The 72,089-nt window shown below is 42.2% G+C and overlaps 1 long non-coding RNA gene across 2 annotated transcripts; it reads left to right on the top strand.

The window, feature by feature from the left end:
* Positions 1-22,573: 22,573 nt before the first annotated feature.
* LOC130357965 (uncharacterized) lies at positions 22,574-51,669 on the top strand. 2 transcript variants are annotated; one of them, XR_008889344.1, is made up of 3 exons: positions 22,574-22,629; positions 51,080-51,164; positions 51,246-51,669. It is a non-coding gene; the product is annotated as an uncharacterized LOC130357965 (long non-coding RNA). The 2 variants fall into 2 exon arrangements; XR_008889343.1 differs by lacking the exon at positions 22,574-22,629 and adding an exon at positions 44,899-44,983.
* The last annotated feature ends 20,420 nt before the right edge of the window (positions 51,670-72,089 follow it).

Below are 72,089 nucleotides of genomic sequence, written 5' to 3'. Positions count from 1 at the left end.
AGGTGCCAAGAAAAATAATGGGAAAAAAACAATAAAAATAGGTGCCTGTGATGGGCGGGTGAAGGACCAGTTCAGCCGCCAATCACACAGGAAGTCTCCCTGGCACAATAATATATAGGGGGAGAAATGGTGAATACCCAAATAGATATATGTGCAATCAATAACAATAGAGTGAAAATAAAAAAAAATATATATTTATTAGTGTGCCTTAGAAATTACACAAGTGAAAGTACACACACAATACAAAAAGTACAAAGTGACAAAACATGCAGGTGACAAGTTATCATGCAAGTGATAATGTGCAATTTATTGATGAAAAGTAACTAAGTGACAGAAGGTCATACTGTACCGCCCACTGGTACACATATAGTTGAAAAAGAAAGAACCAGTAAAAAATAAAGCACAAATACCGCCAGAGGCACAATTGCATACCAAATACCCAAATAACACATCACATGGCAAAAATACCAAGTGTCCTATATGGGATCAAAAACAGTTAATAAACAGGATAAAATTCCGGACTGGCTGCACAACCATATTGTAGTATAGCCTAAGCCCAAATACCCACCTAGTCAAGTTGTACAAAAATATGGTCCATAGGGTCCAAAATTCCTGGTTTAAATTGGTAGTCCTCTGCAACTTTTCTCAAACTCCAACTAGTAAAACAGTAGCAGCAACTACCTCAAGAAAACCATGTGGCATAGAGTCATCCATGCATCCAGCAGAGTCACGGGGGCCTAGGAAAGCTAGACTTATAGTGAAAACCTATAATAACCCCACTTTTTTTTACCAAAAAATCCGTCTAGATTATTGAGAATACCAGAGAATTCTATATGGTTAATTACAGCAATGCTGTTCCCCAGACATGGTAGCGAAAAGCAGAAAGTGTATGTGAATATAAGTGTATGTAAATGTGTGGAAGTGTGGTTTATTACCATCATCCATTACCTGGTAGCATAAGAAAGAGAAATTTAACAATAGTACAATATTTTTTTTACATACAGGACAATATGGTCAGGTGATGCTACGTCAAACCAGATGAAAGATTAAAGAAGATAAAAAATTTGGTAGCAGTCAATTGGGCTTTTTTTTCCAATTTTCTTTACAGTACATTAAAATGTATGCCCAGTTATACAGAAAAAATGCTTACAGTGCTATGTTGTGGACTGCTCTGAATTAAGCATTAACAAAAAGAACATTGTGTTTTGTCTGCTTGGCTATTGTCTGCAGTTTGGACTACATCATTGAAAAATTATATCACATTCTATTACACTGGTTAACTGGAAACAGGAGCCTAAAAGAGATCAGGATACTTTGTCTCCTAATGCCTCCTATTGTCTCCTAAGGTGAAACTCGAAAAATGTGAATATCGTGCAAAGATAATTTATTTCAGTAATGCAACTTAAACGGTGAAACTAATAAATGAGAGAGACTTATTACATGCAAAGCAAGAAAGTTCAAGCCGTGATTTTTCATAATTGTGAGGATTATGGCTTACAGCTCATGAACCCCCCCCCCCCCCCCAATTACTATGATTTGGGGAGCCATGTCATCTGCTGGTGTTTGTCCACTGTGCTTCATTAAGACCATGGTCAACACATCTGTCTACCAGGAGATTTTGTAGCACTTCATGCTTCCTTTCTTTTTTAGTTTCATTAATGAAATACAATAAACTTTTGCACAATATTGTAATTTTTTGAGTTTCACCTGTAGTTCTGAAACTCTGAGCTTCCCACTACATGGACCATTGCTTGTCCACGAAGAAGCTATTATAAAGCAGAATCCCAATGAAAATGATAAAAATAAAAAAAATTATTGTTGTGCACATGCTTGCAGTAAAATCAGTTTTGTATAAAATGAAATTAATTCTGTAAAGGGCTATTCCGATCTCAGAGGTGAGACCTGCACCTACAGGTGAAACATGAAAAATTTGAATATAGTGCAAAAGTTCTATTCATACAGACTTTTCTTAGATTTAGCTACCTTTGTGTTTAGCTGGAAATAGTGTCATGGTGCATTAGGGATATAAAGTAATGCCTAGATTGCATAGGTAGCAAAGAACCTCTTAGAAATTAGCTACAGTCCATAGTCCAATGGACTATCTAGAGGCAAGAAATATTTAGTGTAAAAGCCTAGTAACTAATTATTTTAACAAGGTATCAGGAGATGCAAAAAAATGTTACTTTTTAGTTTATCACCTTTATCCTATCTGATAGTATGTAAAGGATAACATCTTCCACACATAGTGGAGGCACGTTCCTTTAACAATTCCAACAATAGAGTACCTGAGGTAGATGACAGCAGATGGTAGATGTTACTGAAGGAATTAACCTGTGTGGAGTATAGATGTTCACTTGCGCAATTCCAGAGTAAGTAAATTCCTGCAGGTACACGGTGGAGTTAAGGATAGCCTGGCAGGGTTCTCCTTGCATCCGACAAAACATCCGACTTCAGGCTCGCGGCGCATAACCCAGAGGACACGGTGGTGGGAAATTCAGGGTGTCTTTTTATTTTGCAGGTATTTTAGATACATAGACAATGCATTTCAAAGGGGTTCTTCAGGTCAGTATTAAAAAATCCACAGTATATGTATTATATATGTCAGGATCCGGACTGGTATGCAGGGAGGACACGAGTGGTGGACTGTCAGGATGCGGACTGGTATGCAGGGAGGACACGGGTGGTGGATCCTCTGTGTCAGTGAGCTGATGGCGTGGGCCGTACCAGGAGAACGGAATCTAAGGGGTTACTGGTTTTCATCAGAGCCCGCCGCAAAGCGGGATGGACTTGCAGTGGCAGGTAACCCCCAGGTCGTTCCAGCCGATAGCGAATCAACCTCACTGACAGCTGAGACAGGCGCGGTACACAAGGACAAGACAAGAGCAAGGTCAGACATAGCAGAAGGTCTGGGCAGGCAGCAACGGTTCGAAGTCAGGGGCAATGGCAAGGGTCTGGGTACACAGGCAATGGAACACAAAGAAACGCTTTCACAGGGCACTAGGCAACAAGATCTGGCAAGGACAGGAAGGGGATGTGGGTTTATATAGTGTAGGGAGTGCTTGGGACTAATTGGGCCAGGCACCAATTAATGGTACACTGGCCCTTTAAATCTGAGAGACCCGGCAGGCGCCCTAGAGAGCGGGGCCGTGCGCGCCGGGACTGAACAGGAGGACGGGGCAGGTAAGAGACACGGGGCGCGATCTGAGAGCGGGCACGTCCCGTACCCCGGATCGCGTCCCCACTGGAGACATGGAAGCAGCGCTCGCGGTCAGCGGTGCCGACCGGAGCGCTGCATACACGGGCACGCCACGAGCGCTTCGGGGAAGCGGCAGGACCCGGAGCGCTCGGCGTGACAATGTATATATTATGGAAATGAAGAAAGCAAACTCCAGCTTGGCTCAGGTAAATGCGGCTTTATTCACATCAACGAGGCAACAGGTACAGAGAGGAAGTGACGCGTTTCGGCCAGGTGCTGGCCTTAGTCGTACGACTAAGGCCAGCACCTGGCCAAAACGCGTCACTTCCTTTCTGTACCTGTTGCCTCGTTGATGTGAATAAAGCCGCATTTACCTGAGCCGAGCTGGAGTTTGCTTTCTTCATTTCCATTGTTCTGGGTGAGGTCCACACCCTCTCCTTGCTTGGGATCCAGACCAGGGATAGAGCCGGAAACTTTCTCTACTTTTTCACAATATATATATTATACACACTAAAAAACATTCATTCAAGTTCAAGTAACGAAGGGGACTTTCCTGCCATTTTTTGAATGTTTTCAGTGTGTGTGCATATATATTCTACTGTCTACTGTGTGGGATTTGTAATACTGACCTGAGGAAGAATCCCTTCAAAACACATTGGCCCTGAATTACTAAGAGTGGAGAGTAGGTTTCTTTGTGGGTTTTAATTCACTACAATTTATTTTCCACAGTATTTACTAAGGTTTCCCTACATTTTCCACTTTCCCTACATTTTGCTTTTTTTACACATGTCTGATCTGTAGGGTTTTCCTCAGCTCAAATCCACCACATTTTCTGTGGAAACCTTAACAAATATGTTGGGTTTTTGTGAAAATGTCGGGAACACGGCCCTTTTCTGAGATCATGCCCCCTTTTCCCGGTGACCACGCCCCTTTCCCAGGTTTTCTTAGCAAAATGGAGTGTTAGTCGGGTTTTTTCAATTCTGACGCAAATTCTGGTGCACATTCTGGTGTAGACAGAATTTTTGGCGCAATGCGACAGAATCTGGTACACAACCCGACAAAACATGTCGGGTTTGCAATAGTAAATGAGGGCCATTGTCTAAGTACATGAAATTCCTTGCAAAATAAAAAGACACCCTGAATTCACCCTAACCATGTCTCCGTGTTATGCGCCGCGAGCCTGAAGTCGGATCTTTTGTCGGATGCACGAAGAACTCTGCCAGTTTATCCTTATCTCCACCGTGTACCTGCATTTCCCACCGTTCTGAGAATGGCATCGACAGCCAGCTGCTTCCCGAAATCTTCATTTCCAAAGCGCTTCACAGTGTTTTGCCTGATAGCACAACCCTGCAAGGTGAGCTTGCATTTGACACCTATTCTGCACCCCCTGACTTGTTACAAAATTACTGCACTATATAGCGCATCTCTGCACCTCTTTTTTGTATCTGCATATCTCCCTAAGTAAATTCCTGATGACTTTAGAATAACTCTGTAGGTTGGCTAACAATGGGACATGTTCATCTTGACTGACTGGAGATACACAAACACATATATTTAATAAAAGGTCCTAGAATATTGTTATCTCCCTTAATAACTAGAACATTCAGAAGAAAGAAGTCCTTCAGGTCAGGGCAAAGACTTCACATGCAATATGGTAGTCCTCTGCAACTTTGCTCTGACTCCAACTAGTAAAACAGTAGCAGCAACTATCTCAAGAAAACCCATGTGGCCTAGAGTCATCCATGCAGCCGGGAGTCATGGCGGCCTAAGAAAGATAGACTTATAGTGAAAACTATATCAAACACACAGAAAAATAACGATCCAAGTTCATGTTTATGAAAATCTATTTTATTAAACACAAATACTCAAAAACACATACAATTAAAAACATCTAAAAGAAAATGCATGATAACATAGTGCTGTAGGAACTGACTGATAGAAGACTACGCACTAAAAATGCAGCTAAATAGCTGAGGTAAGTTTAATCAATGTACATGATAAGGACCATGATGGTTACTATGCTTTAAGCAAGAATAAAGTGACACAGTACGGAACTCCAAGCCTCCCTGCGGACGACGTGCCCAACGTCATCATGCACGGGACGCACAGAGATACCATAGCAATCCACGGACGCCAGTACAAGGGAGCCGGGCGCCACCCACATAGCGGTGTGTACACACCGCCGGGGGGGGGGAAGCATCCCACATCTCCCATGGTAACCAGGTGGCAAGCACCTGGGAACCAGCCGCCGGACCGGAGAGCAGGAGAACCAGGACCCTGAAAGGTAATGGTGACCTGAGTAACATGCGCATAACAGAGTGGGTATGATCTGACAGGTAGGTTCACAAATCAAAAATAATACAGTGAACATGAATAAATCTAAAATATGGATAAAAATATATATATGTGAAGATTGTTGTGCCCGCAGAAGCAGAGGGAACCAAGAGAGGCATAGAACAGCATGAATCCTAGGTGCCAAGAAAAATAATGGGAAAAAAACAATAAAAATAGGTGCCTGTGATGGGCGGGTGAAGGACCAGTTCAGCCGCCAATCACACAGGAAGTCTCCCTGGCACAATAATATATAGGGGGAGAAATGGTGAATACCCAAATAGATATATGTGCAATCAATAACAATAGAGTGAAAATAAAAAAAAATATATATTTATTAGTGTGCCTTAGAAATTACACAAGTGAAAGTACACACACAATACAAAAAGTACAAAGTGACAAAACATGCAGGTGACAAGTTATCATGCAAGTGATAATGTGCAATTTATTGATGAAAAGTAACTAAGTGACAGAAGGTCATACTGTACCGCCCACTGGTACACATATAGTTGAAAAAGAAAGAACCAGTAAAAAATAAAGCACAAATACCGCCAGAGGCACAATTGCATACCAAATACCCAAATAACACATCACATGGCAAAAATACCAAGTGTCCTATATGGGATCAAAAACAGTTAATAAACAGGATAAAATTCCGGACTGGCTGCACAACCATATTGTAGTATAGCCTAAGCCCAAATACCCACCTAGTCAAGTTGTACAAAAATATGGTCCATAGGGTCCAAAATTCCTGGTTTAAATTGGTAGTCCTCTGCAACTTTTCTCAAACTCCCACTAGTAAAACAGTAGCAGCAACTACCTCAAGAAAACCATGTGGCATAGAGTCATCCATGCATCCAGCAGAGTCACGGGGGCCTAGGAAAGCTAGACTTATAGTGAAAACCTATAATAACCCCACTTTTTTTTACCAAAAAATCCGTCTAGATTATTGAGAATACCAGAGAATTCTATATGGTTAATTACAGCAATGCTGTTCCCCAGACATGGTAGCGAAAAGCAGAAAGTGTATGTGAATATAAGTGTATGTAAATGTGTGGAAGTGTGGTTTATTACCATCATCCATTACCTGGTAGCATAAGAAAGAGAAATTTAACAATAGTACAATATTTTTTTTACATACAGGACAATATGGTCAGGTGATGCTACGTCAAACCAGATGAAAGATTAAAGAAGATAAAAAATTTGGTAGCAGTCAATTGGGCTTTTTTTTCCAATTTTCTTTACAGTACATTAAAATGTATGCCCAGTTATACAGAAAAAATGCTTACAGTGCTATGTTGTGGACTGCTCTGAATTAAGCATTAACAAAAAGAACATTGTGTTTTGTCTGCTTGGCTATTGTCTGCAGTTTGGACTACATCATTGAAAAATTATATCACATTCTATTACACTGGTTAACTGGAAACAGGAGCCTAAAAGAGATCAGGATACTTTGTCTCCTAATGCCTCCTATTGTCTCCTAAGGTGAAACTCGAAAAATGTGAATATCGTGCAAAGATAATTTATTTCAGTAATGCAACTTAAACGGTGAAACTAATAAATGAGAGAGACTTATTACATGCAAAGCAAGAAAGTTCAAGCCGTGATTTTTCATAATTGTGAGGATTATGGCTTACAGCTCATGAACCCCCCCCCCCCCCCCAATTACTATGATTTGGGGAGCCATGTCATCTGCTGGTGTTTGTCCACTGTGCTTCATTAAGACCATGGTCAACACATCTGTCTACCAGGAGATTTTGTAGCACTTCATGCTTCCTTTCTTTTTTAGTTTCATTAATGAAATACAATAAACTTTTGCACAATATTGTAATTTTTTGAGTTTCACCTGTAGTTCTGAAACTCTGAGCTTCCCACTACATGGACCATTGCTTGTCCACGAAGAAGCTATTATAAAGCAGAATCCCAATGAAAATGATAAAAATAAAAAAAATTATTGTTGTGCACATGCTTGCAGTAAAATCAGTTTTGTATAAAATGAAATTAATTCTGTAAAGGGCTATTCCGATCTCAGAGGTGAGACCTGCACCTACAGGTGAAACATGAAAAATTTGAATATAGTGCAAAAGTTCTATTCATACAGACTTTTCTTAGATTTAGCTACCTTTGTGTTTAGCTGGAAATAGTGTCATGGTGCATTAGGGATATAAAGTAATGCCTAGATTGCATAGGTAGCAAAGAACCTCTTAGAAATTAGCTACAGTCCATAGTCCAATGGACTATCTAGAGGCAAGAAATATTTAGTGTAAAAGCCTAGTAACTAATTATTTTAACAAGGTATCAGGAGATGCAAAAAAAAGTTACTTTTTAGTTTATCCCCATTTTTCTGTTTAGTAAATATTCCTATAAAAAGTCATACTACTTATTTCCTAAATCCCCCACAACTCCAGCCCTTATGCCTTGGTGGTCCCCCAGTAGTCACTATTTATATCCTGGGAGAAGTGGCAAGCTGTATTGGCACATGACTGCTGCAGTCAATCACATGTGACCACTTACCTTAGTGAGTGACTGCAGTGGTCTTGTTCCAGCCTGACAAGTTATCATTCCCTGGATGTAAAAAGAGATTGGTGGGAACCACTGGAAAAGCCGATGAAAGACACATCCTTATTATGGAGCCAAGTGGTATGGATTGCTGATACAATATTGATGGAACGCGGTGGCCTCATGCTATACCTCCGATTGTTTTCCTCCTATTTCATACAGAGTAATATGGACATTTTATTCCATTGAAATTAAGAATGACAAAAAAATTTTTTATATTATGCAGTTATTCTCTAAAGAGGAGGAAACAGCCCAATATGCTACACAGAATGCCCAAATGTGGAGAGTTGTGTATATTCTTTTTGCCACTATATTGTCTTTGTGTCACTGGCCTTGTCATACGCATGGGGCATATGGGTTGTTTTTATAAAAACATCTTAACAGCTCTGGTGCCTGAATTGAATAGCCAAGACTGTGAATGTAGTATAAGTTTCTGTAAGGATGTGATTAAATTGTAAGAGCCATTCATTCCGTTCCATATTCAGAAACTTGTCCCTAAAGTTAACCTCAGGAAAACATTTTCCTGCTTGGTTCTGATCAAAATGAGTTCTTGCCACAAAATACAGTATAATGTTCACATATAGAACAGCATAAGCCCATCTAAAAACAGCCTAAGGAATACTAAGTGTAACTCCGAAAGCTAATTTGCCAAGACCTACGAGATCTCTGTTTATTTCACTTGTCTAGGAAGCCATGTCAAACTAATAGGAATCCGTCTAAAACACACAACAGTAATTATGTCCATATTGTCTGTCATTTAGACGATATATGAACCATTCCCAAACAATATGATGCCATGCCCTAGGTGCCCTATGACATCATTAATTTCTTACCAACTGGCAGCCTTAATAATGGAAGTGTCAGGTGAGAATTTGTATGAAAAAGGTTTCCAAAAATGACCCACGACTGTTAAAAATGACTGTGGTGGTGAAAGCAGTGGATATTTATAACATGCAGTATAAACAGAAGCGCACACTAGGTAAATTGGACACAGCTCACTTAGTTTAGTGAATCTTCAATAAATGTCAGCTTACAACACTTATAATAAAAGATTTTGCTGTCTTCTAAATGCTGTACGAGAGGTTTTTAGAGATTTAGCAATGAATCAGTCAACACCTAAACACTGGAAATGTATTTTTCCTTCCCTGCTTTGCTACTGCTAGATGTACGAGGATTCTCTAAGGAAGCATCAACACCAAATGACAGGATAATTTCTTATATTGCGGTGTGGTCAGATTAATCTTTCAATGAGAGGTGTCAAGCCGAAACAGATGAAAATTGCTCTTGTCCGTCACGTGAAATGTTCTTCTATTCACGGACTTACCCTAGCTTATTGCATTGTGTTGTGTTTGAGAAACAGAAGAAAATGAATCTCAGATATTATGCTCCATGCAGGGGACATGTGTCATATAAAAGAATGAAATAGCCCTATTTTCCATACGATATGAGAAGCAGCATACATTTACTTTTTATATATGGGTTTCTTTGCTAGCCCTTTAATGTACTAAAGAATACTTTATACACAAAAAATATATCATCAAGCATTTAAACAACAACAAAGACGTGGTCTCAAATGGCTGGAGGGGCTCAACCCCAAATGCAGTTGTTCATTTATACTGGGGGAGCAGATCCTGCATTTGTGGTCCATTGCTAGGGGCAATTCCCAGCATAAAATGCATACAATGGGGGATGCCTGCAACAGACTACAAGTGCCACAATGGCATCCTACACCAGATGAACAGTGTGAATGTGTAACAATTAGAATACAATGCAGGAATTTGGGTGCACTACTGTGGTAGCTGTAAACAATGACATTGGCTAACCCTCAAAACTGATGTTAAAATTAAGACATTAGCCAGTATATCCTTATATGAAGGACACACCTGAGTGTGCACACCAACTGTCTCCCTCCCCCCATTGTATGTGTACCCAGCCACATTGGAGGTTACTGGGAGCCGTCTGTAAGTGGGGCCTAATGCTGCTGTAATTGCCCACAGTCCCCTGGTTTTGCTTATCACGCACAGGTAGGTTTAATGTTAGGCCAGTGCCACTTGAGAAACCTTGGCATTGGTCTGCGGGCTCTGGTATGTCCTTAATACAAGGATATACTGGCTAATGTCTCAATTTTAACTTCAGTTTTGATGGGTAGCCAATGTTATTGTATACATCTACCACAGTAGTGCATCTAAATTCTTGTATTATTGTATTCTAATTGTTACACGTCCACACTGTTTATCTGGTGTAGGATGCCATTGTGACACTTGTATTCTGTTGCAGGCATCCCCCATTGTATGCATTTTTATGCTGGGGATCAGCCCTAGCAATGGACCACAAGGGCAGGATCTGCTCCCCCAGTATAAATGCACAACTGCATTTTGGGTTGAGCACCTCCTGCCATTTGAGACCACATCTTTGTTGTTGTTTAAATCTTATACATGGAGGTATATAAACTCCATATTTAATGCACCTTGATCACTATTATAGGCAGCATTAAGGTTCACCTGTGAGGTCGGCAACATATTAGCCAACTTGGGTGGGGCTTATAGTCTGCCTCTTTCCTCCCATCGCATGTGTGCCCAGCCAGACTGGGGGTAACTGGGAGCAGGCTGCGAGTTGGACCTAATGCTGTGGTAATTACCCACTGGCCCCTGGTTTTTGCTTATCATGCACAGGTAGATTAGTTTTAGGTCCTGTCCCACTTGAGAAACCTTGGCATTGATGTGCGGGCTCTGGTATGTCCTTCATCTAAGGATATACTGGCGAATGTCTCAATTTTAACATCAGTGTTGAGGGATAGCCAATGTCATTGTTTACATCTACCACAGTAGTGCACCTAAATCCCTGTATTATTATATCATCAAGCACCAAATTAAAAAACACAACACTTTCTTTTAAGCCAAAAAAATGCTGCAAGAAAAGATTGTATATTGTAAAGAAGTCCTTATTGAAAGAACTAGAAAGAAAGCAAAAGTCCCGCCTGGGTGTATTTTTTTCTCACTCCTGTTATTGTAAAATTCCCTATTTGATACAGAAGCATCTTAGCATATTATACAAAAAATGTACATCATATAATGGACATTGAAATAGTAAGAGGCCAAAGTGTCGCCCCACTCTCCTCTGTTTATTTTGATGTATAACATGCCAGTTAGTATGCTTCAGGCTTGGGTTTCTGATATGGTTAACAGGGTTTGTTGGAGCATATATTTTTTCTTCTTAAGATTTAGTTTTCTAGTCTTTTTATTTATTTATCTATGTGTATATATATATATTTTTTTACTTTATGTGGTATGACATGTCTCACATATCTTAAAAAGGTCTGCATTTACCTTTAGGGGATTTGTTCATGTTTTAGATTTTTGTAATATATATATATATATATATATATATATATATATATATATATATAAAAAGAAAAATTGAGGGAACCGGCACTGTACAATGGGACTTAAAGTCCAGAACGGGTGCTCAGCCTTCGCAGGTTCAAACTCCAAACCCTTCCTCAACAACTCCAAAAAAGGAAAGCGGCACTCCAATGGCAGAAAAAAGGTGTATTTATTCACCCATCAAGTCAAATGCGACGTTTCAGCCTCACAATGAAGCTTGAGAAAGGCTTCATTATGAGGCTGAAACGTCGCATTTGACTTGATGGGTGAATAAATACACCTTTTTTCTGCCATTGGAGTGCCGCTTTCCTTTTTTGGAGGTATATATATATATATATATATATATATATATATATATATATAACCTGTAAATTGAGCTGTCTAAGCAATTTTATTTACAGGGGAACACAGCATTCCTCTTATGTTGGTCCATCTGTCTTTGATATCTGGACACATGACCCATGGCTGCATGATCTTCAGGACAGCTATTATTGTTGAGTTCTATAAAAAACAACAACTGAGTTTTAGAAAAGGTCCCTAATGACCACCACAAAAAGGCATATGATCAGTCATTAAAGGTATTGTCTCACTATTACCATTCTCACATCATGGCTAACATTACTATTCTTAATTAATTAATTCTTTTTTTTTTTTTAAAGATGTTCCTGTATCTAGTATCTATTGTTATTGCATTCTTGTTATGGTGTCCACTGGTGTACTTTTGGTTGTCTCTGAAAATGCTCATAATCTCAAAATGTCATATGTGTTCCAAGGTCAAGCAGTGACCTTGATCTTTTGTGGGAAGAGATTGAAAATCATGCATTGGGATCATTAATGTTGTCTTTTATGGAAATCTAATAGACAGATTGAATTATTGTTATTATTATTATTTTTGTACACTGAGAAAAAAAATGTTCATGCTCTAATGTGTAAAGGAAAAGCAGATGCTTATGTGCTCACAGGCTTCATGTGGACCACCACAGGTCATAAGATACAAGTGTCATCCGGGAAAAAACTCACAAGCAGCATTGAGGGAACCGAACTGGGCAAGCAAACATCAGTCCAAACTTCACTTTGGCACACACATGAACCTCAAGTAGTTAGTTTCGACCAAGCCGTCTATCAGAAAGCTTCCACTACTAAGCAAAAAATAAGTATGAAAAAAAGGCACTTACATACAAAGTAAAAAAAAAAAAAAAAAAAAACTTTATTGGATTAACCTTCCTGAGACCCCTCCAAAACAAAATCAAAAATCTTCTTTCTTTTGTTCTTGATCTAAAGTAGTCCTGGTCAAACAATACTTTTGAAATAGGTGAATGCTGTGTAAAATTCCTGGCAACGGTGTAGCCCGAGACTCGACCTGAGACTAAAGCGATCAGGAGACATATTTGCCGGAAGTCTCATTCAAGCGTATGGGACAAATATGGGGCAAACATCTCCTGATCGCTTAGTCTCAGGGCAAGTCTTGGGCTACACAGAATTTAAAAAAGATATCCTGCCATTGGGACCTTCATAAAAGTACTTTGATAAAGTGGGGCACCACGAAATAGGTCAAGCTTAGCTATGCTGAATTGTTACATGGCTGTATGCTGTTTTTAAACTATTTAATAAAGCTGTGATTTTATTTCACACCCCCAGAAGCGCTGGATTTATCTCTGTGATTGTACTATTGGTTCCACTGCACTGTGGTTATCGGAACACCTGGGGTACTTCCCGGTTAGAGGGTTGGCCTCTTTTTCACATATATTTGTGGACTTCATAGGTGATACATTTTCATATCCTGACATATGACCGTCCACATGACTTGAGCAGAGGTTTGGTTGAATAAATGACAAGTTATCCTGGAAATTTTTCCACAAACCTATATGTCAATCTGTAGCGTATAGATGAGTAGTTCGGCACTGCTAATTTCTGAACCTGAAAGCGGGTGGACACTAAGTCGCTGTAGCGGAGTGGGGATACGGTGGTGCTCGGACTCACGTAGAATATACCATCAGTGCATGAGAAGACAAAGAAAAGTCGGCACTCACCGGGTTTCCAATTCAGCAGATTTTATTGCACGTTGCTCACAGCCGTAGTACAATTCTCGGGGAGACGACGGATGGTACAAGCCTTGTACCATCCGTCGTCTCCCCGAGAATTGTACTACGGCTGTGAGCAACGTGCAATAAAATCTGCTGAATTGGAAACCCGGTGAGTGCCGACTTTTCTTTGTCTTCTCATGCACTGATGCTATATGTCAATCTGTTTAACCCCCCATTCTCTATAACATCCTGTCTGTAGATAGGACTACATTTTTAATCTAGCAGGTTTCCCACATCGTCATCTATAATTCACAATGGAGACTAAAACACCGAAAGTATGTATGGTCATGTGTGGCGGAACAAAGTCCCATGTGTATGTGCCATCTTTACTGTATACAAAACAAAAGACGTAAAAAACACAATCTTATTCAAAAAGGCTACTGCTTTCATTTCTACTGACTCTACTATTAATGCCTCCAGCAAAGTAAGTGAGGATGATAAAATCAAGGTCACAATAAGCTAACAGTGAAATACAATCTATGTTCAATGCTCTGCCACTCTTCCAGCTGCATTACTGTATACCTGTCACTCATTGCGGATTAAAATTTTTAATATATCACAGGTATGTTCATTTTTTATTAATACAGAAATTTGGGGTTTCAGTTTTATAGTGGTAGGATCTGAAATTACCTTTGCAATATTATAAAAGATAAGATTCTATATTAAAATGTATTGAATTATTTTAGACATAATAGTCATTTTAAAATATTAACTCTTTTGTTGTTATTTCAAATCTGTGTAGGTAATTTTGTTGTAGACAAATACATTCAATTTTTTAGGGGGGGATTTGTCAAATCTTGTGCAAAAGAACACAAGAGCAGTTGCCTATAGCAACAAATAAGATTTCTGCTTTCAGTTAATGGCCCATATTTTAAATTGTCTGAGACAAAAACTTCACGTCAGGTAGCTCCAGGCTACTTTCAGCAGCTGAGGACCACTGCTAATAGCCGGAATGAAACGATCCCTGTTGCTGTCTATTTTAACTGTTCAGTTTTGTCAGCGACATTTAAACAGGGAAAAGCCACATGAAGATCAAGGAGCTGATCCGTTTTCACGGACTTGGGGCCTTCAATGATTGATCTGCTTTTACAGGCTGCCAGAAGCAGATTGTACTAGCAGATTGCCAATAAATCAAGTCAATGCATTGTGTTGAATAAGTAATCAAATAAATGTTTATAGAAGTCCCTAGCAGACCAAAAAAAAGTGTATAAAAATTAAAGTTTAAGAAAAAATAACCCTCAGTAATAAAAATTAAAACCACCTCCTTTTCCTATTTTTCAAATAACAAATATGCAAATAAAAAAATATGAACATATCTGTTATCACCACTTGCAAAAAAACTTTAACTAATAAAATATAACAGTAATGAAATGGCACATCAAATGTTGTCAGTGTAAAAAATAAAGCAAATACCAGAATTGTGTTTTTTTTTTTTGGTCACAGTGCATCTTAGGGTGCTTTTACAATATGAAGTTCACCCGTTAATAAACGTAAGTTATTATGTATTGTTAACGTATGTTTAATAACGGGTGAATTAACGGATGCTGACGGCTGAATAATGTCTGTCCAAATAACGGGCATATTCATCCGTTAAGACCCGTTATAACATTCGTCATGTACAGACGTTTTAACACCTCTGCCTACAGACTCCCACAGCCAGGACTACTTCTACTGCCATCATGGAACAGACTTGTTTCCATGATGGGAGTAGTAGTTCCCCGGCTGCGGGAGTCTGTTGGTGGCTGGGGAGGCTACATTAGTGTTTGTACTACTACCCCCATCATGGAACAGAGTCTGTTCCATGATGGGGGTTGTAGTACAGGGGCTGAGGGATTGATCGTACCGAGTCTCACTTCTGATACCCGATGTGATCAGAAGTTTTTAAGCAGGGGAGTGAATGGCATGTTCTGCAACCCTGCGATCATGATGAATTTTTTTCCTTTAATTTTTAAATTCCCTGCTGGGAGCCCTGAATGGTCAGTACTGAGGAGCCATTCAGGGATCCCAGCGGGGGTTTTAAAATGGACAATGTGAGGGGATATATGTACAGTATATTAAAAGTGTTGTGGGGGGGGGGGCGCTATATGTCTACCCTCCAGTGCATTAATAAAAATATGACCCCCGCCAGCGCATTTATATGTATATATCTATACCCCCCGCCAGCGCATAATGTGACCCTGCCGGCGCATTTGTCTTAATTTTCCATTGCAGCGCTATAGGTGAATGGTATATCTATCAGAACGCATCCAGCAGCCTCCGGCCAGATGATTCTAATAGATATACTATTCATTCATAGTGCCGGCGGCTGCATATGTTTATAGATCTGCTGGGGGTGCAGACATATAGCGTCATCTGCCCCCCACAGCGCTTCTATATACATATGCAGCCGCCGCTCTATGAGTGAATAGTATATCTGTCAGTTTATTAATGCGCTGGTGGGCGGCTGCTGGATGCGCTGCTGACAGACATACTTGTCACATATAGCGCATTTGTGCAGTGCTATATGTGATATCTGTCAGCAGCGCATCCAGCAGCCGCCCGGCCGATGATGCTGACAGATATACTATTCGTTCATAGCGAGGCGGCTGCATATGTACAATACAGACCAAAAGTTTGGATGCACCTTCTCAAGAGTTTTCTTTATTTTCATGACTATGAAAATTGTATATTCACACTGAAGGCATCAAAACTATGAATTAACACATGTGGAATTATAGACATAACAAAAAAGTGTGAAACAACTGAAAATATGTCATATTCTAGGTTCTTCAAAGTAGCCATATTTTGCTTTGATTACTGCTTTGCACACTCTTGGCATTCTCTTGATGAGCTTCAAGAGGTAGTGACCTGAAATGGTCTTCCAACAGTCTTGAAGGAGTTCCCAGAGATGCTTGGCCCTTGTTGGCCCTTTTGCCTGGTGACTGTGGAGGCCAGGTCATCTGGCGCAGCATCCCATCACTCTCCTTCTTGGTTAAATAGCCCTTACACAGCCTGGAGGTGTGTTTAGGCTCATTATCCTGTTGAAAATAAATGATGGTCCAACTAAATGCAAACCGGATTGAATAGCATGTCGCTGCAAGATGCTGGGGTAGCCATGCTGGTTCCGTATGCCTTCAATTTTGAATAAATCCCCAACAGTGTCACCAGCAAAGCACCCCCACACCATCACACCTCCTCCTCCATGCTTCACGGTGGGAACCAGGCATGTAGAGTCCATCCGTTCACCTTTTCTGCGTCGCACAAAGACACAGTGATTGGAACCAAAGATCTCAAATTTGGACTCATCAGACCAAAGCACAGATTTCCACAGGTCTAATGTCCATTCCTTGTGTTCTTTAGCCCAAACAAGTCTCTTCTGCTTGTTGCCTGTCCTTAGTAGTGGTTTCCCAGCAGATATTCTACCATGAAGGCCTGATTCATATAGTCTCCTCTTAACAGTTGTTCTAGAGATGTGTCTCCTGCTAGAACTCTGTGTGGCACTGACCTGATCTCTAATCTGAGCTGCTGTTAACCTGTGATTTCTGAGGCTGGTGACTCGAATGAACTTATACTCCGCAGCAGAGGTGACTCTTGGTCTTCCTTTTCTGGGGCAGTCCACATGTGAGCCAGTTTCTTTTGTAGCTCTTGATGGTTTTTGTGACTGCACTTGGGGTCACTTTCCACCTAGAATATGACAAATTTTCAGTTTTTTCACTCTTTTTTTGTTATGTCTATAATTCCACATGTGTTAATTCATAGTTTTGATGCCTTCAGTGTGAATCTACAATTTTCATAGTCATGAAAATAAAGAAAACTCTTTGAACGAGAAGGTGTGTCCAAACTTCTGGTCTGTACTGTTTATAGAAGCACTGCGGGGGGCATGTGTCTGCCCCCCAGCACATCTATATACATATGCAGCCACCGGCGCTATTAATGAATAGTGTTGCTCGCGAATATTCGCAATGAGAATTTTATTCGCGAATATAGCACTATATATTCGTAATTACGAATATTAGTTTTTTTTTTTTTCACAGTACACATCACAGTGATCACCCCTCTCTGCTTCCAGCTTGTGTGGTGTAAAGCAGGCTTTAATACTACTGTGTGAGACTGGTGCTCGAATTTTCGCATATGCTATTTTTTGCATTTGCGAATTTTCACTTATGCTAATTTTCGCATATGCTTATTTTCCCATATGCGAAAATAAAACGTGAATATTACGAATATGCGAATTTAGCAAATATATGATGAATATTCGTCCATATATTCGCGAAACATCGCAAATTCGAATATGGCCTATGCCGCTCAACACTATTAATGAATAGTATATCTATCAGGATTATCTGGCCGGCGACTTCTGAATGCGTTCTGATAGATATACCATTCACCTATAGCTCTGCAATGGAAAATTAAGACAAATGCGCTGGTGGGGTCACATTATGCGCTGGCAGGGGGTATAGATATATACATATAAATGCGCTGGCTGGGTCATATTTTTATTAATGCGCTGGCGGGGTCATATTTTTATTAATGCGCTGGCGGGGGTCATATTTTTATCAATGCGTTAGCAGGGTTATATTTTTATTAATGCGCAGGCGGGGTCATATTTTTATTAATGTGCTGGCGGGAGGCATATTATAAATGCGCTGGGGGCTAGATATATAGCGCCCCCCACAACACTTTTAATATACATATTTCCCCCTCACATTGTCCATTTTAAAAACCCCGCTGGGATCCCTGAATGACTCATCAGTACTGGGCATTCAGGGCTCCCAGAGGGGAATTTAAAAATGAAAGTAAAAAATACATTGTGATCGCAGGGTTGCGGACCATGCCGCCCGCTCCCCTGCTTAATAACTTCTGATCGCATCGGGTGTCAGAAGTGAGACCCGGTGTGATCAATCCCTCAGCCCCTGTACTACAACCCCCATCATGGGACAGAGTCTGTTCCATGATTGGGGTAGTAGTATAAACACGAATGTAACCTCCCCAGCCACCGGCAGACTCCCGCAGTGGGGAATAACTACTCCCAGCATGGAAAAAAGTCTGTTCCATGATGGGAGTAGTAGTAGTCCCTCAGCACTGCAGGAGTCTGCTGATGTCACCTCTTCTGAGCATGCTCAGTAAAAATAACGTTCGTTATAATAAAGGGCATTAACGGGTGTATTTACTAACATCCGTCGGCCATAGACTTCAATGTTAAAAATAACGTTCGTTAATTTACCCGTTTCTTGTGACGGGCGAAAAATTTGTGCATGTCACGTTATTTCTTCCGTCACAACTAACGTCCGTTAGTCATGACGGGCTATAACGGTGATAACGGGTAAACGAAAAAACCCATTGACTTGGGGTTGTTTAACATGCGTTAATAATTATTTTTTAAACGTACGTTTATTAATGGGTGAACTAAAATGAAATCAATAACAATCAAAAAGTCTGATCAATGCTAAAATGGTACTGATGCAGATAATGGTGCAACAAAAGATCCTCCCCAGCTTTGTGCTTTTACAAGTTTAATTATGTTTTTTTAAATGTAGTAAAACATGATGAAAACTGTACAAATCGTTTACCATTATAATCAAACCAACCTTAGAAGCAAAGAAAACAAGCCGACCTTACTGCACAGTGAATGGCATAAAAATGAAATCCCCACCTGCTTCATGTCATTCACCACTTCAGGCTGCCAGTCCATGCTCAGCTCACTTTCCCCAACTACCATACAGCTTCCTCTCCTGCTGTTCCTGGTCTAAACCATAGGGTGTGCACATACTCTCCCTGCTACTTACAGGGCCAGCATGCACTCAGTCCATCCTCCACATAACCCTGCCTAGCACTACCTATGGAAGGCTGCCTGCCCTTCTTAACTCTGTTTGAGTAATATTGTGGTTTAAACCTAGCAAAGTTATTCTGTGATGTCTGAACCAAAATCCAACATTTATCCAAATTAGGACCATTCTTCAGAACTGACCTGATACCCTCTAGCAGAAGTCCAGGTTTTGCATTTTGGAAACTTAGAAAGTACTTAGATTCTGGTTCCAAGGTTTGTCTGAAGTCAAACTGATTAGATAGCACAGTCTACACCCATTGCTGTTACACATATCCATACCTTCTTAAAGGGGTATTCCAGTGGAAAACATTTTTTTGTAATCAACTGGTGCCAGAACGTTAAACAGATATGTAAATTACTGGTAACAAAGAAAATTTGTAAATTACTTCTTTTAAAAAATCTTTACCCTTCCAGTACTTTTTAGCAGCTGCATGCTACAGAGGAAATTCTTTAATTTTTGAATTTCTCTTTTGTCTTGTCCACAGTGCTCTCTGCTGACACCTGATGCCCATATCAGGAACTGCCCAGAGCAGGAGAAAATCCCCATAGCAAACCAATGCTGCTCTGGACAGTTCCTGACACACACAGAGGTGTCAGCAGAGAGCACTGTGGACAAGACAAAAAAGAAATTAAAAAAAGAAAATAATTTCCTCTGTAGCATACAGAAGCTAAAAAGTATACTGGAAGGGTAAATATGTTTTAATAGAAGTAATTTACAAATCTTACAATGGAAAAGGGTAGCGTGCACTCACCGCGGGTAAACAGCTGCAGGCCCGAGGTCCGGGATCCCCGCGGCATAGACGAGGACGGTAAGGGGCGCTCAAAGGCTACGCCGGCAGTTTCGGATGTAGGAACATCTTTCTTCCGGCCGTCCCTGTGCGTCGTTGTCAAGGCAACGTCACTACTCTGGGGCCGGGGCCGAAGCGCGGAAAAGAGGCCCCCCCGGTGAAAATGGACAGCCCGCAATGACTAACCATCCCCACCGGACGGTACCTGCAGCATAGATGGCCCGGACCAGCTCAACCTAACTTCCCGCCGAGGGGAGGTGAGTACAAAACAAAAGGGGGGGGGGGGGCTGGATGATGACGAAGGCCGCAGTGGTCTTCAACCTGCGGACCTCCAGAGGTTTCAAAACTACAAATCCCAGCATGGCTGGACAGCCAATGGCTGTCCGGGCATGCTGGGAGTTGTAGTGTTGCAACATCTGGAGGTCCGCAGGTTGAAGACCACTGATGAAGGGATTGACACGGGGTGATGATGAAGGGGGGGATGATGATGGGGGTCTGGATGATGACGAGGGTCTGGATGAGGACGGGGGTCGGGATGATTACATGGGGGGCTGATGTATTTCCCACCCTAGGCTTATAGTCGAGTCAATAACTTTTCCTGGGTTTTTGAGGTAAAATTAGGGGCCTCGGCTTATATGCGGGTCGGCTTATACTCGAGAATATACGGTACATTAAAAGTCACTCTTTATATTCTGGGTTTGATAGTGTTTCACTTAAAAAAAACTTCTGATTTTAAGGTGCTAGTGTGATAGTGATAAATAAGGTAATCAATAGTGCTTTATACTTAAATGTTGAGGTGCTCCCTATTTGTGCAGTTGGGTTTGTACTGTAATTTTTACAAAAGTGGTCATATGCTAACTTCCCCTGCCAAACAGTCCTTCATTTGGCCAGGAGTACAATAAACAAGCTAAGAACACTTAAAAAGGAGATGCTGAATTCTTAACATCAACTGTACGGTAAATACTGTCTACCTTTTTTTGCATTGGTGAACATATTTTGGCTGATACTAGGTGAATACGATTTGTATGTATTATATCATTTATAAGCAGAAGTTTAAGCTGAAAGTTTGACTAAAATAGAACTTCATTTGTCTGTTCCTTTTTAGTTTGTGCAAGAAAACTAAGACCAAAAATACATCCAGCACTGACATTTTTGTACAGTCAACACACGGTGCAAGTATACAATTATAGTGATAATATTTCATTGGTGTTAATAGAAAATGAGCTTTACAAAGGTACAAAGGGAGAGAACAACAATGGAATAAACATAACTGTTTTCTATCTGAAACATCAGTCTGTACTCAAATTCAGACAAAACGAGCAATCATTTTCTGTTAATAAAAAGACTAAACCAGCAGAATGATATAAAAACTAAAAGCTCTGTATAAAAAATAAAAAATAAAAACTGGGAAAGAGATTTTTTTTAGACAGAGGTGGGGGTCATACGTAAAGAGAAATTAATGTGAAAATCGTTCAGGTAGAGGACTGGTTAAGATCCTCATGAAAGAACCACTTATTATTATTATCTTCATTATTATTTATTTTTTATCTTATATAGTGCAGGGACTGCTGTGCAGTTGTGGATCTGTTGTATAAGGGGGGGGGGGGGGTATGCAAGTAGGAAGGGAAAGTGGTCCTGGGTAAGAGCAATGCACTATTCCCTGCCCGACATCTCAGTATGGACTCATTAGGGATATAGGTTGAAATCAATGGACTCTGGTCTTTTTTCAACATTATGAACTATGAGGGAGATTCACCAAGATTAGTGCTGATTAAAAGTTAACCAGTTGTCCATAGCAACCAATCAAATAGCTTCTTTCATTTTCAAAAAGGCCTCTAAAAAATGAAGGAAGCAATCTGATTGGTTACAATGGGCAACTGGTCAACTTTTCCTTAGCACAGAGTTTGATGAATCTCCCCCTATGTTACTATGTTACTTATTATACAATAGGTCTTATGCAACGAGACAAGGGGAGCAGCGAGCCGGAGAGAAAATCACTCATCCATGTATTTCTGCCATCTTATTCTAGTGATGTTTATGTTTGTATTCTGCATTTATGTATTATAAAATTATTTTTAAGATCCTTTCAGAATGGACAAAGTGTTATCTTTTATTAGATTTAAAGGGAATCTGTCAGCTCTAAATCCTTTTCATAATGTTTTTGAATTTTCAAGATTCTTTTCATCTCATGGCCTTTATTCACTGTATTTTCCACTAACATCTCAAAAAAAATGTCAAAATGTTGGTTTACAGGTTTATTACTCCTCTTTAGCATTAGGGTTCCTAGAAAGATACTAGCTAAATAAAAAGATAAAAAAGAATGACACAATAGCATACTGTCCCTTTAAAAATACATGACAATTCTTGATTTTGGGCACAGGCCTGCATAACCTAGTAGGAATTGAATCTTTTAATTTCCGCTACAGATACTTTGCAAGCATGAAGAATGTAGAGAGGAAATCTCCGAACATGCTTTAGGATGGTATGTGCATAAACGCTCATCTTGTGAAACATTATAATATTTACAAGTTATATAGGAAAGATGAGATATTACAGAATAACAGAAATCGGATAAATCCTCGTAGTGATGCCAAATAAAATGTACTGAAGTTCATATTCCCGAAGCATTTCCATCCTGCTGATGGGAAGTGATGTGTCCTTTGACTGGGTCTCTCAGGTTCTTTCTCTTACTTCTGTGGTGCAGATGTGTGTGGAACTCTTTCAATAAGAAATGAATATATATGGCTTGGAACCAAACACACAAATTCTGCATTGGCATTCAGACTTCTCATGACTTACTGCTACCAAACAGATGCTCTGAGGGCCGCAACAGAAAACCTCCTGGGGATCCTGCTGAAGTTAAAACAAATTCAAATTACAAAAAGACTACTGTGCTGCACATATTGCTTTTAATAAAATCTCAACAGTTATGTTTTATTGGAAGCTGTAATGGTATCTGTTTTAAATCCTCATGTACATATTTAGCAGACAATAGCCTTCCTTATTTGTGTTGGCGATGTGCGGCCATTAAAATACCATATGGTGCCTTGACGTTGTCTCAAGTAATCCAATGAAACTAAGTTCCAGCCTCTGCAATGGGGCATGTGTAATATATTTTTACATGCATGGCATTGGTGAATGTGGCAAGAATGTGGTCATGAGGAAATTACAAGCTTAAAGTGTTACCATATTGAAAAAAAATTATAATAAAATAGACGTGCCACAGAGACATGCAATGAGTTTAAATCGGTTGGGGTCTGGGTGTTTGGACCCCCAATGATCTGGAATGTGCCGGAAGAAGCATGTGGCTAAGCACTTCTCTCACTTACTTGCTGTTCACTAATCGTTGATTTAGTAACACTTCTTTTGTACTTAATTGTAATGCTTCAATGGGTTCGGGGGACAAATTTAAGATAAATTTTTTAAAATTGTAGCACAGACTATGTGCAGAAATCACCAAAACAGTTAAACAGAATTTGACAGCAAGTTTACCTGCATTAAACCAGTATACTATGTTTTAGTGTGTGTAAAGAGCTGTAATATATGGGGTTACTCACAGAAATACGTTCACTAGATGATGTGTTCTTCTTGAAAACAGTTTTATTCCTAATGCTCCCCAGCATGCATTGGAGGCTGGCAAAGTTCTCTTGTCTCCTGCATGATCCCTTGTAGGCCCCACCCCATTCATTATTATGCTCTGCTCTCTATGCGCTCACCCGCACCCTTCATTAGTATAATAAGGTGGCAGCAGAGAGCACAGTTTTTGTGTATGAGATTAACTCAATACATGGTAATAGACAAAAGTGAACTTAACCTGTATAAAAGAAATTTACAGTCAACACAATAACTACTCAGGTGATGCTTGATCCAACTCCTGTAGATGGGCAGTACAACTATATTTATTTCAATGATTTAATAATTTTAACATAATTGCTTAAATAAGGGGAGATTTATTGATGCTATGTCTTTCCCTTCTTTAGTACTACCAGAATATAAACAGAACACATTCATTTTAGCTAAAAACTCCTGAGAAAAGTGTTAAAACATTTTAATACGTTTGAATGTGTTTAAATGCTGTCATAAGAAGTTTTGCAATGTGAGATTCAACAACTAAAAAAAAAAAATTGGTATAAATATAAATAGGTCTTCTTCAATGTGTATCAAATATTTCCCTAGTATGCACTTTAATGACCAGGAACCACCTGGAAAACATATAAACGGGGTCTTTATGATCAAACTACTGCAGCTTTGTGCTATAACATGAAGAGGTAAGTGTAAGAGATTAAGGGTAACAGGCTCCTAACACCTGCTTCATATCAAGTTCCAGTAAATGTTATCACCTTGGACACACATCTATAACTTATAGATCAGAATAAGGCTGAAGTGTTTCAGTCACTATTACAAAAAATATTTTCAAGTGCAATGAACTTAAGTCGACATACAAAAAATTGAAAAAGTAAAAAAGCAAAAAAAAGTTTTGTGGTTTATGTTTGTAGACTTTCTTTTCAGGACATGGCAAACATGATCCATTTAGCAGGAGGACATTTGGTTTGGTATTTTCATACAAAATGTTTAATGGATTTACCATAGAACAGAACTTCTTTAGATCTGCAAGTTAGATGAGTCTATATTGGAAGAGGAACAGAACTGACATAATGTTGAATTATGGAGTTATTGGAAAAGCACACTATGCCGAGAGTTCTCAAAATACTATTTATCAATAGAGGACAATGTCTTCCATGCAAATAATAGATTGATCCTTTCAGCTTATAAAAATGCTAGGAGTAATAAATTGCCCTTGGACTTTCTTCTATAATTTTTTTTCACATGTATTTTGCTTCCACAATTCCATCATTTTGGAAGGGATCAATTCCAACAATTTGGAAGTTACTCTGTATTGACACACTTTGTAAGACAAGCCCTATTATTCAGCAACTGTGTGTGACCTCAGAAATGCTCTTCTATATTCCCAAAGACACACTTCAGAAGAGCAGAAGCTCCATAGTAGCTCCAGCCTATATGTTTAGATTGAGATGTCCTAAAATCTCCTGTAGGCAGAATGTGTTGCTGCCCAAATGCAGTTGTCTATGAAGTCTTTTATTTAAAGGCTTAAATAATATAATAATATTAAATTTTTTCGTGAATACTGAATCAAAGAAGGAATAAAGAAAAAACAGCAAATGCCAATTCTAAAACATTCAATAAAAATATTTTATCTAAAAGTTATATTAAACATATACACCCTGTTCCATATTTTTATGCAAATTCTATTTAAGTGTCACAAAGATTAAATATTTTGTTTTTCAGTTTAACTCATGGATGGCATTGTGTCTCAGGCACCTTTTGATCACTGAAATCTCGGACACCTGTGATAATTAGATTGCCAGGTGAGCCCAATTTAGTGAAAAACTACTAAGAGCACCATTTTCAAGCAATATGGGGAAGAAAAAAGATCTTTCTGCTACTGAAAAGAGTGAATCAGCATGATAATCGCACTATTAAGAGATTTGTGGCTGATTCAGAGCACAGACGGGTTCATGCAGATAAAGGCACATTGAGGAAGATTTCTGCCAGATCCATGCATGGGATCAAGAGAGCAGCTGCTAAAATACCATTACATAGCAGCAAACAGCTATTTGAAGCTGCTGGTGCCTCTGGAGTCCCACGGACATCAAGATGTAGAGTCCTCCAGAGTCATGCAACTGTGCATAAACCTTCTATTCGGCCGCCACTAACCAATGCTTACAAGCAGAAACAGTTGCATTGGGCAGAAAAATACATGAAGACTAATTTTCAAACAGTCCTGTTCACTGATGAGTGTCATGCAACCCTGGATGGTCCAGATGGATGGAGTAGTAGATGGTTGATGGATGGCCACCCTGTTCCAACAAGTCTGTGACATCAGCAAGGTGGTGGTGGAGTCATGTTTTGGGCCGTAATCATGGTAAGAGAGCTGGTCGGCCCCTTTAGGATCCCTGAAGGTGTAAAGAAGACCAAAGTATGTGGAGTTTCTGACTGACACTTTCTTCCCTGTTACAGGGAAATCATCTTCATCAATGGCTGCTATGGGGATAAAAGGAGAAAAAGTCATGGTGTGGCCTCCATCCTCTCCTGACCTCAATTCTATTGAGAACCTTTGGAGCATCCTGAAGCAAAAGATCTATGAGGGTGGGAGGCAGTTTACATCCAAATAGCAGCTCTGGGAGGCTATTCTGACATCTAGCAAACTATTTCAAGAATAAACTGTCCAAAAACTAACAAGTTCTATAGATACAAGAATTGTGAAGCTGCTATCAAATAAGGAGTCCTATGTTAAAATGACCCGTTAACTCCTTCCCGCTATAGGACATATGCATATATGTCCCAGCACCCGACACATTCACGAGATGGGACGTATGCATACGTCATAACGTTCTCCGGCACTGCCGCGGGCAGTGCAGGAGATCGGTAGTGGGACCCGGTCCGGGCAGCATTAACCTCGAAGATGCCGTGATTAATCCTGATTACGGCATCTATGGTGTTGACAGGTGGAGAGCTCACCAATGGCAGCGCCACAATACGATCGCGGGTCGCCGTTGGTTGCTATGGCAGTAGAAGGTCAGATCATGACCTCCTGTCTGCCTGCTACGGAAGCCTGTGAGATCCAGCCACAGGCTGGATCGCAAAGGCTGTGCTGTGTGCAGCTGATCAGGTCATACTGTGCTGCAGTACAAATGTATTGCAGCATAGAATAACCTGTAAAAAGTGTAAAAAATAAAATTTAAAGTTCTTCAATAAAAGTTTGAAGTGTAAAAAAAATTATTCAAAAAATGCCCATTTTCCAATAAAAGCCCTGTATGATCACCAAAAAAGATCAAAAACACAAATCATATACATAATTGGTATTGCAACATCCGAAATGACATGGACTATAAAACTATAATGTAAATTATCCCGCCATAAACGCCATAACAAACATTGAAAAAAGCGCAAAATTCGTCAATTTTGGTATAAATAGCGGAATAAAAAAGATCAAAAGGTAGCACATATCTCACAAATGATACCAATAAAAAGTACAGCTCATCCCACAAAAAATAAGCCCTTACTCAATTACATCGGACGAAAAATAAAAAGTTACGGCTGTTGGAAAATGAATGGCAGAAAAAGAACTTTGCTCAGAAAAGTTAAAAGAACATAGAAAGCGACATAAAATGGGTATTGCCATAATCGTACTTACCCACAGAATAAATATAACATCACTTTTACCGCACAATGTACACCATTAAAAGAAAAATAAAAAAACGCCCACATTTTCAGTTTTTCACAAAAAATGCTGCATGTGTCAACAAAAATGCACCACTTATATAAAGTACAATATATCCCGAAAAAAGTATCTGAGAATCGCTCTGCTCAGAAAAAGCGTTCTAAAGTTATTACCATTTAAAGAGATACATGTCAAATAAAATAAAAAAAAGAGCCTGGTCATTGAGATAAAAAAAAAAGTTAAAATGTTAAATTTTGATTGAAATTGCTTTTGATTTCAGTTAATATGCTGCAAACACAGCAAATGACAATTTTCAGTTTTTTACAACCTATAAAGTGATTTGAAACTTACTGTGCGTAATAATTTGGAACAGTGCATTATAAGTTTTTTATGTTTTAAAAAAAATACTGTTAACATTAGGAGGTTTGTTCACTAAAATTTGAATTGTACTCTTAATAGTTAATAACATGAGAATTATGATGACTGTTATTTACATCAATTATTTAGGTACTGTACATGAGAAAAATATAATTTGCATAATAATTTGGAACAGGGTGTAGATGGTTACATCCTCTGAGTGGATGGGATTGTGTCTGCTGCACAAATAGAAACATAATCAATACAAGAGTCTGAGGGGAATAAATACCGTATTTATCGGGGTATACCACGCACTGGCCTATAACACGTACCCTCATTTTACCAAGGATATTTGGTTAAAAAAAGTTTTTTTACCCAAATATCCTTGGTAAAATAAGGGTGTGTGTGTGTGTGCATGTGTATACCCCGATACACTGTTTCTGACCCCGCAGAAGCCCCCAGGAAAGGCAGGGGGAGAGAGGCCATCGCTGCCTGCTTCTCTCCCCCTGCCTTTCCTGGGGTCTAGAGCCCTGCTGCCGCCGCTTCTCTCCCCCTGGCTATCGGCGCCACTGCCCCTTCTCTCCCCCTGGCAATGGGGCAGCGGCGCAGATAGCCACGGAGAGAGAAGGGGCAGCGGCACCCATTGCCAGAGCTGCTGCCCCATTGCCTCCACCATTCCCGGTTTTATAATTACCTGCTGCCGGGGTCGGGTCCGCGCTGTTTCTGGCCTCCGGTGTAGCGACCCCTGCGTCGTTGCTGTGTGCTTCGAGACGCAATGATGAGTGACGTCACTCGTCATTGCGCCGTGCAGCGCATTGCAATGACGCAGGGGACGCCACACCGGAGGCTAGAAGCAGCGGGGATCCGACCCAGGCAACAGGTAATTATACAACCGGGGACGGGGGAGGCAACTGGGCAGCGGCGCCGGCAATGGGGTAGCGGCGCCGATAGCCAGAGGGAGAGAAGCGGCAGCAGCAGGGCTCTAGACCCCAGAAAAGGCAGGGGGAGAGAAGCGGGCAGCGACGGCCTCTCGCCCCCTGCCTTTCCTGAGGTCAGAAAAAACGGGGATGTGGGGAGGCAATGGGGCAGCGGCGCCGGCAGTCTCTGGACCCCAGGACAGGCAGGGGCAGAGAAGCCGGCAGCGACGGCAGGTCTCTGCACCTGCAAAAGCCGCTGCAGTTCATTGATTTAAAGTGCCTGCTTTAAATCATTGAACTGCAGCGGCTTATCGGCGTATAACACGCAGATAGACTTTAAGCTAAAAATTTTAGCCTAAAAAATGCGTGTTATACGCCGATAAATACGGTAGAACAATTATCATGTAAAGTTTTCTAGAGGGCATTCTGGTACAGAGATATAAGAAGAAAAAAACCTTGGTTCATGTTATCAGTGTTCTTAATAGGTAAATCAAAATTGCAGGTTTTGATCCTTTCTGCAAAGGATTCTGTTTTAGTCCTTTGGTAGTCGTACACAAAAGACAGTTCTGCTTCAACAAAGGCAATTAGAAAGTCATAAGGGGAGATACCAGTGAGGTAAATGTTACATTATGCGCTCCGGCCGCACACGCTGGCCGTGAGCGCATGGTCCCATTACCTGCTGCTGCCAGCGGGGCTGGGACTCGCATCATAGGATGCTCACGCATGCGAGCCTCAGTCCGTCACTCTCCTGGTGCTTCTCCTGCCCCAGCCTCTGCCTTTCTGCACCGGTGCGCGTGTCCCCATCCCCTAGGGCCCGTGCTTGCCGGAGTTTTAAGATTTAATGGGCCAGTGCGTTCATTAGTGTAATTCACCTGTGGCTTATTGATAAATTCCTCCACCCTCCTCACTTCCCTGACGGATCTTTGTTGCCTTGTGCCTGAGAGAAAGCATTCCTGAGAGTTGCCTTACCGTGTATCTGATCCTTTGTTCTGTGACTTGACCTTGCTCCTCTGCCGCCTGCCTACTGACCTCCTGCTACGTCCTGACTACGCTACTTTGCTGCCTGCCCTGACCTTCTGCTATCCTGACTGCGAGCTGCCTTATCCCTCCTGTGCCTTGTATCTCTTCAGCCGTCTGTGTGGTCGAGCCCTGCTAAAGGTAGCGACCTGGGTGTCAGAACAGGCAAGGTCAAACCTAGAAAGTGGTGAAATACAATGTCAGTAGACAACATATTTGGTAACTTTTCCTGTAAACACTGCAAACAAAACAAACAAAAAAACATATTAAACTTGCATGATTGAATTTACTCTGAAGTCAGCTTCAGCTGCATTTTCATCTCTGTATTATGGACGTAGGCCCCAGACTGATCACAGGTCTAATGATCTGAAAGCATCATAAATGTGTCAACATCATGCTCACCTGAAACTGGCCTTCGGCTGGTTTCGTTAAGTGTTTTGTGAGGGTTTTTTGTGATGTTTTCATTGGTGTTTTTCTTTCAAAATCTTTTATATTGAGTTAATTAATAACACAACAACAAGGAATATAAAACAATGGAGCAAAGGTTGATAACAGAAAGGATATAGAAATAAGTGATAAAAATCAATGTTGCGTTATGAAAAATAATTGAAGGGCCAACTTCAGTCAACATGTTTTTCTTCTCTTGGCATTGGTCTAGTGATTGTAAATGGTCGCCCTGCTCCCCTACTCATTGGGTGGCTCTGTTTTTCCCGTACAACACCACTTCTTGTCCCTGCTGCTCTTCTGCTCTTTATAAAGTAACAAAGAGAAAGTTACTTTCAGTCCACACAGCAACTGCTGTGAGTATCAGTTAGTTCTTTGAAAGCAGCAGTACCGTATTTTTTGCGGTATAAGACACACTTTTTCTTCCCCAAAACTGGGGGGAAAAGTTGGTGCGTCTTATACGGCGAATACACACCTATCGGGTCGGTCCCAGCGGCCATCAACGGCTGGGACCCGCGGCTTATACAGGACATCACCGATCACGGTGATGCCCTGTATTAACCCTTCAGACGCGGCGATCAAAGGTGACCACCGTGTCTGAAGCGAAAATAACACTAACCCGGCTGCTCAGTCGGACTGTTCGGGACCGCCGCGGTGAAATTGCGTCATCCCGAACAGCTTACAGGACACCGGGAGGGAACTTACCTGCCTCCTCGGTGTCTGCTCCGGGATCCCCTGCAAGGCCTGTGCTCTCCTTCGACATCATGACGTCATCGTGCACGCCGTCCGGTCATCCAATAGGAGCGGCGTGTGTAGCGACGTGATGACGGCAACGTGATGACGGCGATGGAGAGCGTGGATCCTGGGGAAGAAGACGTCCGGAGCGTCGGGGACACCACAGGGACGCTGCGACATCCAGGGCAGCGGTGATGGGTCTGGAGCGGCAAGGACACGTGAGTATTACCTCCTACCAGTGGTCTTCAACCTGCGGACCTCCAGATGTTGCTAAACTACAACTCCCAGCATGCCCGGACAGCCGGTGGCTTTAAAATTGGGTGCGTCTTATATGCCGGTGCGTCCTATAGGGCGAAAAATAGGGTAATTACTATGGATTACTGTTATTTATTTTTTATTTATTTTTTGTTTTGTTGATTTTCTCTTTGTTTACAATCTTTGAGTTGCATACAAAGCTGTACCCAAATTGTTGCTGCCGCTCATGGGAAACAAACCGCAAATTAGCTATCAGGTCTAATCACATGACTGTTATCTATACCCCCACAATGCACTGCTCTGTAGTAATCTGCTGAATTACAATTTTTTCATCAGAAGTCATAAATAAAGTGGATAAGTAACATTATCACTAGAGCTGATAATAATAAATTCTGTAATACGTGATAGAAACTTTAGCTACATAATGCTCTAACATTTCACAACTGTCGTTTTCCTCTAAGTTTATTCCTTACTTGCAAATAAATGTTGATGAGGGGTTAATCTCAACTCCTGCATGTCTGACTGATCTCTTTGTTTTATGAACAGCACCTTGCATTCATTTCTGACAGCTGCCCCATGGCAGCCATTGTTTATCTGTTTACTCACATTACTATTTCAGTTTCAAAATTATATTTCAATTGAAAAGGAAACACGCTATGTGTACAAAGGAAAAAGGACCAAACCATTGAAATACAAGCACTCTGGCATTGAAGAGGAAGCAGATGTCTGGTCTCCATCTGAACCAACAAGAACTTTATAATAAGTCTCCATTCTCACCTGTTTGCTGAGAGTCACTTGTACTCATTCATGTACCTGCTTCTGAAAATCCCAAGGACACAAAAATTCTGGGTAATCATTTATTCATTCTCCATTGCAGAATATTAAGCTGATTTTATTTTACTTATGCACTAATATTTCCACATTTATCTTTTCATTTTACATATGATTTAATACAATGTCCCTCATAAACACATTTGGAGACATTCATTAAATCTCTTAAAGGCAAATAAAATGCAACTTGCAATGCAACATAGTAGCGAACATAAACACTATAGGGACATTTAATTTTTTTTTTTTTTTTTTGGGGGGGGGGGGGGGATGTGATGCACACACACACAAGTGCACTAAAGTGGAGAAAAATGCCTAAAAAACTAACAAAAATGTTGTTTTCCTAAGGATGCAATAGGTGATACCACCCTAGGATGAATTTCACTAGGATAATTTCTGTGTGTATGTTAAGACTATGTTCACACAGTGTTATTTCAGGTGTATTTCATTTGTAAAAATGTGACCGCACATAAATCAACAGGTTACAAGCAAAGAATTATTTTTTGTGTTTGGTTTAGCCAATGGTGACCGCCCATGGTGATGAGTTGTTCTGCCAGAGCAAAATCTCTGAACATCCTGTCTAAGATCGAAAATTTGGTTGAGAGGGATCCTATTACTCTGGGCCATAGGTTTATCATAGAGGACCATAATCCAACTTCTGAATCGGGCACCAAGTCGTATCTTGCACAAACTCACCTCTAGAAATCCCTAGCGCATCCTATTAAAATACTTTTTCAGGATCTACTGTAAGAAGGTAGAAGGGGGTCCTAGTGCACCTGATATGAAAAATAAATTAAAGGGATTTTATTGTGTTTCAAATCCAGAAAAAAACCCTACTTGTTCCCTATAAATCAATTTGAGTATCAGAGAGCTGAGCTGGAAAGCCAGTACCTTATGCACATTGATTAGAGAAATGGGGCAATAATTCCCACACAGTTTTTGGGATATCTATAATGTGTGCCTAGATCGATTGGGTTGAAAAGGAGGCACCAGTAGAAATAGCATAAATGGCCTCCACAAGGGAATGAGTTGGATGGTCAATAAGAACCTAAAAAAATCTAGGGGTGAACCCATCAGGGCCCAGGCTTTTACCAGACTGAATATCCTTTTTCACAAAGGTCACCTTCTGTACAGCAAAGTCCATTTTGGGCATAGGGGGGGGGGGGGGGGGGCATAGGCCTTGAGATAGTTATTGAAGATGGTGAACAATAGGTGTTGAGGGGATAAAAATGAGGTTGTACAGCTGTGCGTAATAGACAGACAATTCTTCTACAATGAGGGAGGTAGCATGTACTGGACATGCAGTAGAAGAGCTAATAGTGCAGAATGTAGTGTGTGATAGTTAACAGTGATTACGGTGGCACATGGACTGTTTATCTAAAATGGTGAGTATCTGGTGTCTGAGACAGGAGATCTCTGCTTGCAAGACAGCCAAAGGGGAAGCTTTATCAGCCATTTACATGTCCATCAAGGAGGCAAAAAGAGTTTTAAAGTTTAAATGAGAGTTCTTTTTAACTTGAGCTTTCAAGGCTTCCCAGCTAACTGGTATCGAAATCATATTGTTTTTTTTAAGTAGTCATGTGGTATAAGCTAATGAAGAATAATATGGTGAATAACTCATTCCAAAAGCTGTGTATGCATTGGCTGTAGCTGCAGGGGGCCCAATACATAACAAAAGCAGATAATAAGAGTAAAGCGGGTCAGGACATGCCAATGTCCCAGACTGAAACTAAGACTTTTAAGAGGTCCAGAATGTATAAGGACAGGCCAGTAGAACCGGTAGAAGTATAAGCAAGAACTTGAAGCAATGATGCGGATGAAGAATTACATCTGTACTGCACTCTGCTAGTAGTCATTAGCATAATATAAAGCTTTCTTACCTACCTTTTGGACATTTGTGATATTTTTTCCAAATGCAATATACTCTAGGTGGGATTTTTTTAAAGGATACATTCGACATTGCAGCCTTTTTTGTGTCATTTATGAACTGGCAACATGTGCTGTCAATGTGTAAGCCACAAGAAGTAAACTGTTTTAAACATGTGGCTTAATGGATAATCAGTTGTCGGCACAGTATTCACTGAATTTCCCTTTTGTGGGGCTTTGAACCAGCAGAGCTCTTGGGTTAAGCATTATGCACCTTGCACGGTTGTGTACAGAAGACTACATGTCAACCACACAGTGATCTATGTTATGGAGCTGTAGTCATTCTGTATGTCACTATAACACTTTGTATAGTGCCGTATTGAGTTGTTATTACCCACTAGATGCAATAATTCTAGGAAAGAGAAGCTCCATTATGTTGCATCCAGTTGCGCTTGTCAAGATTTTTTGTTGTTGACAGATTACATACAAAATCAGACACATAGGGGGTGATTTATCAAAACCTGTGCAGAGGAAAACTTGCCCAGTTGCCCATAGCAACCAATCAGATTGCTCCTTTCATTTTGCAGAGGCCTTGTTAAAAATAAAAGAAGCAATCTGATTGGTTGCTATGGGCAACTGGGCAGCTTTTCCTCTGCAAAGGTTTTGATAAATCTTCCCCATAGGGAATATGTTTTACATCGGGAAGGGAATAGTGCAGCCCAAATTTCGCCCACAGCCACTTACTCTGCCTACTTGCTGATCTGCTTTAAGCAATGGATCCAAAACTGGATGACAGTCCCTACTCTGAGTAAGGTACAGGGCATACCAAACTCAAATACAATTTAAAAAAACAGCGCAAACGTCAGGGAGCAGGTCAAGACACAATGAGTAAACAAAAGCACAAACTAGGGAGAACAAAACAGGTAACAGCAAACCAACAAACAGACAAACAAAACAAAGTCAAAGAAGCCAAGTCACACCCAAGAAGCCAGCAAGGTACAGAATATAACAGCAAATGAGAAATCAGGTCACAAACCAAAGTATAGAACCAGTAGGCCAAATAATAGTCAAGGGCTTGCCGAAGTCAAATATCTAAATTAAACTGACAGGAACAAACGCAGGTGATGACCTGCAATCACAAGTAAAGGCTGGAGGCTGAGCAGGGAATTTGAAGGGATACTCCGGCCCTAAGATAGGGGATAAGGGATAAGATAGGGGATAAGATGTCTTAGGGTCAGAGTACCCCTTTAAATATGTGAGAGCCAACACCACATCTGATTGGCCTGATACCTGTAGCTCCTTCGTAGCCAGCGCACAGTGACGCCTGGCCATGTGTGATCACTACAATATGACTGTAACAAAAACTTGTATTCCAATGGGGAAAGAAATTTTAAATCTCTTCCAAATCAGTCATTCAGATTGATCCAACATTCTATTTGTACCATGTAAAACATATTTAATGCATCCATGATTGGGAACATTCAAATGCATTTGGATACAGTTAAGCATTTGCTCCACTTTATCATTGCATGTGAGACCCCTAAACTATTTCTTTACAGCTCCTGCCGACCTCCTACATCTAAAGGAACTCATGCCATCTGTTTTTCAGTTTAAAGAGAAAAATAACATTTACTGTATGTGAAATGTACACATCTGGACACATATCTATACACAACTTGTGGTTGGCATAAATATTCCTTTCAGTTAATTCCATTTGTACTTACTACAGACATTGACTAAAGTGTAGTAAACAATAGTATGCAGCTGACTTTCTCAATTTGCTTATATAATGACTGTTTAGCCTGCACTTAATTAGGTTCTTGAGTAAATAACATTACTGCTTTTCAGTTTGAAGTTTATCAAGTTCCTCATTAGTGTTGAGCGGCATAGGCCATATTCGAATTCGCGAATATTCGCGAATATATGGACGAATATTCGTCATATATTCGCATATTCGTTATATTCTCGTTATATTTTCGCATACGCGAACATTCGCGTATGCGAAAATTTACATATGTGAATATTAGCACATACAAAATTAGCATACGCGAAAATTCGCATATGCGAAAATTCGCATATGCGAATTTTCGCACGCCAGTCTCACACAGTAGTATTACAGCCTTCTTTACACCACACAAGCTGGAAGCAGAGAGGGGTGATCACTGTGATGTGTACTGTGAAGAAAAAAAAACGAATATTCGTAATTACGAATATATAGCGCTATATTCGCGAAATTCGCGAATTCGCGAATATGCGATATTCGCGAATAATATTCGAATTGCGAATATTCGTGAGCAACACTATTCCTCATATGTATCATAGACACATTCAAAAGTTCCTAGTACGGTATATACAGTTTCTTTGTTTGAATACAGTCAATGTCCCATTTTATTAAATACAGAGGTGAATGTAGGATTTTCTCTGGGGATATAAAAAAGAAGCAACAACACACACACACACACACACACAACACACACACACACACACACACACATATATATATATATATATATAACTATACACAGAACAATTTTCTCCTATATAGTGATAAATACCAGCTCTACACAGTTTCTGAAGTCCGCATATGTGAATACAATGCTGTTACATTCAGTGAATCATAAGAGACATCTTCTTCTCTGATTGGAGTCAGTCACTTTCCCTTTTTATTATCCATCCGGCCCAGACCAGGATGATTTCGTCCAGACACAACTCCTCTCTGTAGAACATACCACACAAGCATATTAGGCCCTACACTTTTCCAGCACCCTCCTTTCCATGCCCCCATCTATGGTGCCTCTATCAGTAACAGTCAGAAGCCGATGTAAAGGGATGAGGGTGAAGGAGGCTTGGCCTGATCTGGAACACCCCAACAAGTTTGCTGAGTTGGCAGATGAAGGTGATGTTAATTCAAAGTAAGTTCCGCTGCTGCGAGACACTGCCTGACAGCAAGAGGGGTGTCTGCTCCACAGGGCCGGTTCTGCCATTAGGCAAACCAAGCATCCACTTGGGGGCGCAAGGACTCCGCAGCCGATGGGGGGCAGAAAAAATAAAGACTTTTTTTTTTTTTTTACTAAGACCAGTGCTTTAAGTGGGCCGGAACGCGGCAGTACTCAGTACCGCCACTTCCAAAAATGCCTATTGACAGTACCAGCACTTCTCCCTGCGCCCAGAATGCGCTTTTAGCATACCGGAACGCTAATTTGCACTTTTTTTTTTTTCCTGCCCCGGCCTGCGCGCCTGTGACTCACGGCGTGCAGGGGGGAAGGGAAGTATCTGTGCGCTTTGCTGTGCGTGCGCACACAGCGTCCCCCTACATATCCCTTCGTCTCCCTCCTCCCTGCGGCCCTGTCACCTGTGCCGCTGTATTGATCAGTCCCCCTCCCCCCAGCGGCGCAGTGAGTGCCCTGCCGGAGCCCTGACTTGGTGCCCTGCCGAGAGGGGAGGAAAGAGGAAGCTCCGCCGGATTCCCGTGCCGGTGTAGTGAAGATAAATGGCTTAAGGTATGTACCCTTTCCACCCCCTCTTACCCCTTCTTAACCCTCTCCACCCCCCCACTCCTGTCATCCATGTCCACCCCCTGTTACACCTTCTTAACCCTCTCCACCCGCCACTCCTGTCATCCATGTCCACCCTCTGTTATCCCTTCTTAATCCTCTCCACTCCCACTGCTGTCATCCATGTCCACCCTCTGTTATCCCTTCTTAACCCTCTCCACTCCCACTCCTGTCATCCATGTCCACCCCTCTGTTACCCCTTCTTAACCCTCTCCACCCCCACTGCTGTCATCCATGTCCACCCTCTGTTACCCCTTCTTAACCCTCTCCCCTCCCCACTCCTGTCATTCATGTCCACCCTCTGTTACTCCTTCTTAACCCTCTCCACTCCCACTGCTGTCATCCATGTCCACCCTCTGTTACCCCTTCTTAACCCTCTCCAACCCCCACTCCTGTCATCCTTGTCCACCCCCTGTTACCCCCTCTTAACCCTCTCCACCCCCACTCCTGTCATCCATGTCCACCCCTCTGTTACCCCTTCTTAACCCTGTCCACCCCCCACTCCTGTCATCCATGCCCCCCCCCCACTCCTGTCATCCATGTCCACCCACCACTCCTGTCATCCATGTCCACCCTCTGTTACCCCTTCTTAACCCTCTCCACCCCCCACTCCTGTCATCCATGTTCACACTCTGTTACCCCTTCTTCACCCTCTCCACCCCCCACTCCTGTCATCCATGTCCACCCCCACTCCTGTCATCCATGTCCACCCCTCTGGTACCCCTTCTTAACCCTCTCCACCCCCCACTCCTGTCATCCATGTCCACCCTCTGTTACCCCTTCTTAACCCTCTCCACCCCCCACTCCTGTCATCCATGTTCACACTCTGTTACCCCTTCTTAACCCTATCCACTCCCACTGCTGTCATCCATGTCCACCCTCTGTTACCCCTTCTTAACCCTCTCCACCCCTGACTCCTGTCATCCATGTCCACCCTCTGTTACCCCTTCTTAACCCTCTCCACCCTCCACTGGTGTCATCCATGTCCCCCCTCTGTTACCTCTTCTTAACCCTCTCCACCCCCACTGCTGTCATCCATGCCCACCCTCTGTTACCCCTTCTTAACCCTCTCCACCCCCACTGCTGTCATCCATGTCCACCCTCTGTTACCCCTTCTTAACCCTCTCCACCCCCACTGCTGTCATCCATGTCCACCCCTCTGTTACCCCTTCTTAACCCTCTCCACCCCCACTCCTGTCATCCATGTCCACCCCTCTGTTACCCCTTCTTAACCCTCTCCACCCCCTGTGCTGTCATCATGTCCACCCCCTGTCCATCCCTGTTACCCATGTTCACCCCCCAGTCTACCCCCTGTCACACATATCTATCCCCCCAGTCTACCCCGTCACCCATATCCACCCCCTATTCACCCCTCTGTCACCCCTGTCACCTCTTTTAACCGCTTGTTCACCCTCCTGTCATCCATGTCCACCTTGGCCACCCGTCTGTCACCCCTGTCCATTCTCCTGTCACACAAGTTCACCCCCCCTGTCCACCCCTCTGACCACCCCCCCAGTCTACACCTGTCACCCATGTCCACCCCCCTATTCACCCCTCTGTCACCCCCGTCCATTCCTATGTTACACATGTTCACCCCGCTGACCACCCCCCAGTCTACACCTGTCACCCATGTACACCCCCTATGCCTTCTGTCACCCCGTCCATTCCTATGTTACACATGTTCACCCCTCTGACCACCCCCCAGTCTACACCTGTCACCCATGTACACCCCCTATGCCCTCTGTCACCCATGTACACCCCTCTGTCACCCATGTACACCCCCCTATGCCCCCTGTCACCCATGTACACTCTTCTACACCCCTCTGTCACCCATGTACACTCCTCTACACCCCTCTCTCACCCATGTACACTTCTCTATACCCCTCTGTCACCCATGTACACTCTTCTACACCCCTCTGTCACCCATGTACACTCTTCTACACCCCTCTGTTACCCATGTACACTCCTCTATACCTCTCTGTCACCCATGTACACTCCTCTACACCCCTCTGCCACCCATGTACACTCCTCTACACACCTGTCCCCCATGTACACTCCTTTACACCCCTCTGTCACCCATGTACACTCCTCTACACACCTGTCACCCATGTACACTCCTCTGCACCCCTCTGTCACCCATGTACACTCCTCTACACACCTGTCACCCATGTACACTCCTTTACACCCCTCTGTCACCTATGTACACTCCTCTATACCCCTCTGTCACCCATGTACACTCCTCTGCACCCCTCTGCCACCCATGTACACTCCTCTACACCCCTCTGCCACCCATGTACACTTCTCTACACCCCTCTGTCACCCATGTACACTCCTCTATACCCCTCTGTCACCCATATACACTCCTCTACACCCCTCTGTCACCCATGTACACTTCTCTACACCCCCTGTCACCCATGTACACCTTTCTACACCCCTTTACACCTATACGCCCCTGTATTCCTCTCCACTAAAAGGGGAATCTGGAGACTGATGCTGATAAAGTGCGGAGCCTAATAGATTTGTTTTGCAGGTTTAACGGTGAAGAATTGTGGCTGGAAGAAACTGTGACGATGGCCGGACCAGATGGAGAAGAGAACGACACTGATTAGAGAAGACGTCATTTGTGAGTTGCTGCATAAAGCAGCACTGTAAACTACATAACTACATACCCACAGATAAATAGATATTGGAGGAGATTTATCAAAACCTGTCCAGAGGAAAAGTTGCCCACTTGCCCATAGCAACCAATCAGATTGCTTCTTTCATTTTTAACAAGGCCTCTGAAAAACTCAGAAACTTTTCCTCCTGACAGATTTTGATAAATCTCCCTTATTGTGCATTGCGTAATCCTTTTTTTTTTTTTTTCTTGTCAACTTCGGTAGGGGTGCCCGGCGAATTTTTTTTTTCCCGCGGTGTGCCTCGAACCGAAAGTAGAGAGATATCACTGTCTTATCTGTGGTGTTACATAGGACTGCAGGTCACATCTATTACATTATCTGTACTCAGAGTTATCACTGTGTTATCTGTGGCGTTACATAGGACTGCAGGTCACATCTACTACATTGTCTGTACTCAGAGAGTTATCACTGTGTTATCTGTGGTGTTACATAGGTCTGCAGGTCACTTCTACTACATTATCTGTACTCAGAGTTATCACTGTTATCTGTGGTGTTGCATAGGAAATAATTTAAAGAAACATATATGCAAGGGAGGTGGGGCACAGGGTGGACTGCAGGTTTGGGGGGGGCACCAAAATGGAGCTTCGCTTGTGTAGGCAGAAATCCTTGCACCGGGTATGGAGTAAAGGAGGTGTGCGGGGAAGGCCATACATATGCTGGTAATAGAGGAATCAATAAATAGGGGGACAGACAGGACAGATTTGTCACTAAGACCATAGTAATCAATTAGTGTGTTGTTTTTCTCACGTTTAAGTTCGACATATCGTGAATTGAGTTGACAGATTACTGGGAGGGGTAGGAGAACACCCAGCGGCCAGGGTGCATAGTGGCAACTTAAGAAGTACAAGTGGCCCAGAAAATGGTGTAGGACCGAGAGGTTTGGGTTCATGGAACACTGGGCTAACTTCTGTGTCAGATAAAGGCTCTATGGTAGGGACGATCTTCAGCTTAATGAGTGGGTGAAGATGGCCCGAAAGGTGGAGAAGTGTTTAAATAAGGAACTGGGGGGGGGGGGGGGAGGGAGGAAAACTACAATATAAAGAGAGAAGATAGTGTAAATGGAGAGCTGGGGATAAATAATAAAACTGAGGGGTTGACATAACTGATATGAGGAAAGGAAATATGAATAAAAACATCAGGTGCATGTGTAGTAATGCCGGAAACTTCAATATTAAGATTGATGAACTGAACCTAGTAATGTTGGAGAAAGATTATGACATGGCAGGGATAAGTGAGACATGGCCTGGAAAAAAAAGGAAGAAATAGTGTAAATTCTCCAGCAAATGTCACCTGTTTAACCCAACAAGACATGCAGTGTTGCTTTATTAACATTAAAACACACAAATCACTCGGCCCAGACGGCATCCATCCCATGGTTTTGCAGGGATTAAGCTCCATGCTAGACAGACCCTTATTCCTTATATTTAAAGATTCTATAATGACAGGGATTATCCCACAGGACTGATGCTTAGCAAATGTGGTAAAAAATGGGTCAAAAAGGAAAACTATAGGCATGTAAGTTTAATATCTGATGTGAGTAATATTTTTGAGAGTTTTCTATTATATAGAGATGCTATTCTGGAGAATCCCAATAAAAATTAGCCTTCTAACACAGTACCAACATGGGTTTATGTGGCATCTGTCCTTTCAAACTAACTATCTGATCAACTTCTATAAGGAGGTCAGTTATAGATTGGACTAGGGGAGGACATATGTAAATGATTTTCCGCTGGGTCAGTGATAGGAAGCAAAGGGTATCAACGGAACTTACTCTGGTTTGGTGACAGTTGCAAGTGGGGTACCACAGTGGTCAGCATTGGGTCCTCTTTTTTTCAATATGTTTATTAATGATCATGTAGAGGGATTACAGAGTAGAATTTCAATATTTGCTGATGACTCTAAACTGGGTAAGGTGATCACCACAGAGGAGGATAACATAATATTACAGAGGGATCTGGGGAAGCTGGAGGCTTGGGCACAGACATGACAAATTAAGACATATGGGTATACATGTAAGGTTAGATACACTTGGGCGTAAAAAGAAAATTTACAATTATAGGTGAAATAATAAAACATTAGATAAAACTTTAGTGATCAGTGCCAGGCAGCTGCTGCCAAGGCAAACAAAGTCATGGGATGTATGAAAAGAGGAATAAAGGCTCATGACCAGGTCATAGTTTTGCCGCTGTATAAATCGTAAGTCAGACCACATATGGAGTATTGCGTCCAATTTTGGGCACCTGTATATAAAAAAGAACATGACAGATCTGGAGAGGGTGCAGAGGAGGGTGACAAAGATAATTAATGATATGGGAGGATTCCTGAACACCGCTTAATCTGTGACATTTTAAGATGCTGGAACTCAACCTTACACATTTTGGACCATCTGTAACAGAATTGGAAAGTGGTGACTGATGTCCTCGTGCAGCAGATGGATATCTATTGGAGCCAGAGTAATTTTCTCTTATGCATTCACAGCTGATCAGAGACACATGTTATGTGCTGAGGCTTTTTGTAGAGGTAACACGATTAGTCAGCAAGGACAAAAGCAGGATGAATGATATTATGCTGCTGATATCCCTTTTGGAGCAAATACTCATGTGATGATTGAGCAAGTGAAGGAGTAAGGTTCACATCTGAATCAGTATGGATGTTGAGGACAAGTTGAATGAGGATGAGGGACCTGAAAATGATTTGGGGATTGAATCGGTCAAAGAAATGGGAATGAGGCATCAACACAGCATAACAATGATGATGATGATGACAACGACAACCATGATGATGACCAACCTTTACCATGTGGGACAGAGACGGAAGCAGCTGGGCCCTCGGAAAAGCTGTTTCGTTGCTTGCACACAGTCAGACGTATTTTGAGTATGAAGCAAAGAAATAACCACACACTTTACCCTTGGTAAAAACCAAAATGGGGGAATTACTTGTCTTCTGAGAAGGAGGTGTGGTGTTCCGGTACCGGATTGCATCCATTACCTTGTGTTGAGGTCCCCAAAGTCAGAGTCCCTAGCTACCGGTGGGGTCCTCATCAATAGTTAGCCCCTTGTCACCCCTTTAGTAGTTAAAACTATTAAAATTCAATGTGTAAATGTGTAAATAAAGTGCACTTACCTTGTTATAGTGTCGCAGGACCTGCGGGTCACATGATACGTTCCAAAACTCTATGGTTTATGGTTCAAGGACCTTTGGAGGAAGTCAGGTGATCGCCCACCATGCATTGTAATGGTGAGTGACAGCTGACACGGACCAATCCAAAGCGGCCCTGCCCATATAAGGGAGCGGCGGCCATTATTCTCTCTCTTTCCTCGTGGGCTGCTGATGGAGGAGGATCTGCACAGCTGTCATCAGCAGTGACTAGGCCCAAGCCTTGCGGCAACGGCCATCTTACAAAACTGTGAGTTATCTAAATACCCTGTTAAGTCTGCAAGATCACCGGACCTAAACAGACCCCTAAACTGGGACGGATCTCTACATCAATCTTAATTCTACTAGTCCTTTGGATAAGTCCATGGTCCGCAGCATCTGTCAATCACTGCCGTGCTGTATAGAGACTGTATTGCTAAGACTGCTGCTGTTAATTGGATGTACTGCAAGTACCTCAGTAAAGTTTATACAAGTTCATCCCTATTGTGGACCTTCATTCATTTAAGCACACACCTATCGTTTCTGGGAATGGCGGCAATAGGAAATTTGGGGACTTTGCTGCATCCCACAATGCTCTCATTGACTCCCATTATGAAGCCGCAGATGAACTTACAATGCTTAAAGCAAAAATTGCAGATCTTGAAGATAGGAGCCGCCGCAATAATATTAAACTACGCGGTGTCCCTGAAAATGTGGCCCCTGCTGATGTTCCACAGTATGTGCGCTCTTTATTGTAAGCCGTCCTACCTGATAGTTCTCCACAGGACTTGATCATAGATAGGGCACACCGCATACCAAGGCCTAAACATCTGGAGGACTCTGTTCCTAGAGACATCCTAGCTCGCATTCATTTTTTCCACGTTAAAGAACGCTTTATGGATTCAGCAAGAAAAAAAAATGGATTGCCGGCTCTTTACCATTGAATTACTGCATACGCTGATCTGTCGGCAGCTACACTGCAGGCGAGGAGAGCGCTTCTACCGGTTACCTCCGCTCTCAGATCGGCCAAAATTCTCTACAGATCGGGATTTCCCTTGCGACTTCTAATCAGAAGAAATGACAAAGTACATGTGGTGCGCACCCTCCCGGATGGCGAAGATTTACTCCACTCTTGGAATATTGCTGTGGCCCCTGTGAATCCCATGAAAAAGTCTCAGCGACCGACTCAGGTGGACAAAGAATAGTCTACAACTTGGCTTTCTTAATTCCGGTTGTGAATGACTCTGGTTGACTATGCGGGCTCTGGAGATGCACCCATGTCCTCAGGTTTCAGTGTGGACTCTGACCCCCACCTTTTGGATAAAGGTATTCTTCTGTCTATGTCGTTGGTTTCTGTTTGTTTGTTGATGTTATGTTTTTTGTCCCTTCATATGTGGTAATGCTCACTACTTTATTTGGTCCTTGGTATTTGTTTTACTATAATCAGACGAGCACATGCTGGCTGGAAGGTGCGCTCAGCCCTCTTTTCAGTTATTATCTACTTTATTATCATATCCTATATAGAGTTTATTAATATGGCTATTACGTTTGCTAGTATTAACGTGAATGGTTTAAATACCCCACACAAACGCTCTCATATGTGGAAAGAAGCACATATTTTAAAATGTGATGTTTTGTGTATACAGGAAACACACCTATTGGCTAAGGATGCACTCTGTATAAAACACCCTGCATTCTCTCACATATTTCATTCTCATTTCAGCCCAAAATCACGTGGTGTCCTCATAGCGGTAAAGAACTCGGTGGCTTTCACTATGCATGAAACAGTGTCCAATCCACGGGGCAGGTATGTGATCCTTCGATGCTCTATCAATGCCGCAAAATACACTATAGTCTCTCTATATGCTCCCAATGTAGGACAATTGAGATTCCTTAAACAAGTAATTCATATAGCTCAACTATCTACTTGGGGTTCTCTGGTCGTCTGCGGGGATTTTAATACCATCACTGACCCTGCTCTTGATTCTACTTCCTCTTCTCGCCTTCTTTCCCCTTCTATTTCCTCTTTACTTTCTGATTCTGACTTATATGACATTTGGCGTATACAACAGACCACTGAAAAAGACTTTACTGTTCTGTCTGAAGTACACAATTCATATTCCCGCATAGATATGTTTTTACTCGATAGGTCCTTGTTGTCTAATGCTGTGAGTTCCTCCATAGAGGTAATTAAATGGTTAAACCATGCAGCTATCACTTTAACATTGCGAGACACAACGTCATCACCCCCCTCTTACACGTGGTGAAGTAACCCTTTCCTATGGTCCCACCCTCAATATGCCAAAGATTTACAGCATGATTTAAATGAGTATTTCTCAGCTAATTTCAAATCCGTTTCTGACCCCATTATATTGTGGAACTGCCATAAGGCAGTTATTAGAGGCCAATGCATGTAATATGGTTCCATTTTAAAAAAGAACCGAGAAAGAGAAATAGATGATATTTTATCCAGACTGAAAATGGCTGATCAGACCAATAAAACCTCTCCCTCAGTGGAAACGGCCCGTCTGGTTGCTGAACTTAGAAGGGACTTGAGATGCCATTTATTGTCAAACTATGAGAAGTCTTACCGCAAATTACGGGCAAAATATTATTCACAAAATAATAAGGCGGGAAAGTTGCTCGCCAACAGATTGAAAAAGAGACAATTGAGGGCTCCCATACCACACTTGAAACATCCTATTACAGACAAGAAACTTTACACTCCTACGGATATAGCGAATGGCTTTCAGACCTACTATTCACATCTTTACAATTTACAGGACTCGGTGGATTCCCCACCAAATCTTACAGAAATCACTAATTCCTTTCTCTCTCGTCTTAAACTTCCCACATTCTCTCCCACACAACTCTTGTCATTAAATACTGTAATCACGACCGAGGAGGTTTTATGTACCATTAATTCCCTGCCCGCTGACAGGGCACCAGGCCCGGACGGCTATATTAACTCATATTATAAGAAATTCAAACATATTTTGGCCCCCCACCTGGCAGCTTTCTGTCACCGGGCTATGACGGTGGGTAAGTTCCCCGCTGAAAATCTTCTAGCGACTATCACCACATTACCTAAGCCGGGTAAGACCCCCGATTTCCCCCAAAACTTCCGTCCAATTTCCCTATTAAACCAGGATGTAAACATTTTTGCAAATTTGCTCGTCTCACGTATATCCCTTGTCCTTTCCTTTTTAGTACACGTAGATCAGGCTGGTTTTGTCGCGAGCAGGCAGGCCGCTGATAACAACAGGAGATTACTAAACATATTCCATCACCTTGAAAGAACTGGTGAGACAGCTTTGGTTGCAGCGTTGGATGCCGAGAAGGCGTTCGACCGCCTTCGGTGGACGTATGCCTTCTCGGCCCTCCAGCATATGGGGTTCTCGGGGAATATCCTTACAGCACTCTTATCATTATATTACACACCTTCAGCTAGAATGCTAGCTAACAGCTCCCACTCCGATACCTTTTTAATTACCAACGGGTTGCATCAGGGATGTCTGCTCTAGCCACTTATCTGCATTCTCTCCAATGAGCCTTTGGCTCAAGTTATTAGGCTTGATGCAGACATCTCTGGGGTTACGATCGGGGGGAAAACTCATACCATCTCTCTCTATGCAGATGACGTAATCCTTTCTTTGACCAAACCTGACACTTCACTTCCGGCAGTCATGCAATTAATTTCCTTGTTTGGAACCCTATCTTATTACCACCTTAATCAGAAAAAAACACAAGTTTTACCTATTAATTTCTCACCTGCTCAAATCACAGCTCTAAAACTTTCCTTCTCTTTTGACTGGCAAACTACTCACCTACCTTTTCTGGGTATTCCTCTTTCTTATCCACATAATACATTGTACAAAGAAAATTACATACCTTTATTGACATCTATTTCTGCTGAAGCTGACAGGCAAGCAAATTCTGAAATATCATGGATAGGTCGAGTTGCCACGTTTAAAACGATTTCTCTATTTAATTTGCACTCTTCCTATCTCTCTACCTACCTCTTTCTTTTCTAAAGCTCAAACGCTCCTCTCTACATTCATATGGGCCGGCAGACGACCGAGGCTATCGATACATATATTAAAAAAATTGCCACAAATGGGTGGGTTTGGTTCCCCTGATCTTAAAAAGTATTACTTAGCTACCTTGGTATCCATGATGCGGCATTGGTGCAACCCATCGTCGGATCTACCGTGGGTGGGGAAGGAGAACTATTCAGTGTTTCCCTTCACCACTAGAGATCTATTATTTTTGCCATATGGGACTTACCTACCCCAGTGTTACATAACCCATTAGTGAGGACCTCCTACCACATATGTCCGAGAGACAGCACCCTCTACTCTTCCCACACTTAGTATTATTCCGCTTACCTTACCTCAAGCTATCATTCCTGATTTAGACCTAACTTCTTGGATAGATCGTGGATTAACTCACATAGAACAATTGTATAACACGTCGGAACTTTCTTCATTTCAAACCTTACAGAAGGCATATAATATCCCTTCCTGCGATTTCTACAATTACCTACAACTCAAGCACTTCATCCATTCGTTGACATCTACTAAAATACCCACCAATGGTTTAGCTATAAAACACCTGATTACCCCCCTTAAAGGTTTAAAGCCCATATATAACAACATGATAGAAGCTGGGAACTTCAATAAGACATACCCACTGCGTCTCTGGGAAAAGGATCTATCTTGCATCTTCTCGAATGAAGAGTGTCAGACAGCATTTAAGAACATACATATTGCTTTTCAATGCTCTACACACGTAGAATCGGCCTTAAAAACCATTTTATGGTGGTATTACACACCGGACAGACTAGCAAATATATATCCTGGGGTATCACACTTATGTTGGCGGGGATGTGGATCCTCTGGGATACTGTTTCATATTCTATGGGCATGTCCTCGATTACAACCCTTCTGGAGATTATGTAAATCTTTATTGTCTAACATACTAAAATGCACGTTGGTGTGGACCCCTTACTCTGTACTATTATTTCTTAATTTACAAATGATACCATGCCAGCTACGAGATTTATTTTGTATTATCTGCATTCTTGCTATAATTATGATAGTCAGCAATTGGAAAACGAGTACTGTGCCCACGTTAAATGGCCTTATTGGTAAAATTAATACTACTCTGTCATATGAAAAAATACTCGCGTTGGGATGGGGCCAATATCAAAAATTTATAAACAGATGGCAACACTGGCTATCGTCTTCACATTGTCGCAATATATAATGTGTGGATGAAGAGCTGATCGATACCCTGTTCATGTCGATGCTCACTGGAAATCCATCCCCATTTGTGCATTCTCTAGTACCATTCACGCCACGCTTATCATACTTTATTCTGTATATTACATAAGATGATGAAAATACTGTAGAACAGATGCCGATAAATTGTATCGAGATGATAGAATAATGATATCAATAGACCAATACGATGTTATTATTCATAATAGTACTACTAGCAGAGCACTTATGGTTGGCACTTATAGGTTTGTGGAATTTACCATACAAGTTTATGGGTGTCCTTAGGACACCCATATATTGTAGAGGTACTCAAGGAAGCCCCTTGAACCTGCTCCTTGCGTACTCCCCGTCTGAAATGAATTGTTGACTTGTTGAATTGTTGATGTCTTATCTTTACTCCTGTGTGCTGTGGACACAATTTATTTACTCAAAATAAATTATTGATTTTTAACATGGCAACAGGAATAGGGATCATATGCAGTACCAGTGGCTCTTTTTGTCCACCAGCAAAAAAGATTCTGTTGGTCCACCCTTTATCTGTACATGTGTAAACTTTTAATTACATTGTATATGTTGTTATCAGTGCATAACTAGGACATTTTATCAGTAATATCTAATAGTAAAGACAGAAATAGACCCAAATGGCAAGTGATTCTATTGGACCATTGACACCATTTATTGGACTCACGAGAGGATGCAATGAAACAAGAAATTTCAGAGTTACATTATTGTGGGAGAAAATTCCAGAAGTTCTAACCCTCTAAACAGGGCCTAATAAACCCAAAGTATGGAGTGCCTTTTACACCAAAAGGGAGCACACCATGCATTGTAAAAATAATATCTGAATATTTATTGAAAACACTTAGTAAAATATATCAAAAGACATATAAAATAAAACTACAATACAGAGCAGGTTATACTGAAGGCAAGTGTGAATAAAAATAACAAACAACCTAAGTTTGTATCCACATCAAAAATGCAATGTGCATAGCAGCATAGTTTTACAATCAAAGCAGGAGCTAAACAAATCCTGCAACAACTTTTTAAAGGGGTACTCCGGTGAAAAACTATGCCAGAACGTTAAACAGATTTTTAAATTACTTCTATTTTCTTTTCTTTTAAAATGTATTTTCTGTCTGACCACGGTGCTCTCTGCTGATACCTCTGTCTGTCTCAGGAACTGTCAAGAGCAGGATAGGTTTGCTATTTAGGATTTTCTCCTGCTCCGGACAGTTCCTGACATTGACAGAGGTGTCAGCAGAGAGCACTGTGGTCAGATAGGATAGGGGATAAGATGTCTGATTGCGGGGATCCGGGGACCCTCCCCCCCTCGCAATCTCCATGAAGCACCCAGCCTTCTGAACAAACACCAGGTTTCAGCGGCAGTGGTTGTGATGTCACACCACGCCCTCTCGTGACGTCACGTCATGCCCCCACCATTGTACATGGCCCATATCTACATACAAACATAAACTTGGGTTTCAATGCATATGTTAAGAATGAATGCAAATCCATTATTTAAAGTAAATATTTCCTGTTAATGTTTAGCATTTTGTACATTGGCTTGTTCTTACAATTCACAAACCAGTGAAGAATTTGGACAATATGCTAAGTTTGTGCCTTATAGAACGCAAAAGGAATAAACAACCCTATTTATAGTAAACACATTTGCATGGTTGTGCTTTATGTTGGTCATCTACCTGTTAATACTTAGGTAAATACAGACAGACCAGCTGTTTCCTACTACTAAATAAGCTTTTGTATATGTATGTCATACATACCGGAATGTCATAATGTAGGCAAATGGGATGAGAACTTGGCTTTCAGAAGCAGACTAGACAAGATATTTCGAACTCTATCGTTCTATATATACCTCATAGAAAGTCACCCCTTGCCCTCTTAAGAGATTCCATTAGTAAAGCTTTTAATGATGAAGTCCCTAATCTAGATTGAATATCTCTGAATCTAAATAACGTTTGCAAAAGACCTTTTTAGAAATATTCTCTAGATTATAGAATAAAGAATTCCATTTTCTTTTACATTCCATTTGGTAAATGATTCTACTTAGTTGCATTCATAATACTTGTTTTCTTTTTAAATTGCTGTGTTTAAATTTACCATGAAACAAATACTAACAATAATTCATATTTATATAGTTGGAATCTCTTTCCCACCAACTTGTCCCAGAGACCTTCATGCCTCCTCGCCCTGGAGTGTGCTCCAAACCATATTTATTTCCTAAGAACAAGCAGAAGATGAGAGTTAAATCAGTGGGAACAAAACAAGAATCTTGATTTCCTTCCAACCAGTATTGGACACAAATAGCACAAATACTCCCATTCTGAACTGGCCTTTGGTATAAAATTTAGTGTCTCATGTTAGGGCTCTGTGGTAGAAATTAAATACTGAGAAAACAGACATATTCTTGTTCCCAGCCTACAGGTTAAACCTTATAGACAGGTTTTTGTTGTGAATATCTCCAGACGACCATATGAAGGAAGGGTCACACTTGGCTGGGCCACAAAAGAGGGTGGGATACATTTGCTTTCAACCAACTGTTCATAAATGCTTTTTCTGTTGGCCTGTCATTTATAAGGCATATTTTCTTTTTCTTTGTACAGATTCCTTACTTCCCAGAAAGTCTCTTTATTCTTGGCACAGGGCAATACTGCACTCTGACATGGAGAAGTCTACTTTGTTTTAAAGGTCAGTTTTTTTCATTGGTTCATTGGAAAGAGTAGAAAATGTCCAAAAATCTGTATTCACTATGTTTTTTTCTCTTGCCAGGTATTCCTTAAGGGATGAGGGTAATAACCTGCCTATTGATCTTTGTGATCTTTTAAAAAAAGATCCAAAACATTCCAGATTTGCATGTCAAAAAGACTGTATTCTACTTTAGAAACGTTATCTATTTATAATAAAACATCTGTAACTAATAGTTCATAAAGTTAGAGAATAAGTAAGTGAGAGAACAAAAGATGCTCCCTAACAGAACATATTTCACTTGTTAGTTTGTTAAAATGTTCTGCCTGGACATCCAATAAAAAGAAGACATAAGCTGCCATAGGGATTCGTGAGCTACAGGTCTAATAACTAGCCAGGATACATGAATCTAATTATTAGAGAATACAATAAATAGAAAAATGTTTGACGGAAAGGATTTTTTTGTACTGAAATTAGTTAGGATATATAGTCCCTTTTCAAAGTATTTACCTCATAAATCTTTTTTCTGTTTTGTTGCATTATAATGTCGAAATAAAATAGATTTTGATTTATATAGAATGAAGCATTAAATGCCTTGGTTTAAAAAAAATAAATAAAAAAAATAATAAAAATAAAGAAATAAATACTGAAAAGTGCTCTTGCAATCTCTCATTTTTAAATAAACCCTTTATCAGGTCTAATCCAACCAAATAACTTGAGAGTCTTAACATTAGTTAAATAAAGTCTCCTATGTACAACCAAAGTGTCCTATGATCTTTCACATGATGTCAGTGTAAATACACCTGTTCTAAAAAGCTGCAACACTAATAAGAAAGCAACATGAAGACTGCAAAGAGGTCAGATATAAAGTTTTGAAAAGTATAGACAACCTCACAGTGCTGGGTTACACATTTTTTTTCTCCAAATTTTCAACATACCATGCATGGACCACCATTTAAGGTGATCTCTGCCGAAAATTTACTTATCCTCTATCCACAGAATAGGGGATAAGTAGCTGATCGCAGGGGGTTTGACCACTGGGGCTTCCACATGATCACCGGGACAGGACCTGACACTCAGTGAGGAGAACGTGCGCTCCATTCATTTATATGGGAGTGCCGAAAAGACCTTAGTACAGCTCTCGAGCATCATCGGCCCTCTCATAGAAATGAATGAAGGGCATGCCGTCTAGGCATCACGCACTCCTCACTGAGAGCGCCAAGGTCCCATCCAGGAGATAGCCGGGGCCCCAGTGGTCGGACCACCATGATTAGTTACTTATTCCCTATCCTGTGGATAGGGGGGATAAGTAAATTTTTGCCGCAGTACTCCTTTAAATCTATTAAAACAAAATGATATGATTATGGCACAAATACAAACTGTCAAGAGACGGCAGCCAACCAGTACTTACAGACCAGGAAAATGGTCTGTAAGAGATACTGCAAAGACACCAACAATAACACTGAAGAAACTGCAAAGATCATAAGCAGAGATGGATCAGTTCCATAGAACCCCTACAAGCTATATATATTCCAAATAATGGGGCTTTATGGAAGAGGCGCTAGTAGAAAAAACTATTGAAAAAAAATTTAAAACACTTGAAAAGGTTTTATGATGAGACTAAATTGAAGTTTTAACCATTATGGGAACTTGGAGTGGTGTCAATCCATTGCTTGCCATGACCCCCCAAAAAAATGTTCATAGTGAAGAATGTTTGTGGCAGCATCACACTAGAGATATTATTTATTGTAAGGGGTGGGAATATTGGTTAGGATTTATTGGTCAGGACAAATCTTGAAAAAAAAAACTGTTTCAGTCAGCTAGAAATTTGAGACAGTAATGGAGGTTTGCAGTGACTCTGAACACACTGCTAAAACTACAATGAAGTTTATGACTATGTTCATAATACTGCGGGAATATTCCTTTGGAGATTCCGCTGCAGCATTGATTTCAATGAGATTCTGCTGCACTGTGCACACGGTGGAAATTCCTTGATGTTTCTGGAATAAAAATGTCTATAATTCTGCTTGAAAATGCATTTCTGTCTATGAAAAAAAGCATTTTCGAGCGTTCCTAGTGCCAGCTGGAGCACTCAAATGCACCGTGTCAACATAGCCTATGGAGAAACAGTTAAAAGTCTTAGAGTGGCCTTGTCAAGATCCAGATTTTAATCCAAATGGGAATCTTTGGCAGACCTTGAAGGCTGCAATACACTAATGCAACCCATCTATCTGTAAGGGCTTGGAGCCATTGTGCATGGAAGAATGGGCAAAAAGTATTCAGAGTACTCTAAGCAAATAGAGACATGCCCTTAAAGGGGTATTCCCCTGGAAAAAATTTTTTTAAATCAACTGGTGCCAGAAAGTTAAAAAGATTTGTAAATTACTTCCATTAAAAAATCTTAATCATTTCAGTACTTATCAGCTGCTGTTATGATCCATAGGAAGTTCTTTTCTTTTTGAATTTCCTTTCTGCCTGACCACAGTGCTCCAGGCTGACACCTCTGTCCATTTTAGAAACTGTCCAGAGCAGGAGAGGTTTTCTATGGGGATTTGCTCCTACTCTGGACAGTTCCTAAAATGGACAGAGGTGTCAGCAGAGAGCACTGTGGTCAGGCAGAAAGGAAATTCAAAAAGAAAAACACCCTGTGGATCATAACAGCAGCTGATAAATACTGGAAGGATTAAGATTTTTTAATAGAAGTAATTTACAAACCTGTTTAACTTTCTGGCACCAGTTGATTTAAACTAAAATGTTTTCCAGTGGAGTACCCCTTTAAGAAACTAGCGACAACAGCCAGGTCCTTCTACACTGTATAAATTGGTCATGCCAGTTACATGAAAGAGATTACAGGTATGTATTGACTTCCTTTCCATACCTCTTTAGGGCCTGTCTGCAGTTTTGCTGAAAGGTCTGCTTTTTGTGCCACAATAAAAAAATATTTAACATCTTCATTGGTAGGCATGCTGTGTAAATACTGTAAATGGTATAAAACCCAAAAAATATACAGCAGCCTTTGGCTGTCTGGGCATGCTGGAAGTTGTAGTTTTGCCACAGCTGGAGGCACCCTGGTATGGAAACACTGATGTATAGAAGTAAATATTCCCCCAGGTGTAGTTCTATAGATACACACATGTTCTAAATTTTTATAGAAAATTTAATTTTAAGTTAAAGAAAGTTCAGTGCTCAGTTAAAGTCCAGTGCTCATGTTTGGTACATAATTGCAAGCATTCAGACCATACAGGCAGGGCCAGACTAGCCTACCGGGATATCAGGGAGATTCCTGATAGGCTGGCCAACCTAGCCGGCAGCGCCGTGAAGAGTGAAGTGTAGGAGTGGGAGAAAGAGGCTGAAGCCGCTTTGACTCCTGCTTACCTGGCTACCCTCCCCGTTCCTAGATTTTGTTGGTGTTACTTTAAGTTGGTATCATGCAATCATTTTTCAGGGCTGTTTTTGTTCCCAGTCCGCCTCTGCATACAGGTCCTTTCAAATCTATAACTATAAACCAGTATCTCATATACTCATTCACAGAAGTAAAATAAATTCTAGTGAGAAATATTAGCAACAATATGTCAAAGTGATAAAAATGTATCAAACATAATGCATGTTTGCAAAGCATAGAGTAGGGAAGCAGCAACCAGAAATGAAAAAAAATATGTCACACTGAAATAAAATGCAGGATATTCCATAACTCAGAATGATAATTTCTGGGAAATAAAATGATAGTGCTAAAAAGCCAGGAATTTTTTCGAACAAATAAATATATGTCAAAATAATAGCTCTAGCCAGAAGGCCACATCATTTGTTACAGATAAAACCACTCCAGAGATGTTTCACTTTATTCTAACTCAGCGCCTCCCTTTGCTGACTAGTAGTAGATTTAAAGGGGTACTCCGTTGCTCAGTGTTCGGTACAATCTGTTCTGAACACTGGAGCCGATTCCAGGAGCTAGTGATGTCATAGCCCCGCCCCTCATGATGTCACGCCCCAACGCCTCAATGCAAGTCTATGGGAGGGGGCGTGACAGCCATCACACTCCCACCCATAGACTTGCATTGAGGCGGCGGGTGCGACATCATGAGAGGGTGGGGCTATGATGTCACGAGCTCCCGGCTCCAGCGTTCAGAACAGTTTGTTCCAAATGCTGAGCAGCGTAGTACCCCTTTAAATATCATCTTTTTACTGGTCAATCTGTTTCAAAAGAATTAGAAAAGATTTTTGCATTATCCACTCAAATCTTGTCGATTGTAAATACCAGGCAATAAGTCCACATGTAGTGTCAGGTTATGTTTACACAGTGTTTTTTTTATTTATTTTTTTAAATAGATGTGTTTTTAAAATCCCAGAAAATGTGTGTCCGTGTTTGGAAAATTAATATGCCTAATGAATAATAGGAATAATGAAAAAAGGAATGTGAATACTATTGTGGAGCCCTAAAAATAAGTGACCAGGAGAAAAACTAACTTATGCAAATATTCCAAAATTTTATGGATGCATTTAAAAAAAAAAAAAAAATATATGCCTGAATATACACTGTAATGGTGCTCACTGCTAAGTTATTGATCCTCTAAAGCAGCGAGTTCAAGTCCATAAGGTCATCCACAAGCAAGGTAGCAAAGAAGGGCAACAAAACTTACCAATCAGTTTCTATGTAAAATCTTTTATTGCATACAAAAAAAAAAAAAAAAAATCAGCAAATTGGGGGCATTTCATGGCACAATGCTCATCCGTAGGCCAAGAGGAAGTGCATTGTGCCGTGAAATGACCATTGCTATTTTGGCCTTTTAACCCGTTCAAGGCATACCTGTGAAGCTAGTGCAGGAGCTGCGCCCGCTTCAGAGCAGTGAGTGTCTGCCACTGTCAGTAGCCTGACACTCACGTTTAGACATTAATCCTTTAGACACCTTGATTAATACTGATCACAACATCTAAAAACGAAAACATGCCAATGAGCTCACACTGTATAATGCTAAAGCATTATACAGTAAATGCAATCTTTTGATTATATATAAAAGTCCTCTATGGGGCCTTAAAAAGTGTAAATGAATCCCTTAAGGAGGCAGGGTTTTTCAGTTTTTGAATTTTCGTTTTTCCTCCTCACTTTTAAAAATCATAACCCTTTCAATTTTCCACCTAAAAATCCATATTATGGCTTATTTTTTGCGTCATCAATTCTACTTTGCAGTTACATTAGTCATTTTACCCCAAAATCCATGGCAAAACGGAAAAAAAAATCACTGCGACAAAATCGAAGAAAAAATGCCATTTTGTAAATTTTGGCTGCTTCCGTTTCTACACAGTGCATATTTGGGTAAAAATTACACCTTATCATTATTCTGTAGGTCCATACGGTTAAAATGATACCCTACTTATATAGGTTTAATTTTGTTGTACTTCTGGAAAAAATCATAACTACATGCAGGAAAATTTACACGTTTAAAAATGTCATCTTTTGACCCCTATAACTTTTTTATGTTTCCACGTAAATGGCGGTATGAGGGCTCATTTTTTGTGCCATGATCTGAAGTTTTTATGGGTATCATGTTTGTTTTCATGGGACTTTTTGATCACTTTTTATTAATTTATTAAGAGTATAAAAAGTGAACAAAAACACCCTTTTTTGGACTTTGGAATTATTTTTATGTGCACGCCATTGACCGTGCGGTTTAATAAACAATATATTTTTATAGTTCGGACATTTATGCACACGGCGATACCACATATGTTTATTTTTATTTTTATTTACACTGTTTTATTTTTTTTATGGGAAAAGGGGGATGATTCAAACTTTTATTAACACTTTTTTTTTACTTTTTTTTTGCAGTGTTATAGCCCCATAGGGACCTATAACATTACATACACTGATCTTTTACACAGATCACTGGCGTGTTTTAACACACCTGTGATCAGTGTTATCGGCGCTTGATTGCTCCTGCCTGGATCTCACTGTTCGGACACACAGGAGGCAGGTAAGGGCCCTCCCGGAGTTCTTTAAGCTGTTTGGGATGCCACGATTTCACCGCAGCTGTCCCGAACAGCCCGACTGAGCAGCCGGGATACTTTCACTTTTGCTTCAGACGCGGCGGTCAGCTTTGATCGCCGCGTCTGAAGGGTTAATACAGGGCATTACCGCGATCGGTGATGTCCTGTATTAGCCGCAGGTCCCGGCCATTGATGGCCGCGGGGACCGACCCGATATGACACGGGGTCATGACCCCGCGGCATATCACGGGAGCCGGTGGAGGACGTAAATATACGTCCTTCGTCGTTAAGGGGTTAAACAAATATTAAAATATTTTTTTTACATTACATAAAAGCCCTTCCCCTAATAAAAATTGAATCATTCTTTTTTCCAATTTTGATATTACTTGGTACACATATTACTTATCTGTCAAAAAAAAAAAAAAAGAAAAAGAGTTAAATTAACCCTAACCTACCCACTTACGTGAACGAATGGATTTTTGTTTCAAGTCCCATGCCAGTATATAGGACTTCTGGTACCTTACACCACAAGCTCCGTTTTTTATCTCCTGGTGAGTCCGTCAGTCCGGCTTGCAAGCCAAACCCTCCCCGCATGCCACTCCCATCTCACAAAGCCTTGTCCACCCTTTAAGCCACACCCCTTTTATTTTCTACCCTTTTGTGCATCGGTCTGGCTTGCAAAACCTGCCACTCCCACAAAGCCTTATTTTTGCAGTGCATATTGCAGTGTTTGTATAGTTTTTAATATATTACGGCAATACTACTATTTACCTATTTGCCATTACAATAGCATAAATAGAACTGGGCTAAAGGAAATAATATTTTAATATTATGTAAATTGGACTTCACAGTGTTGTGAGAGCTTATATAATAAAGGTTAAAGGCGGAGGTTCCACTTTGTAGCCAAGCCAGTTCTGACTTTTCACAACTCGACTTAATAATATTAGTGTGCCTCCTATCTCCGACCACAAAAAGATTTGGTGTGAAATAAAAATCTACAAGACAATGCACATTTCTCAAGTGTTTCTTTAAATACCTGACAGGCCTGTAGCCAACATCATTCTTAAAACCTAAGATACAATTAAATGTTGCTTAACATGTTATTTAATTTCAAGTTTAAAGAGATTATAATAATTTCATTCACCCTCAATTCCGGAAAGGTTTGAATCACATTTCTTCCCATGCCTCTGGCAGAAGATCCAGAGTGTTTTGCTTTTTTCTTGGCACAAAAACATAATATTGTCCCTTAAGCCAAAATTCTTGTTTAAAATACATTCCTTAGCATAACATTAAGGCATTGTTTGCCTATCTACAAATATTTGCTGAAAATTATAAAGTGTCAGGTATAACATCATCATTTTTAAGCAAATGATGCCAATGGTTACTGCCCCCAAACATCTGTTCTCTGCATTACTTGAAAATGTATGCTTTAAAAAGTAACTAAGTCAAAATGAACCCATTTAGACTTATAACACACAGTAGTGATCAAAAAAACTAAAAAAAATACTTTTAAGGGGTTATTAATGACCTTTTATTGCTATTTGGAGGAAATATTTTGGCAAGTGCTATGACCCCTTTTTTGAGTGAATGGAACAAATGTGCTATACCATGCGCAGATGCTGCTAAAAGTACACTTGTCACGATTCGGCTGGCAGGAGGTGGATCCTCTGTGCCAGAGAGGGATTGGCGTGGACCGTGCTAGTGGACCGGTTCTAAGTTACTACTGGTATTCACCAGAGCCCGCTGCAAAGCGGGATGGTCTTGCAGCGGCGGTAGTAACCAGGTCGTATCCACTAGCAACGGCTCAACCTCTCTGACTGCTGAAGATAGGCGCGGTACAAGGGAGTAGACAAGAGCAAGGTCGGACGTAGCAGAAGGTCGGGGCAGGCAGCAAGGATCGTAGTCAGGGGCAACGGCAGGAGGTCTGGAACACAGGCTAGGAACACACAAGGAAACGCTTTCACTGGCACAATGGCAACAAGATCCGGCGAGGGAGTGCAGGGGAAGTGAGGTATACATAGGGAGTGCACAGGTGAACACACTAATTAGACCAACTGCGCCAATCAGTGGCGCAGTGGCCCTTTAAATCGCAGAGACCCGGCGCGCGCGCGCCCTAGGGAGCGGGGCCACGCGCGCCGGGACAGGACCGACGGAGAGCGAGTCAGGTACAGGAGCCGGGGTGCGCATCGCGAGCGGGCGCCACCCGCATCGCGAATCGCATCCCGGCTGGGGGCGGTAGCGCAGCGCACCCGGTCAGTAGATCTGACCGGGGCGCTGCAGTAGCGAGGATGTTGCGAGCGCTCCGGGGAGGAGCGGGGACCCGGAGCGCTCGGCGTAACAGTACCCCCCCCCTTGGGTCTCCCCCTCTTCTTGGAGCCTGAGAACCTGAGGACCAGACTTTTGTCTAGGATGTTGTCCTCAGGTTCCCAGGATCTCTCTTCAGGACCACAGCCCTCCCAATCAACCAAAAAATTTTTTTTCCCTCTGACCGTCTTGGAGGCCAGTATCTCCTTCACGGAGAAGGTGTCAGAAGAACCGGAAACAGGAGTGGGAGAAACAAGTTTGGGAGAGAAACGGTTGATGATGAGTGGTTTAAGGAGAGAGACATGAAAGGCATTGGGAATACGAAGAGAAGGAGGAAGAAGAAGTTTGTAAGAGACAGGATTAATTTGGCACAAGACTTTGAAAGGACCAAGATAGCGTGGTCCCAGTTTGTAACTGGGGACACGAAAGCGGACATATTTAGCGGAGAGCCATACCTTGTCTCCGGGAGCAAAAATGGGGGGAGCTCTTCTTTTCTTATTGGCAAACTTTTTCATGCGAGATGAAGCCTGTAAAAGAGAATTTTGGGTCTCTTTCCATATGGTGGAAAGATCACGAGTCACTTCATCCACAGCGGGCAAACCAGAGGGCAAGGTAATAGGGAGGGGGGGAAGAGGGTGACGGCCGTACACCACGAAAAATGGGGATTTAGCAGAAGATTCAGAGACTCTGAAGTTGTACGAGAATTCGGCCCATGGTAGAAGATCTGCCCAGTCATCCTGGCGGGAGGAAACAAAATGCCGTAAATAGTCACCCAGGACCTGGTTAATTCTTTCTACTTGCCCATTGGATTGAGGATGATAAGCAGAAGAGAAGTTTAATTTAATCTTGAGTTGTTTACAGAGAGCCCTCCAGAATTTTGACACGAATTGGACGCCTCTATCCGAGACGATCTGCGTGGGCAAACCGTGAAGACGAAAAATGTGTACAAAAAATTGTTTTGCCAACTGAGGCGCTGAAGGAAGACCAGGAAGAGGAATAAAATGTGCCATCTTGGAAAATCGATCAATGACCACCTAAACAACAGTGTTCCCACGGGATGGGGGTAGGTCTGTAATAAAGTCCATACCAATCAGAGACCAAGGCTGTTCGGGAACAGGCAGAGGATGAAGGAGACCAGCAGGCTTCTGGCGAGGAGTCTTATCCCGGGCACAGACAGTACAGGCCCGCACAAAATTAACAACATCCGTCTCCAGAGTCGGCCACCAATAGAAACGAGAGATGAGTTGCAAGGACTTTTTGATGCCCGCATGGCCTGCGAGGTGGGAGGAGTGACCCCATTTGAGAATCCCGAGACGTTGGCGAGGAGAAACGAAGGTCTTCCCTGGAGGAGTTTGCCTGATGGAGGCTGGAGAAGTGGAGATCAGACAGTCAGGAGGAATGATGTGTTGCGGAGAGACCTCTACTTCCGAGGCATTCGAGGAACGAGAGAGAGCATCAGCCCTAATGTTCTTGTCGGCAGGGCGAAAATGAATTTCAAAGTTAAAACGGGCAAAGAACAACGACCACCTGGCCTGGCGAGGATTCAGCCATTGGGCAGAATGGAGGTAGGAGAGATTCTTGTGATCGGTGTAAATGATAACTGGAAATTTTGATCCCTCCAGCAGATGCCTCCATTCCTCAAGTGCCAATTTAATGGCCAGTAGTTCTCGATCCCCGATGGAGTAGTTCCTCTCCGCCGGAGAGAAGGTCCTAGAAAAAAAACCACAAGTAACAGCATGCCCGGAAGAATTTTTTTGTAGAAGGACCGCTCCAGCTCCCACTGAGGAGGCATCAACCTCCAATAGGAAGGGTTTAGATGGGTCAGGTCTGGAGAGCACGGGAGCAGAAGAAAAGGCAGACTTGAGCCGTATAAATGCGTCTTCCGCTTGGGGAGACCAGGACTTAGGATTGGCATTCTTCTTGGTTAAAGCCACGATAGGAGCCACAATAGTGGAAAAATGTGGAATAAATTGTCTGTAATAATTGGCGAACCCCAAAAAACGTTGGATAGCACGGAGTCCGGAGGGGCGTGGCCAATCTAAGACAGCAGAGAGTTTATCTGGGTCCATTTGTAGTCCCTGGCCAGAGACCAAGTATCCTAGGAAAGGAAGAGATTGACATTCAAACAGACATTTCTCCATTTTAGCATAAAGTTGATTGTCTCGAAGTCTCTGAAGAACCATGCGGACATGCTGGCGATGTTCTTCTAAGTTGGCAGAAAAAATCAGAATATCGTCCAGATACACAACAACACAGGAATATAAGAGATCACGAAAAATGTCATTAACAAAGTCTTGGAAGACGGCAGGGGCGTTGCACAGGCCAAAGGGCATGACCAGATACTCAAAGTGTCCATCTCTGGTGTTAAATGCAGTTTTCCATTCGTCCCCCTCCCTGATGCGGATGAGATTATAAGCACCTCTTAAGTCCAGTTTGGTAAAGATGTGGGCACCTTGAAGGCGATCAAAGAGTTCTGAGATAAGAGGTAGGGGGTAGCGGTTCTTTACCGTGATTTTATTAAGTCCGCGGTAATCAATGCAAGGACGTAGGGAGCCATCTTTTTTGGACACAAAGAAAAATCCAGCTCCGGCAGGAGAGGAGGATTTGTGGATAAACCCCTTTTTTAAATTTTCCTGGATGTATTCAGACATAGCAAGAGTCTCTGGGGCGGACAGAGGATAAATTCTGCCCCGGGGTGGAGTAGTGCCCGGGAGGAGGTCAATAGGACAGTCATAAGGCCTGTGAGGAGGTAAAGTCTCAGCTTGCTTTTTGCAAAATACGTCAGCATAGTCCATATAAGCCTTAGGGAGACCGGTTACAGGGGGAACCACAGGGTCACGGCAGGGAGTACTGGGAACCGGTTTAAGACAGTCCTTGAAACAAGAAGTACCCCAGCTCTTGATCTCTCCTGTGGACCAATCAAGGGTTGGGGAATGGCATTGAAGCCACGGTAGTCCAAGGAGAATTTCGGAAGTGCAATTGGAGAGGACCAAAAACTCAATTTTTTCGTGATGAGGTCCGATGCACATTAGGAGGGGCTCCGTGCGGTAACGCACGGTACAGTCCAATCTTTCATTGTTAACACAATTGATGTAGAGGGGTCTGGCGAGACTGGTCACCGGGATGTTGAACCTGTTGATGAGAGAGGCCAAAATAAAATTTCCTGCAGATCCGGAATCCAAGAAGGCCATAGTAGAGAAGGAGAAGGTAGAGGCAGATATCCGCACAGGCACAGTAAGGCGTGGAGAAGCAGAGTTGACATCAAGCACTGTCTCACCTTTGTGCGGAGTCAGCGTACGTCTTTCCAGGCGGGGAGGACGGATAGGACAATCCTTCAGGAAGTGTTCGGTACCAGCACAGTACAGGCAAAGATTCTCCATGCGGCGTCGTGTCCTCTCTTGAGGTGTCAAGCGAGACCAGTCAACTTGCATAGCCTCCTCGGCGGGAGGCACAGGAACGGATTGCAGAGGACCAGAGGAGAGAGGAGCCGGGGAGAAAAAAAGCCTCGTGCGAACAAAGTCCATATCCTGGCGGAGCTCCTGACGCCTTTCGGAAAAACGCATGTCAATGCGAGTGGCTAGATGAATGAGTTCATGCAGGTTAGCAGGAATTTCTCGTGCGGCCAGAACATCTTTAATGTTGCTGGATAGGCCTTTTTTAAAGGTCGCGCAGAGGGCCTCATTATTCCAGGATAATTCGGAAGCAAGAGTACGGAATTGGATGGCGTACTCGCCAACGGAAGAATTACCCTGGACCAGGTTCAGCAGGGCAGTCTCAGCAGAAGAGGCTCGGGCAGGTTCCTCAAAGACACTTCGAATTTCCGAGAAGAAGGAGTGTACAGAGGCAGTGACGGGGTCATTGCGGTCCCAGAGCGGTGTGGCCCATGACAGAGCTTTCCCAGACAGAAGGCTGACTACGAAAGCCACCTTAGACCTTTCAGTAGGAAACTGGTCCGACATCATCTCCAAGTGCAGGGAACATTGTGAAAGAAAGCCACGGCAAAACTTAGAGTCCCCATCAAATTTATCCGGCAAGGATAGTCGTAGGCCGGAAGCGGCCACTCGCTGCGGAGGAGGTGCAGGAGCTGGCGGAGGAGATGATTGCTGAAGCTGTGGTAGTAGCTACTGTAGCATCACGGTCAGTTGAGACAGCTGGTGGCCTTGTTGCGCTATCTGTTGCGACTGCTGGGCGACCACCGTGGTGAGGTCGGCGACAACTGGCAGTGGAACTTCAGCGGGATCCATGGCCGGATCTACTGTCACGATGCCGGCTGGCAGGAGGTGGATCCTCTGTGCCAGAGAGGGATTGGCGTGGACCGTGCTAGTGGACCGGTTCTAAGTTACTACTGGTATTCACCAGAGCCCGCCGCAAAGCGGGATGGTCTTGCAGCGGCGGTAGTAACCAGGTCGTATCCACTAGCAACGGCTCAACCTCTCTGACTGCTGAAGATAGGCGCGGTACAAGGGAGTAGACAAGAGCAAGGTCGGACGTAGCAGAAGGTCGGGGCAGGCAGCAAGGATCGTAGTCAGGGGCAACGGCAGGAGGTCTGGAACACAGGCTAGGAACACACAAGGAAACGCTTTCACTGGCACAATGGCAACAAGATCCGGCGAGGGAGTGCAGGGGAAGTGAGGTATACATAGGGAGTGCACAGGTGAACACACTAATTAGACCAACTGCGCCAATCAGTGGCGCAGTGGCCCTTTAAATCGCAGAGACCCGGCGCGCGCGCGCCCTAGGGAGCGGGGCCGCACGCGCCGGGACAGGACCGACGGAGAGCGAGTCAGGTACGGGAGCCGGGGTGCGCATCGCGAGCGGGCGCCACCCGCATCGCGAATCGCATCCCGGCTGGGGGCGGTATCGCAGCGCACCCGGTCAGTAGATCTGACCGGGGCGCTGCAGTAGCGAGGATGTTGCGAGCGCTCCGGGGAGGAGCGGGGACCCGGAGCGCTCGGCGTAACAACACTGTTGTGAACTAGTAACAACACTGTTGTGAACTACGGACCAAGTAAATAATGAATAGGCTGCAGTACTCACCCGAGTTCATCTAAACAGCTGATTAGTAGGGTTGCTGAGAGTTAGAATGGATCTAACACTAATGGCCTATCAGAAAGATAGGCCATCAAGTCTAAAAACCTAGGTAAACCCTTTAAAGCTTATTCTTTTATTGATTACCCAAAGTGTATTGATTTGTTGGAGGACAAAAGTGTGTCTGATTTATCACAGCTTAGCTTTCATCTTTTAAATTTCTTTGACAAAATTATTCTTTGGCATGCTGAAGCAATGGAGCACCGATAACATTGATCAATGCTGTGCTATGGCATATATATATACCGTATATGCCGGCGTATAAGATGACTGCATAAAAGACGACCCACAACTTTTACAGTTAAAATATAGAGTTTGGGATATACTCACCATATAAGACTACCCCTCCTACCGCGATGTACGGTACCTTGTAGTTCCCCCCACATTAGGTAGGCATCATGTTCCCCTACATTAGATAGGCAGTATAGTTCCCCCACAATAGTAGGCAGATCCCCCACAATAGGTCGGGAGTTACCCCACATTAGGTCAGCAGTTACCCCACATTAGTAGGCAGCTCCCCCACATTTGTAGGCAGCTCCCCCCACATTTGTAGGCAGCTCCCCCCACATTAGGTCAGCAGCTCCCCCACAATAGTAGGCAGCTCCCCCACATTTGTAGGCAATTCCCCCACAATAGTAGGCAGTTCCCCCACAATAGTAGGCAGCTCCCCCCACATTTGTAGGCAGCTCCCCCCACATTTGTAGGCAGCTCCCCCCACAATAGTAGGCAGCTCCCCCCACATTTGTAGGCAGCTCCCCCCACATTTGTAGGCAGCTCCCCCCACATTTGTAGGCATCTCCCCCCACATTAAGTCAGCATTTCCCCCACAATAGTAGGCAGTTCCCCCACAATAGTAGGCAGCACCCCCAACAATAGTAGGCAGCTCCCCCCCACATTTGTAGGCAATTCCCCCACATTAGGTCAGCATTTCCCCCACAATAGTAGGCAGTTCCCCCACAATAGTAGGCAGCACCCCCAACAATAGTAGGCAGCTCCCCCCCACATTTGTAGGCAGCTCCCCCCACATTTGTAGGCAGCTCCCCCCACATTTGTAGGCAGCTCCCCCCACATTAGGTCAGCAGTTCCCCCACAATAGTAGGCAGCTCCCCCCACATTAGATTGGCAGCTCCTCCCAACAAACATACAGCTTCCAGCCATATACAGTGTATGGCTGCAGGCTGTATGTCTCTGTACTGGTCTGCCCCCACAGTGTTCCGATCACTGCTCCTCCGGCCGGGTCACCATCTACTGCTATGGCCTATGGACCATAGCAGTAGGTGCCGGGACCGGGGAGCGGTGACCGGATCACTTAAGATAGCACGGCCGGTCACTCACCAGGCCCCGGTCGGCGCGCGTCCTCCTGCGGTCCTCCTGGTCCTGCGCTCCTCTGCCTCTATGGTTGTAGGCACGTGACGTCACTGACGTCCCGTGCGTGCAACCATAGAGACGGAGGACCGGACCACAGGAGGACAGAAGGAGGATCGCAGGAGGACGCTGGGGAATGGTAAGTGACCGGCGGACATCCTTATGTCCCGAAAATATTTTTCGGGACACAGGGATGTCCGGCATAGGAATACCTATGATTATCTGCCCGGGCCGGCTCCCGTGTGTGGCTGCAGGCGGGGGCCGGCCAGAGCAAGTAAAAACTAATACTGTATACTAAAAACAAGGGGGCCTCCAGCTGTTGTAAAACTACAACTCCCAGCATACCCGGAAAGCCTTTGCCATGCTGGGAGTTGTAGTTTCACAACAGCTGGAGGCACCCTGGTTTTTAGTATACAGTATTCGTTTTTACTTGCTCTGGCCGGCCCCCGTCTGCAGCCACACACGGGAGCCGACCTGGGCAGATAATCAGAAGTTTTCCTATCCCGGACCTCAATACCCGGCATATAAGACGACCCCCGACTTTTCAGAAGAAAATTCGGGGTTAAAAAGTCGTCTTATACACCGGGATATGCGGTATTATATATATATATATATATATATATATATATATATATATATATATATATATGAAAAAATACTAAAGTCATAATTGCATATTTTTGATCACCCTGAATACCATAAAAAAAATTATAAAAAGTGATAAAAAATAGTCTCATCAAAACAAAAATAGTACTGTACAAAAAGTGATCCCTCATACATCCTCACATATGGAAAAATAAAAAATGTACAGGGGCCAGAAGAGGACAATTTTAACCCTTAAGGACTCAACCCATTTTAACCATAAAGGAGTAGTCCAGTGGTGACTCAGTGGTGGACAACTTATCCCCTATCTTAAGGGTAGGGGATAAGTTGCAGATCGCGGGGGGTCCGACTGCTGGGGCCCCCTGCGATCTCCTGTACGGAGCCCCGACAGCCCGCGGGAAGGGGGCGTGTCGACCTCCGCATGAAGCGGCGGCCGACACGCCCCCTCAATACAACTCTATGGCAGAGCCGAAGCGCTGCCTTCGGCAATCTCCGGCTCTGCCATTGAGATGTATTGAGGGGGCGTGTCGGCCACCGCTTCGTGCGGGGGTCGACACCCGCTATCTGGCTGGAGAGCCGGGGCCCTGTACAGAGAGATCGCAGGGGGCCCCAGCGGTCGGACCCCCGCCATCTCAAACTTATCCCCTATCCTTAGGATAGGGGATACGTTTTTCACCACTGGACTACCCCTTTAAGGATGCAAATTTTCCTTTTTGAATTTTTGTTTTTTCCTCCTTCCCTTTTAAAAGTAACACTTTCAATTTTGCACCTACAGACCCATATAAGGTCTTGTTTTTTGCGTCACCACTTGTACTTAGTAATTACATCACTTATTTTATAATATCATCTGCGGTGAAATGAAAGAAAAACATTTTGTGGGGTGAAATTAAAACAAAACGCCATTTTGTAATTTTGGGGCCTCCAGTTTCGACACAGTGCACTTTTCGGCAAAAATGACACCTTCTCTTTATTCTGTAGGTTCATACGGTTATAGGGATACTCAATTTATATGGGTTTCATTTTATTTTAATAATTTAAAAAAGTATAAACTAAATGCACCAAAATTAGTCTGTTTAAAATTGGCATCTCTGACCCCTATAACTTTTCTATTTTTCCGTATATGGGGCTCATTTTTGTGCCATCATCTCTAGTTTTTATTGTTACCATGTTTGTTTTGATGGGACTTTTTGATCGCTTTTTATTAATATTTTTATGGTATATGAAGTCACCAAAAATGCACAATTTTGGAATTTGGTATTTTATAACGTGTACACCATAGACCATACGGTTTACTTAACCTTATATTTTAATAGTTCACACATTTACGCACGTGGCGTTTCCACATATGATTATTTTTATTTTTTATTACATTATTTATTTTAAAATGGGAAAAGGGGGGTGTTTTAATTAAACTTTTAATAAGGAAGGAGTTAATAAACTTTTATAAACTTTTTTTTTACACTTTTTTTTTTAGCCCCCACAAGGGGCTAAACCATGCAATCTTCTGATTGCATATACTCATCAATGCTATGCCATAGCATAGCATTGATCAGTGTTCTCGACACTCTGCTGCTACTGCTTGCTGAGCAGGCATGGAGCAGTAGATCGCTGATAGTTAAGACAGTTTTAGTTTTGTTTTAGACACTGCGATCAACTTTGATCACAGCGTCTAAGGGGTTAATGCCGGACATCAGCCCAATCAGTGGTGCTTAGAATTATCGAGTAGCATCCAAGACCCATGGGGTTTAACCCATTCTCCGCTGGTGAGAACGGTTTAAACCCCCTTAATGGGATCAGGGCGTACAGGTATGGTCCATGGTCTCAGCCAAGGACTCGGGATTCAGGGCATCCCTAATTTTCATACAAAAAGAAAAAAAAATTAAAAGCAGAAAAATCAAAATGAAACCTACCTAAATTAGAAATAATTGTAATTGAATGGACCTACAGAATACCAAAAAAAGCAATGTGTAGAAACTGAAGCCCCTAAAAGTTACTGAATGGCGTTTTTTGTGGTTTTTTTTATTACATTTTTTTATGTTGTAGATTTTGTGGTAGAATGATTGCTGTTATTACAAATTACAATGAGTGGCTCAAAAAATAAGCTCTGTAGATGTAAGTCTGTAGGTGGAAAAAGGTAAGCGTTATGGCTATTAAAAAGCTATGAAAAAAAAGAGAAGTGCAAAAATGAAAAAAATAATTCCTGCACCCTCAATGAGTTAAGCTTTGTTTTATTTTGCTCCACTAGGGGACTGTTTCTTTGAATACTATATGTAAATGCACAGGCAGTTGTTTAAACATACGTACCTGAGGTGATACTTTATTTTATATTTTATTAAGGAATTAGTAAAGCGTCAATAAACAACAACAATTGTGATGTAAGTCAAGTTGAATTTAGTCAGGATATTACTTATTCCAAGAACCAAAACACTGGGGATAAATTACTCTGTCTTACATTTATACATGATATGAAACATAAATTATGAAGGCACTCATTTTGACGCACTTGGCACAGATAGACAACCTTTGTCATTGCAGCTGTTTAAGTAGATATACCATGATAAGCAGCCAGCCATTACAGATGTAGAATCAGTTTAGCAGCAGCTGGACTTCGGAGGGCCGCCTCTAGGCTCTGCATTTTACTAGTTTACAAATCAGGCAGAATACAATGTCAGTTTATTTGTTGTGATAAACCCTCATCTGGGAGTTATATGTAAAGATCTTCTGTCCTAAAAAAATATGTTTAAAAAAATTGCTATGTTTTTTGAAACAAAAACATTCATGGATGGTATTGCTTCTGAGATTTCCTCTTTTACATGATACCAGACGTTCAAACAAGATAATTTCATTGTCACTATTATTTATCTTACAGTTACATACTGCTATATCATACAGTGCCCCATCTATAATATAAAGGAAATACAGCTCACCTGGGCTAGTGTTGCACAGCCAAAAACCTTCCAGAAAAAGTCCAGAAAAAAAGGTTCTTGGTAAACATTCAGTGTACAGGTACAATCTTTAAAGCTTAATTTATATCTTATATAAAAACATCATACAAAATACCAGTCAATAAAAGGCCAAATAAGCACAGGAGAAATTGAAAAAAAAAACTACATGTTTTGGCCCTAAACAGACCTTACTCATGACCCATGAGTAAGGTCTGTTAAAGATCAAAACGCGTAGGTTTTTACTATTTCTCTTTTGCTTAAATTTACATTTATAAACTGTGATTCTTTTGTATAAAGTTTGGAGTGGCCCAGTACAGGAGTTTCACCCCTGTACCAAAGCTGCCCTGTCCGGCAGACTCCATTCCATGACCCCTGGGCCCCCCTGTACTTGTGTCCTATATTTCCCTTCAAGTGCCTATGTTATGTAATGCATTGTACATATAATGATATATACCTTTAAGTACTGTTGTCATGTGATTGTAGCCAGGGAAGGTACCAGTGACCATGTGACCTACAGGGTGACCTATGGGACCCCTCCTGAGTCTCCCCCATATGAGCCCTGGGTGAAGCTAGCTCAGTCTCTTTTCCTGCTTAGATAAGTTGCAGTGAGGTCAAGTCTGGATAGAGTGTCTGGTGTCCTAAAGAGGCCTAAAGTCTACCACGCAGCCATGGATCCAAAAGGCCATTACCCCTCAGGTCCAAGTCAAAGCCTGGTAAGCTACAAACAGGGTGATGTCTGTCATAGACAGTCTCAGTCAAGTCAGTCCAAGTCAAGTCTGTCTCAAGTCAGTGTGGCCCTGCTTAAAATTGTGCAAGTCTACTATATGTCCCAGCAAGCCCTGTAGTCTCTGAATTCATTGGTCACCTCCATGGTCTCAGCCAAGCTGCATAGACTGTTACATCGCTGCCGTTGTTCCATAACTTGGCATTGGAGTCATTATTTTTCCCCATGCTTAGGCCAGGATCTAGCGGTATACCTTTGGATGGACTAGAGGATAAACCATGCCCTGATGTCACAAACACAAGTGGTTAATACCATCTGCCCCTAGGGTAATTCCATCTGCCCTCATCCCACCCTCACCACAACTTTTGGCATCCTGCAAACAGGATACAGGTGTGCATCTTATGCGAAAAGTACTCCCCCAATCTGAACTGTGTCCGATATTGCATAAAATTTTCACGCTGATGCAAACAAAAATTGCACCAGAAAGTGTACAGGACTTTGTTAGTAAATGTGTTTATTTCGAGGCGCTTGTGAAATAGAGGGGGAGTTGAAGAAAATACTTTTCTCTGCCATTGTAAACTGTATAGAGTCTGTACCTGAAAGAGTTAATCTGGTCCGGTGTTTCCCACGCGTGAGCGGTTGCTGCTCCACCTACAGTCCCCAATGGTGACACCTCTTAAATCAAGCGAGGAGGAATCAAAGAGCCTCCTGTGTTGCACAGGGGATAATTTTGCTGACCGGACCTAGACAGGAAGTTCCCTGGGTGCAGCCATCATCCGGCAGTCACCCGCAAAGCCATCACAGGCTCTGCAACTACCACCAATCATCAGTATCAAGTCTTCGGTGCCCAAATCTGCAATTACTGTCATGTTACTGTCCGCAAGTCTGGTCGCAAGACTGTTCATCACAGGGTACCTGCAAAATAGAGGGGGAGTTTGCACTGTAGTACCCCAATCAGTCAAACAGGAGCTGCTGCAGAACTTCAGTTCTCTTAAAGGGGAACGCACCTTATTCTTCTTAAAGCGACAGCACACTCAAAAATCAAAAGAATGTCTGAACCCAGCACCACAGACCAACCGGATGCCAGCACCCCTTCATCTCCAGTGGTGAGGTCATCACCTGCTCCAGTAACCAGGGTCCTGCCCCCCTTCCTTCCAGCCAGCATCAACAGCCCTGGTATTTCCATGTCTGTACTGCTATACATGGGGAACCCTGTCCTCCCTACCTACAATGGAGACCCCTTCACCCTGAGGGATTTCAAAGAGAGGATCCAGAGTTTGTTTGTCTTTTACCTTCTAATCAACAGGTGCAACTGCTAACAGGACAACACCAGGGACTGGCACTAGAGGAAGTCCACAACTGGCCAGCGTCTGAAAGGGCGACAGTGGAGCAGATCTTTGAAGGACTGTACCAGGTATTTGAGTCACAATCTCCATCAGAGGTACATCTCCGGCTGTATAAAAGGTGGCGAAAAAAGCCAGGTGAGAGCGTAGGCTGTAGCCCTACAGAATGCCCTAGAGACTGTATAAAAGTTAAATGGTATAACTCGGAACAGGGCAACAAAGTGTTAATGAACAGATTCATTGATGGAGCCCATAACAAGTGGGATAAGGCCCAACTGAGAATGTTAGCAGTCCAAAACACTAACATGTTGTTCCCTTCTTTTAAAAGACTTGCTATCCAAGTGATAGAGTCTGGGACTGAGTTAGAGGAATTTTGTACTCCCCTTGCACCTGTTCAAGAGCCACTAGGGATGGTAGCCAGTCCTATACCATCACAGTCCCCTGTCCCCGCCCTAGTTCAACCCACTTTGACAGTCACTGCAGCCTTAGATCTACAGATTGAGCATTGAGCAATTGACCAAGGCTGTTAAAGAGCTGGCCACCCGGCCTGCTCCACCTGACCGAGAACCACATT

This window comes from Hyla sarda, chromosome 2 (genome assembly GCF_029499605.1).
Source record: "Hyla sarda isolate aHylSar1 chromosome 2, aHylSar1.hap1, whole genome shotgun sequence".
NCBI lineage: Eukaryota > Metazoa > Chordata > Amphibia > Anura > Hylidae > Hyla > Hyla sarda.
This window is presented reverse-complemented; position numbering and strand designations above follow the sequence as displayed.